Source organism: Pan troglodytes, chromosome 3, assembly GCF_028858775.2.
Source record: "Pan troglodytes isolate AG18354 chromosome 3, NHGRI_mPanTro3-v2.0_pri, whole genome shotgun sequence".
NCBI lineage: Eukaryota > Metazoa > Chordata > Mammalia > Primates > Hominidae > Pan > Pan troglodytes.
The window spans coordinates 122,207,696-122,279,784 of NC_072401.2; the positions used below are offsets into that span (position 1 = coordinate 122,207,696).

The 72,089-nt window shown below is 37.8% G+C and overlaps 2 protein-coding genes across 3 annotated transcripts; one reads left to right on the top strand and one right to left on the bottom strand.

Annotated features, from left to right (window-relative positions):
- Nucleotides 1–8,039: 8,039 nt before the first annotated feature.
- Nucleotides 8,040–50,558, bottom strand: NDNF (neuron derived neurotrophic factor). 2 transcript variants are annotated; one of them, XM_001151746.6, is made up of 4 exons: nucleotides 49,986–50,558; nucleotides 24,329–24,517; nucleotides 18,610–18,734; nucleotides 8,040–16,411 (listed from the first exon to the last, which is right to left on the bottom strand). In XM_001151746.6, the coding sequence occupies exons 2-4, from the start codon at nucleotides 24,514–24,516 to the stop codon at nucleotides 15,018–15,020; spliced, it is 1,707 nt and encodes a 568-aa protein (XP_001151746.4). In that variant the 5' UTR covers nucleotide 24,517; nucleotides 49,986–50,558; the 3' UTR covers nucleotides 8,040–15,017. The 2 variants fall into 2 exon arrangements, with proteins under 2 accessions (XP_001151746.4, XP_009446488.4); XM_009448213.5 differs by lacking the exon at nucleotides 49,986–50,558 and adding an exon at nucleotides 49,175–49,429.
- Nucleotides 49,353–59,737, top strand: LOC134809911 (uncharacterized). Its single transcript, XM_063809812.1, has 3 exons — nucleotides 49,353–49,573; nucleotides 51,740–51,854; nucleotides 58,121–59,737. Exons 1-3 carry the CDS (start codon nucleotides 49,353–49,355, stop codon nucleotides 58,154–58,156), a joined length of 372 nt encoding a protein of 123 aa, XP_063665882.1. The 3' UTR covers nucleotides 58,157–59,737.
- The last annotated feature ends 12,352 nt before the right edge of the window (nucleotides 59,738–72,089 follow it).

Here is a 72,089-nt window from a genome sequence, read left to right on the forward strand (position 1 = left end):
CTGCTGATAAAGACATACCTGAGACTGCATAATTTGCAAAAGAAAGGGTTTAATTGGACTTACAGTTCCATATGGCTGGGGAAACCTCACAATCATGGAAGAAGGCAAGGAGGAGTAAGTCACATCTTACATGAATGGCAGCAGGCAAAGAGAGAATGAGAACCAAGCGAAAAGGGTTTCCCCTTATCAAACCATCAGATCTCGTGAAACTCATTCACTATCATGAGAACAGTGCAGGAAAGTCTTGCCCCCATAATTCATTTACCTCCCACTGGGTCTCTTCCACAACACATTGGATTTCAAGATAGATTTGAGTAGGGACACAGCCAAACAATACCATTCCACCCCTGGCTCCTCCCAAATCTCCTGTCCTCACATTTGAAAACCAATCATGCCTTCCCAACAGTCCCCCAGAGTCTTAAATTACTTCAGCATTAACTCATCCACAGTCTAAAGTCTCATCTAAGACAAGGCAAATCCCTTCTGCCTATGAGCCTGTAAAATCAAAAGCAAATTACTTACCTCCTAGATACAATGGGGGTATAGGTATTGGGTAAATACAGCCATTCCAAATGGGAGAAATTGGCCAAACCAAAGGGGCTACAGGCCCCATGCAAGTCTGAAATCCAGTGGGGCAGTCAAATCTTAAAGCTCCCAAATGATCTCTGTTGACTCTATGTCTCACATTCAGGTCACGCTGATGCAGGAGGTAGGCTCCCATGGCCTTGGGCAGCTTGAATTGTGGCTTTGCAGGGTATAGCCCCTCCTGGCTGCTTTCACGGGCTGGCACTGAGTGTCTGTGGCTTTTCCAGGCACATGGTGCAAGCTGTAGGTGGATTTACCATTCCGGGATCTGGAGGACAGTGGTTCTCTTCTCACAGCTCCACTAGATGGTGCACCAGTAGGGACTCTGCATGAGGGCTCTGACCCCATATTTCCCTTCTGTACTGTCCTAGTACAGGTTCTCCCTGAGGACCCTGCCCCTACAGCAAACTTCTGCCTGGGCATCCAGGCATTTCTATACATCTTCTGAAATCTAGGCAGAAGTTCCCAAAGCCCAGTTCTTGACTTCTGTGCACTCGCAGGCTCAACATCACATGGAAGATGTCAAGGCCTGGGGCTTGCATGCTCTGAAGCCATGGCCTGAGCTCTACACTTCCCCCTTTCAACCATGGCTGGAGTGGCTGATATGCAGGGAACCAAGTCCCTAGACTGCACACAGCATGGGGACCCTGGGCCTGGCCCACTAAACCATTTTTTCTGCCTAGACTTCTGGGCTTGTGATGAAAGGGGCTGCCAGTGAGAACTCTGACATGCCCTGGAGACATTTTCCTCATTTTCTTGGGGATTAACATTTCGCTTCTGGTTACTTATGCAAATTTCTACAGCCTGCTTGAATTTCTCCTCAGAAAGTTGGATTTTCTTCTCTTTTGCACTGTCAGGCTGTAATTTTTTTGAACTTTTATGCTCTGCTTCCCTTATAAAACTGAATGCATTTAACAGCACCCAAGACACCTCTTGAATACTTTGCGGCTTAGAAATTTCTTCCAACAGATACCCTAAATCATTTCTCTCAAGTTCAAAGTTCTACAGATCTCTAGGGCAGGGGCAAAATGCTGCCAGTCTTTTTGCTAAAACATAACAAAAGTCACCTTAGCTCCAGTTCCCAAGAAGTTCCTCATCTCCATCTGAGACCACCTTAATCTGGATTTCATTGTCCGTATCGCTATCAGTATTTTCAGCAAAGCCATTCAACAAGTCTCTGGGAAGTTCCGAACTTTCTCACATTTCCCTGTGTTCTTCTAAGCCCTCCAAACCATTCCAACCTCTGCCTGCTACCCAGTTCCAAAGTCGCTTCCACATTTTTGCATATCTTTTCAGCAATGCCCCACTCTACTGGTACCAATTTACTGTATTAGCCCATTTTCACACTGCTGATGAAGACATACCTGAGACTCAGCAATTTACAAAAGAAAAAAGGTTTAATTGGACTTACAGTTCCACGTGGCTGGGGAAGCCTCACAATCATGGCAGAAGGCAAGGAGGAGTAAGTTACATCTTACATGAATGGCAGCATGCAAAGAGAGAATGAGAGCCAAGCAAAATGGGTTTCCCCTTATCAAACCATCAGATCTCGTGAGACTCATTCACTATCATGAGAACAGCACAGAAAGACCTGCCCCATAACTCAATTATCTCCTACCAGGTCCCTCCCACAACACATGGGAATTCAAGATGAGATTTGGGTGGGGACACAGCCAAACCTTATCACATGCGTATTTTACCGTTATGCTATTCAAAAGAAATGTAATTTAAACATATTTGTAAGGGGGCAAAAAATAAAAAAAGCTGTACCAAACAATTACTAATCTAAAGAAAGTTGGGGTAGATATAAAAATATTAGACAAAAAACTTGATTAAGGAAATGAATATTTAGTATAAATATTATTCTTTAATGATATAAAGGAAATTCATTGAAAAGTTATAAATAATGAGCTTGTATGCACATAGCAACATGACTTTATAATATATAAAGCAAAAACTAACAATATTACATGGAATATTTGATAATTCTACAATTGTTGGAAATTTTAATAAACTTTTCTCAGAAATGATGTATCAAATAAACCAAAAAAGAAAGGATATAGAATTTTATTTATTTATTTATTTTTTTGAGACAGAGTCTCACTCTGTCACCAGACTGGAATGCAGTGGCACGATCTCAGCTCACTGCAACCTCCATTTCCCGGGTTCAAGCAATTCTCCTGCCTCAGCCTCCTGTAGCTGAGATTACAGGTGCGCCACCACACCCAGCTAATTTTTGTATTTTTAGTAGAGACGGGGTTTCACCATGTTGGTCAGGCTGGTCTCGATCTTGTGACCTCGTGATCCGTCTGCCTCGGCCTCCCAAAGAGCTGGGATTACAGGCGTGAGACACCACACCCAGCAAGGATATAGAATGTTTGAAGCACACAATTTACAAGCTGTGTGAATGGGCATATTTTCTGTGGAAACTTAATGGTTTGAGAATACATGTTCTTTACAAGCTCTCATGAAACATTTATACAAATTGAACGTGAATAAGACACAAAGCAAATCTTAATAACTATAACTCCCACAGAATTAATTGCACGCAGACCACATTCTCTGACCACAATAAAATTGTCTATATAAATAACCAAAATAAAATAATATTCCAATTCTTGAATAATAGAAGAAATCATTGTGAGAATTATGAATGTCTTATCACTTAACAAAACATTTTATATAAAAACAAATAGAACACTAGTGAGTTATACTCAAAGGGAATGCTATTGTGGCACTCACAAGGAAATGTAGGGTTGGAAAACCATGTATTAGAAAGTAAAAACATAAAAATAAGTAAGCTAAATGATTAACTCAGGCAATTAGAAAAATAGTAAAAATGCAAAGAAAGCAGAAGGAAGAGAATAATAACAATAAGATTAGAAATCAACAAAACATAAGACAAAGAAACAGTTTAGAAGACTAACAAAACTAAATGCTGCTTCTGAAAAAATACAGCAATAAGTAAGCTCTTGGGAAGATTTTTAAGAAAATGATAAGACACAATTTAAAACATAATAAAGGAAACAATGCTATAAATAGGTAAAATATTTAAAGACCGTAACATAATACTATGAACAACTTGAGGGCAATAAATTTGAAAATTTAAGTCAAAATTGCAAATTTTAAAGAAAAATATAAATTAAAATTTTGACTCAAAAAGAAATAAAAAACTTGAATAGAATATAATCAGTAATGAAGTAGAATAATAAAGTAGTCATAACACCCCAAATGATAATAAAATATGATAAAACACAGCTGTGTTTTATCAAATATTCAAGAAAACAATAATTCCTAATATTATACAAATTTTTTCTTAGAGAAAGAATGCCTCCCAATTAGTTTTGTGAAGCAAGGATAACGTTTATAAGAAAACCAGACAAAGGAAGTATGAGAAGGAAAAATTAAAAATTAAAAGGCATTCTCATTCTGGAACATGAAAACGTAAATCTAAGTCAAGTATGTCATGGTTAATATATGCCATATATAGTTTTTATACAAAACCTCATATCCTCTGTTTATTCATATAAAACACACATACATTCCTGTAAATACACATAAAATCAGGACATATACAACAAACCAGATGTTAGCATTAACTGCATATTTTATCATACCCCAAATGCAGATGCAATAAAAATTTTTACTATATACTGCTTAAATATAATTTTCAAGTCTTAGTCCTCTATGGATCCCTTGAAAGTAGTTTCAATTTACTTTTTTATTGTCACTTCACTTAACTAGAATTTGGAATGAGCATGAAATGGAAATTTTTAAAGTATTTTTGCTCAAGCTCTTTACAGAGACAACTGTTGTGACATTTAATCCCCAGACAGCAGAGACACTGAACCCACATCTCTATCTTCTTTTGTCCCTGCCATGTGTCAGTCTTCTGCCTGAACATTCCAAAGAGCAGCATGCAAAGGAGAAAGCCGCCAGATAGCTTGAAGATGTTTATCTTTTTCACCTATGCCAGAATTGTTTGGCAGTAATAGATGAAAAGTTAAGAGTCTTTCTCTTCCCACTACCCGCTACCCAACCAAGAAACTATCAAAACCTTCAGAAAATTTAATTGTGATTCAAAAATACATGTAGAGTGAAGATTTACTTTGAAAGGTCATGATATGACACCAAAAGCACAGGCAGCAAAATAAAAGTAAACAACTGGGATTATATTGAACTAAAAAGCTTCTGCACAGCAAAGGAAATGATCAACAAAGTGAGAAGGCTATGGTTCTATGGAACCTACGGGAGAAAATATTTGTAAATCATATATCTGGTAAAGAGTTAATCTTCAAAACGTATTTTAAAACTCCTATAACTCAGTAGGAAACAACTAATAACCAGGTAGTGAGAAGTGGGGGATAGGAAGAGATTGGTCAATGGGTACAAAGTTACAGTTAGATAAGAGGGAAAAGTTCTGGTGTTCTATTACACAATAGGATGACATGATTAACAATGTTACATCATACATTACAAAATAGCTACAAGAGAGGATTTTGAACGTTCTCACCAAAAATGATAAATGTTCAAGGTGATGAATACGCTAAATATCCTAATTTTATCATTACACAATGTACACATGTATCAAAACATTGCACTATACCTCATAAATATGTGCAATTATTGTGTGTTTAAAAACAACATTTAAAAAATGGGCTAAGGCCATAAATAGACATTTTTCCAAAGAAGACATACAAATGGCCAACAAGTTTATGAAAAAAATGCTCAACATAGCTAATTATCAGGGAAATGCAAATTTAAACCACAATGAGATATCACCTCACACCTGTTAGGAGGCCGTTATTAAAAGAAAAAAAAAAGACAAGTGTTGGTGAGGATGTGGAGAAATTGAAACCCCTGAAAACTATTGGTAGGAATGCAAAATGGCAAACTACTTTGGAAAACAATATGGAAGTTTCCCCCAACATTAAAAATAGAGCTACCAAATGATCCAGAATCCCACTTTTTGATATTTATTCAAAGAATTGAAATCAGGATATTGAAAAGATATTAGCATTCCCGTGTTCATTGTAGCACTATTCACAGTAGCTGAGTTATGGAAACAATCTAAATGTCCATTGACAGATGAATGGATAAACAAAATGTGGCAAATACATACATTAGAATACTATTCAACCTTAAAAAAGGAAGCAAATTCTGCAATATGCAACAACATGCATGAAACTTGAGGATATTATGCTGAGTGAAATGATCCAGTTGCAGAAAGACAAACACTGCATTATTCCACTTATATGATGTATCATCTATCATAGTCAAATTCATAGAGTAAAAGTGAGGAAGTCTGAGTGTGGTGGCTCACACCTGTAAATTGCAGCATTTTGAGAGGTTGAAGTAGGCGGATTGTTTGAGGCCAGGAGTTTGGGACAAGCCTGGGCAACATGGGAAACTGCCTCTCTACAAAAAAATTCAAAATTAACTAGGTGTGGTGGCACACACCTGTAGTCCTAACTACCTGGGAGGCTGAGGTGGGAGGATCACCTGAGCCTGGGGAGGTCGAGGCTGCAGTTAACTGTGATTGTACCACTGCACTCCTGCACTTGAGTGACAGAGCAAGATTCTGTCTTACAAAAAAAAAAAAAAAAAAAAGGAATGGAATGGTGATTGTCAGAGGCTGAGGGGAGAAGACACAGGGAGTTACTAATCTATGGGCATAAAGTTTCAGTCAAGCAAGATGAGTAAGCTCTAGAGATTTGCCATGCACATAGTACTTATAGTCAACAATACTGTATTGTACACTTAAACTTTTTTATTAAGTAGACTTCATGTTAGGGGTTTTTACCACAATAAACTAACATTTTTTAAAAAAGAAAATACTTGGTTCCTTGCTTTGATTAGATCAAGTGGTTGGGGGGTAGAGGTTTGTGGGGAGATAGTAAAAGAGACACCAGGTGATGACCTGCTTTTTAAAATTTATTATTTTTTTTATTATTATTTTTGTTTCCGATCCCACTCCACCGGGATGGATGACCTGCTTTTAACCCAACCTCTTTGTCACATGTACTCAGGACAAATTTCTACACAGAATGTCATCTTTACTCGCCAAATATCAACTTGATTAGTGTGAGACAGAAACAGTATTTAGTAAAATTTTGATGTAAAAAATACCTAATTGGGCTTTAAGAACATTTTCTTTGAACTTACATTTAAATATATTTGTCTGATTCTTAGAATCATGTGTCCATGAACCCCTAAGCAATATCCCATATTATCTGGGAAACACCTCCACAAAGATACTGATGAGCCTAAACATGAAGACAAGTTCTAGAATATGTTACTTGTTGGGAGAGGAAGCTCATATGCAACAGTGAACATAGAAGAGGTAGGTGATTCTTCAGCATTAAATTTGAGGATGGGTTAATATGTGTGTTCATAAGACACACACCTTCACAAATCATTGGAGAATGTCTGAGAATAATTGATTTTTTTTAAAGATCAAGTTGGCAGGGAATTTAACTCAAAATATCAAATTCAATGAAAAAAGCAAAACTGTGTATTCAGTATAATTCCATATTTGATAAAAATGAAAGATAATATTATTTTATAAACAGGAAAGGAAAAGTACTGGAATGCAAGTAGAATTGTTAAAAATAGTTTTCTTTGGGGAAAATAATCAGGGCGAATGTTCAAGTTTCATGTCACGTGTTTCAGTAATTTGTAGTTTATATATATCTATAATATTACTTTAGCAATTAGAAAAAATATTTTCAAGTTGGAGGAGGACCCAGAGAATCAACACGGCCATCATTCCTCCCTAGCGCTGTCCAGGATGGAGTCCAACCAAACAAGCCCTGCTGATGCTACCTGAATCCTGTCATCAGCCCGCTCCTTTCCCATGCAGGACATGAAGATCACTAGCTCTCAGCCTGGGACTGTGGAAGTGGCTGTGTGAACTCCTTCACTTTGAAGTACATGAGGAAAAATTTATATAGAAACAAAAGTGTAATAAAGCAAATCACAAGAATGTCAATAGTAAGTATCTGATGTGCCATCAAAACAAGTGCTTTGTAGAACGAACACAAGTCTAACAAACTTTAAAAGTAGATTTGTGCCGATGAGTTCCTTGGAAAGCAGTCAGAGGATCTTTCCCAAAGGCAGTAAATAAGTATCATCCCTTCCTGCATTGGCATTATCTAAAACCCTGAATTGGACACAGAACTGCACCCCATACTAGCTGCATGAAATTGGGGAAGTTACTTAACTTCTCTGACCCTTGGTTTCTTCATCAGTAAAATGTGGAAAATCAACAGTGTCTACTTCATAAGGTTGTTATGTGGATTAAAGAGATGCCTCAGCTCAGGCTATAACTATCATATCAGGATGTGGTATCTAATGAAGGCCCAGTAAACATCTGCTATTAAAAAATGATAACAGAAGTCAAACATGTGCAAGGGCAAAGCAGAAACAAAAACAAAGACAACCACAGACAACTCTTTATATGCTAAAAAACAAAAGCATTAAATAAAGGTTTATTAACATCATATTAAAGACACATTATGCCAGATGTAAGCATTACATCAAACTCTATATAATAAGACACAAACAAATACCAAACAAAGTTTTTATGGTAGTATGAGTCACCATTAAAATGGGAAACTTCTACACAATAAGAGCAACTTAGCAATACTTTGTCAATTATTCGTCTTCTGTCCCTAATGCTTGATATTTATCTATGTCAGAGAAAACTTGTTTATAAATATGCAGGCCAAGCTTTAATATACTTTAACTTTCTCCAGTTTTAGTAAGGGACTCGTCATGTATTCTATTCTGGTGAGATTCACTAAGTAGCACTAGAACTCACAAGCATACAGGTGGATGTGGAAAAACGCATTCATTTGGTACCAGATGTATCTGTGTTTAAATTCCAGCTCCATCTTGTATTAACTTTGTGAACTTGAGCACATTATATAATTTCTTTTTTCTTTGGGTTCCTCCTCTGCTTAATGAGAATACAATAATGTCTCCATCTCAGGGTTGTTACAAGGATTAAATAACGGTATTTCAAATGCTTGGCACTCAGTATGTGCTTAAAGGTTGTTAGTTTCCCTGCTTCTCCAAAAAGGAATCTAGGAGATCATCACCCTTCTCATTTTACAAATGAGAAAGCTCAAGCCCACAGAAGTTTAAGAAAATGCCCAAAGTCCCACTTCTGCACTCTTTCCTCTGCTGTCCTCTTAGTAGCTTGCTTAACTTCAATAGAGAAGAGAAAACTCAGCGGAATCAAAAAGAATTCTTTTCCTCTTTTTAATATAGGTAAGCCACCAAGAGACTTTTAAAGTAGGAGTGAGTTTTATGAAAGGTAATAAGTAGTCTAAGAACTGTTTTAAATCCTCAGAGATATTAAAAACCGAAGTTCTGTTCTTCCAGTATTTCCATAGCAGAACATAAGTATTCTGTATGCTTTGGCACCAAAAACTCCAGAACTGAGTATTTATCTGCACATTTTAACTCAAGCCTCCTGGAATGCTTGCCCATGGAATTGGCAAAGGAACTGGCATTCAGTATTTAGAGCAGCCAAGTTTGCTCAGACCACAGCTGTATTTGAAGCACAGCTCTCTGCCATTAGTCAATGGAACTTGCACAAAATTCAATTTAGATGTAAATGTTGTGATTCTTACCCAGCTTTCATATCTCTTTTATCTTTTTCCATACCTGATGATCACCCCAGGACAACCCAACAGAACCTGGGATCCTGTGCATAATAGAAGGCAAAATTCCACAATCTGTAATTTACAGCTTGACCTCTTTATTTGAAGAAGAATGACAAGCTTTATTCAGCAGGAAGGAGATATTCAATATTACTCTTTTAAAATAGTCAACCAAGAGTCTGCTATTTCTTTAAAAATGTTTTTAAAGTTATATTTTACCATAATAAAACTGGTTGAATTTTATTTGGTTATTTAAAACATGTAAGTATGCTTGTTTGTCCCTCTCACTTAAAGTTCTTACCACATCCAGAAGAGCTGGAAACGTCAAATGTTGCTGAAGCTACTGTAGCTACTGTGATACACGGAAACTCAACCATTGGAAATGGGCCATATTTGTGACTAGATCAGTTGCTGTTACCAAACTGCTCATGTAGCAATCTATGTCTATTGTTATAACTGTGACATTAGTTGAGCCACAATCTTGTTACTTCAGCCATATGGACCCACAGAGCACAAACCAGGTCAGACAAATTCAGATGCCTGTGAGACATTTACCAGTGGTTCTTGAGGGTGGCATGCTTCTTCCAAAAACTGTTTGTTGGTCTGGCAATGTGGAAATTATCAGGCCTGCATGATGAAAGGAACTAATATATTAATCCTATTTAAATAGGTCTGAGTTCATTTTATAGGAAAAGATGAGAATGAACAGTCAGACTTCTATGCCTATGATGTATTCATATACTTAGTTCTGTTGATTATAAACAATTTTTCTCAGAAACACACTACTGTCAGAGTTATAATTAAATATGGGCATTTTGGGTTTTTCAGTCTATCTTAAAACAACTATTGGTGTTATTCTGTTATATCCTATTTATACAAGTTGAAAGGATTATACCAAAAGGTAATTATAGACAAGAAATGAATATTTGTTTATTTCCAAGTCATGGCATTTGATTGGGTATTAATCTTGGCAGGTATTTACAAGAAAGACACAAATAACATTTTGAAGTTGCCCCTAAAAACTGATCAGTTTCAGACAGTAATACTACTAGACTCAAAAAAAACCAAAATAACACATCCATCACACCCCCTCGTTGTAAGACAGTTATTTTTTGGGGGACTGTTCTGTCTGGATCTCATCACCCATAACCAGTATTGATCTGCTCTGACCTCTCTGTTTTACACTTCTGTTTCAATTCAAAACATTATTCCGAGTTCTGAAGAGGCTTGGGGCCTGACTATATCCTGAAAGGTTGCTTGATTGTGTTCCTGGCTCAACGTCTAGATGACATTTCTAACAAGTTCCAGGGAAACCTTACACTGTCTTGCAAGTTCTCTTCTGTAGCATAAAGGGATGATAAATTACGTTCTGGTACTTCATTCTTATTTCTGTTTTTTAATGGATCTTTTACTAGGAATCAATGTCCTTTCCTGCACTGCCCTCCTCCCCGCTATACTGTGGGATAGCCAATCCCACCCTCTCTTTCTTGGGATCTAAATAATGACAGCGTAAGATGAAACTGTGCCTAAGACCTTGAGCTATTCAATCTTGAGCTAATGGTTTTTCTGTAATGAAGATCTACAGCTTTTTATTTCTATTACATTTAGAGTGAATATTTACAAATATCTTTGAAAGAGTTCTAAGGGTCCATCTGGAAAGGCATTTTAAAAGACTTTACTTCTACACTTTGATGACTGTTTCTCAAAGGTCAGGAATGGGAACTGTAAAGAGAAATGAAGGAAATCTTGCCAAGATGCATGATCAACCACTCCTGGGAAATGAAAATGTTTATCAGTGAGACGCAATTCTGACAGAGAGGATGGTGATCCAGGTCCAATGCTCCAGTGTAAGGTTACATGAAGGACAGAATGCAAACATTAATAAAATCAAGTTACACTGGATCTCTTGTGTCTCTTGACTTCTTAGATCTCTCAGAGAAAGAAATGAGATAAAATTATACTTCTCTCCACACCCTACTTCTCTCCCTGTTCTTTCTCCTACTTCCCACTTTCAAAACAACAAAGGCCCAAATCCCCAAAGACTCTGTATTTTTCTGGCTAAAACTCTCTGGGGAAACACAATTGTGAGGGTGCCTTGATGCTTCCCAGGTCATTTGGTCGACTACATATAAAGATCAGCTAAAGTCTGGCAGTGGTCACTCTACTTGGTCATAGGGAGAGGGCCAGAAGGCAGGCTCCCAGCCAGTTGTATCTCTGTCACACCATATCAGAGTGGGGGAAGGAAGTGGCTGGAGATGCTCCAGATGACATTGTCCTCCAAGTTAGATGCTTTTGTGTTGTTTTGAAGCCAGCCAGTGAATAGAGACAAAGAAGTATACTCTGGGTGAGTTGTCCCATGCTTTCTATAGTGAAGAAGTGCTTAAGATGAAGTCCTGAGTGGACATTAAACTGGGAGTAAGAGAATCTAGATTCTAGTCTTAATTGGGCCTCAATTTCCTCATCTGTAAAATGAGATGGTAGAACTAGATAATCTCTAGAAGGGATTGGTAAAATATTGGAAGGGATACTGGATTGGTTTCAGCTACAATGGATCCCTTGAATATATACAAAAGTGTAGGTGTGTGGGCACGTGCACACATGTGTGGTTTCATTCAGAGTCAAACCGTTAAGAATCATTAAGCCTTTTTCAAACTCTGAAGTTCATCTTTGTCTTTTTTTAAGTCTCTTCATCATATCAAAATCATTTTTTCAAATGTGTTGAGTAATGAAAATAAGTGCTTTTCAGCACTAATCCTTTAATGCATGTTTAAACATTTAATCTAGAACTTGATTACAAAGTAATTTAATGAAGAAAATAATCTGTTATAATGCTTATAGATGTTTATTAGTTTTTAGATTTAAAAAAACAGGGCTTATAATTAAAGCAATTGACTAATGATCTCACAGCCTCAAGGTTGTATGTGCATGCAAACCTAGATTAGAAATACTTTGTCTCTAAAAATAACAAAATGACCATAACATTTTTTTTCTTACAAGTTTGAAGTGGTCAATTATGGGTAACACATACATTCCTAAGGAAATCTGAAATGGTCTTGAAGAATAAGTTTCTTTGAAATGGTAAGTAACACAAAAAGTGTACTTCTTTTTTTGGAAAATGATTCACAAATAACCCCTTTAAACCAACAATTGGTGATTTATATTCTGGTCAGGATTTTGGAGTCTGGGCAATGCCATTACTTAGCTGTTTTGACTATGAGAACTTTTACAAATTTATTCTGACTTCTATGATATTTAATCTCTTTTCTACACCTGAAAAATAATAAAGATTGTAAACTAGATGTCCTCAAAGATTCTTCCCTCCCCAATGATACATGACTATACTTGGGACTCTCTAAATGCCCTGCTGTCAACAGAGCTATCCTGAAGCTTACTGAACACAAGGTGGTGCTTTCATATGAGCTTCTTTCTAGTTCTTTTGTTAATTAAGAACAAGTTTTTGTTTTTTGTCCCCAGTTTAGCCAAATGCTCCTGAAATAGAAATGCATTAGTAAATAAGACAGCTTCATTTTTAATAGGTTTTCCCCTTTCTTTAGGAGTGATAGAAGTTTCATAATGTGTATTTCATTTTCCTAATAATTTCAAAAAGGCAAATTTCACTAGGGCCATGAAAGTATTCTTGGATTTATCCAGACTATGTAGAAACCACCATCACAGCTGGCTAAAAAGCAAAAGCTTGGTTAAATTGACTTGGCGTGGTTCCCAGGGTTTCCCAGGCATTAAGCAATATCTGAAAGTTAAAAGTCTGTCACCTTCAGAAGCTGCAATAACTCTTTGATTCACTGTAGTCCAATTTAACACATTGTTATGTAATAATATATATGTGAGTAATATGAGAAAGCTGATTTTTCTTCAACGGCAGCACATTCATAACTTAGGATATAACATCTCTGGGATGTTGTCAATTTTAAAGTCTCTCCTTCCTAGTTGGTTGGTTACATAACCATGGGAGTACTGTTCTTTATCTGTTAAAAAATTCTTTCAGGTGTCATTACTGTTGTGTATAGATGTGGTCACTTTTGTTTAGATATCTTAACACTGAGGAGTTGGATGAGAACGTTTTTAAGGAACTATTTTCCCCTAAGGCAAGCAGAGCATATTTTATAAGGACCACCACTTACACTACCTTAGTCATAGCCATCTACACTCTACAGGAATGTTGCTGTTGAATGCCCACCATATGAAAGGCAGTGTCAGCATGCAGCGGGCAGTGTAGAGGTAAAGTGATTACACCTGTCCACACTTGTAGTCACAGCACTTTAGAATCATAGAATTCTACCAAAGACAACCTCTTATAATAGAAAGTATCTAACAATGTCATCTCATCTAAATCTATCACCACCAAATGTTAACAGATGGGAAAGGGAGATGATGGGAGGTAACAGATTTTCTTAAAGTCATATTGCTTTAGGTGATTGTAAATTCCAGACTTTTCTGATTCCTGGACCAATATTCTCGTAACACCTCATGATTTATGTATAGAACCTGTGGAGAATGAAGCTACCTAAAAGTGCCCTTTGTGCACAGTCTCTGATAAAATATGTTATGATTTGTCTAAATTGTCTCTTACACTTGAAATTACTTTTAAAAAATCCATGAAAAATCAAAGTTAAAAGTAGCAGACCATTAATGTTATAAAACAACAGCTTTCCTAGTTTTCTTCTTACTAATAAAAGTCCTGATTGGTGTTTGTTAAGTTGCATCAGCTAGAGATTAAAATAATTATTTAACTATTTTGCTAAGATTCAAACAGATGGAAAATGCTTGAAATATCTCAATTTTGTACTTAAAATAAATGCTTATAAAGTGATATATTTTAGGTTATTAAGGACAATTTGTTGAATACTTGTCGAGTTAGTGTTTGGCTTGTCCTATTCTTTTAAAACAAGTCTATTGTAGCTCTCTCAACTCTCCTAACAGCTGGCTCCCATTCAACGTCAAAAGTACAAATTTTAATAACTATTTCTAATGCCATAGTAACTTTAGAGAGATGGGGCATCCCTTTTTAATTATTAAAAAAGGGTCTGTTTTGGTGCCAAACTACAGAAGGTGCAGTTTTGAGGACAGATTAGAAATTGAATACACCAAGGTAGCTGCTTGGGAAAATGAACAGTATATAATCTAATCTCTTTAATTTTATGTACATGAATATAATGTATGTCAACTTTGTACATGAGATACATATAGTATTTAAACATTTTACTCAACAAACAAGAATTTACAATAGCAATATAACTGACTAGACGGCTATCAACTTAATAATACTTAGATTAGATCTGTACTTTAATAGGAAAAGAATTTAATAGTTTACAATCATAGAAACACTGACATTTAAAACAAGAATTTATAAAATAATTTATATATATCCTAGCATCTATAGAGAGGAATGATTTGCATTTGTGGGTGTGTGCAATGAATGGCATATTTTAAATTTTTAGGTAATAAAATAATTTAGAAGCAGTTCATGCAGTGGTCAAAGCAAGGAATGGCAAGTTCCTTCAAGAAGCCCTCTATCTTTGACACCAACCGGCATCAGACACACACTAGGTACCATGGGGCACGCTAGAACAAGTCTCCTTCAAGAGTTACTTATATAAACATCAATATACACACGTTGATATCCTTCCTTCCATAGTACAAGTACAGGTCACAACTTCTCTCAGCTGTGGGAGTAGTCAGTTTATACTTAAAGTGATTTAATGTCCCTCCTGGAGTTCTACATAATATATCTCTATAAGAAGGTAACTAACAGAACTTTCTAGTTTTCACAACCTTACTCTGATACTTTACAGAGTGCCCCCCGTGTCCTATGACATAAACATCCAGCAGGTAAGATTTGCCAGGCTGAAGACCTTTAATTGTTTCTGTGGTCACTGCTTTCTGCAGGTTTTGACTGTGGAAATATTTACAGAGGACCTTTTCTGACTTCTTCCTTATATCTGGTCCTAGACATTGGTTTTGCTCTCTTTTCTTCTGGTCTTCATTGTAGTTATCATCCACTTCTTTTTTGTAGATGCAAAACTTGTTCCTTTCCTGAGTGCCTAGCCAAGCCACGGTGGCCGAGGAACAGGTACGGAGCTTGTCAAAGGCTTTGATTCTTGTGTCTTCAGGAAGAGAGGGAAATGACTGCTTAGTAGGCCTTGTGGTAGCTAGAATTTTCAACATAGATGCTCCCTTCTTGTTTCCTTTCAGTCGAACGAGGTATTTAGCTTTAGGTTTTCCTCTAAGCTGAAACTGCTGAATGCCTTCCACATTCTGAGACAGAAGAAGTTTCCCATCTCTTCTCACTTGGATTTGGACAGCATCCAGACAAGAGTGAATAAAGAAGGTGACTTTTTGGTGAGAAGAGACTGGAGCAAACCGTAGAAACTTTGCTCCCTTCCTTTTAACAAATACATCTGTTATCTTCCCATCTTTTAGCTCAACTGTCTTCTGTTTGGCTTCTTCCTTGGTCCTGGCAAAGGTACCTACATAAGCGGTGCTCATGTTGCTGTTGATGTTGACCACAAATACATCAAAGTAGTACTGCGTGTCGGGTTTCAGATCAGAGACGGTGAAGATGTTCTTGTTTCCTATGCAGATTTTCTGAATATCAACCTTAGGCCTGGAGTAGACATGACGCCCCAGTTTTGGAGAAGGCTTTGCTTGGAAACTGCGTTCTTCACCTGAATTATCAGAAGGAAATCCAAAGTGGGCAAAGTCAAAGGGGCTGAAGTCCAGACCAGGTTTCGGTGCCATCATAAAAGCATCATCTGCACTCAGTTTTGCTTCCACTGCACAGAGACTCTTGAAATTGTGCTCTTTGTTGATGACCACACAGTACTGAGTGGGTTGTTTCAGCAAAGAGGCAGTGGGGCTTGGTTTCCAGGCCAAAGTGACCGTAGTGCGCCCCAGTGAGGTCACATCTACTCTTGGGTCATAGGGTAACTCAGGGTATGGCTGATCAGATTCTGGAGTTGTGGTGGCATATACTTTGAAATGTGTGTCTTTCTCTGTTGAAAGAAGATCCAACTGATATAAACCGGATGGGGAACTAGACGATATAAAATACTCAACATCATTGCCTTTGTAGGAGAATAACTCAGTGCCTTCCTCATTAATGATCTGCTGCTTCTGCTGCTCAAGAGGTTCCAGATCACCTAGAAAATACAGGAGAAGCACAGGCTACTGTCAGGGCATACACTGTGGCTTGCCAACCTTAAGTTATCCTTTTATCTTATTTTTTCTCCGTTATGAAAATAGTACATGTTCATAAGTAAAAATATTTATAAATGTATTCAAGATAATATTTATTTTGACCATTATACATAATGCTCTTATATATGTGTAAGGCTTCTCTGAATTTAAATTATTTCTTCAAAGCAGAATCCAATTAGTAAAAATTTTAGGTCAGAGACTGTAAACTTTTGAGACATTATTAATCCTGACTGTCAATCTGCTTACCAAAAGAATTGTATCAGTTTGCATTTGGATGGCCAGCCATTTTGCTAATTTCACGGCTGTTAGAAGGACTAGACAATCCGATTAAAATACACAATATAAAGTACCAGTAAGAATATTTGGCTGGGTGTCATGGCTCATGCCTGTTATCCTAGCACTTTGGGATGCTGAGGCTGTAAGATTACTTGAAGCTGAACCTGGACAACAAAGAGAGACCCTGTCTCTGTAAGAAATAAAGATAAAAAAATTAGCTGGGCATAGTGGCACATGCTTGTAGTCCCAGGTACTTGGGAGGCTGAGGCAGGAGGATTGCTTAAGCCCTGGAGTTCAAGGCTGCAGTGAGCTATGATTGCACCACTGTGCTCTAGCCTGGGCAACAAAGCAAGACCCTGTCTCAAAATAAAATAAAATAAAATAAAATAAAATAAAATAAAATAAAATAAAATAAAATAATAAAATAAAATAAAAAAAGAATGCTTAAGGTTCAACGTATAGAACGTGCGCCCAGGAATAACACAGGAATAGTGTTAAAGCTAAACTAATTTTTTCCATATTTTGTTACCGTAAGTATCAGATATCACACATATATCAGCGTATAGATTAGTTTCCAGGGCTTGGTAAATGACTGGGTAGCTACAGTGAGAGGAAACCTTTTCCAGCTTATCATTGCAGGTTGAAAGTGAGCTATACAGAATTTCATATTCCTAAACTATGGGATAAACACAATCATCAAACAGATATATTAACATCAAGGTTTGGCCAGGTGCGGTGGCTCACACCAGTAATCACAGCACTTTCGGAGACCGAGGTGGCAAATTGCTTGAGCTCAGGAGTTTGAGACCGACCTAGGCAACATAGTGAAACCCTATCTTTACAAAAATACAAAAAATTAGCTGGGCGTAGTGGCATGCACCTCTGGTCCCAGCTACTTGGGAGGCTGAGGCAGGAGAATTGCTTAAGCCCAGGAGGTGGAAGTTGCAGTGAGCCAAGATTACACCATTGCACTCCTAAGCGACAGAGCAAGACCCTGTCCTGAAAAAAAAAAAATAAAAAGCCCATCAAGATTTGTTTTCTGTATCTTGGTCTCTTTACTCCCCATACACACTTCCATAATTTTCCTAATTGCGATGTTTGCTCCTCTTTGTAACTACTATAGCTAGCCTTTGTAGATACATATACATAGTTATATATATATGTACATATATATATAAAGACTATGTATATATATAGTCATTTGTAGGGCACCCATTGTCAAGCCTTCACCTTTAACCTATGATGCCCTTAAAGAGCTTTCAGGGTGCCATACAAACTCTTCTCATTTCTCTTTTATTTTATTTGCTCTCTATCATCTGTCTTCTTTAAATGCTTAGCCCACTCATCCTGCTAACTTTGTTTTCATCTTGGCCTTTAACTGCTACTAAATGCCTCTCTGCTTCTCTGTTTCCATCTCTTATTCCCTGGAGATCAGAGGTTCTTAACCTTGGCTGTATATTAGAATCACCTGGGGAGTGTGGCTAAAAATCCCAAAGTTTGGACCTCACCCCATTCCAATCAAATCAGACCTTTGCAAGATCTAGGCATCAGCAGTTTTTAAAGCCTTATACGTGATTAGGATGTTTAGGCAAGATTGCAAACCACAGCCATAGAGGCTAGTCCAAACCTCTCCCCTTCTCCTCAAGCTGTCAATCCCCGTACCTGTCTCTCCTAACCTTTTATTTTATCAGGATCAGTGTCATCTGATGCCACCCTCCCACTTCCCTTATCTCCGTCTCATACCTCCAGATTCACTTGTGCACCCATGCTGCCTTTTCTTACTAACACACAGAAGGTTGTATGTTTCACAAGCATTAAAACCATCCATTCAAAGGTCCAGGGGCAGATCTATCCTGCTGCTTACCTGAGCCTTCCCCGCTCCTGTCCTCTGGCAGCTCCTGGAGGCTCAGCTTCCACTCCAAAGGCGCATCACAGGGCGTCACTGTGACTGATAATGGAGTATTGTCTTCTTCAACCACAAAGAAATACCTGTGGGAAAGTGGACCACTTTAGACCGTGGTAATTCTAACATTTACAATCAAGACTTACCAGAAAAATCATTTGGTTTTAATTATTTTTTTCATTTTATAAATTTTATAAAATTTTCATAAAATGTCATTGTATTTTCCCTTAACACAGTTTAATAAAATTGGCTATTTGACACAAAACATGATACAGCATTAACTGTGGAAGTCCAACAGCCCCAAGGATCTGCAACCAGATTTATCATCAACAAATACAGTGTGAAATAAAACACATTGAACCCAAAGTATTTTGAGTTAAAAATCAACACTGACCTGTTGTCTGGTATTATTTAACACAGGCCCCGCCATTGCAAAATAAATCACAACCAAGAAAATTTCCAGGTTTGTTGTCCTATAGGTGCCGTGCTTTCCATACATTTGGTGATAAATTTGTACATTAACTTGAGGGCACTCTGACATAGTTGCAACTATTTCAAAAGAACATTTTCACAGCAACCTAGTTCTAAAGTGTATGTTTGTCTCTGGCAATATAACGCTGTATTCACATTTTTACATTAGTGACTTTTATTCACAGCTTTACTATTTCATATCTTTTTATTTGTTTGTTTTGAGACAGTCTTGTGCTGTCTCCCAGGCAGGAGTGCAGTGGTGTGGTCATGGCTCCCTGCAGCCTCAAACTCCTGGGCTCAAACGATCCTCCCACCTCAGTTTCCTGAGTAGCTGGGACTGCAGGCATGTGCCACCATATCTGGCTAATTTTTAAATTTTTTTGTACAGATGGGGGTCTCACTGTGGTGCTCTGACTGGTCTCAATTTCTTGGCCTCCAGTGATCCTCCTGCCTCAGCCTTCCAAAGCACTGGGATTACAAGTGTGAGGCACCATGCCTGGCCCATTTCATATCTTTTGGAATGGCATTATCTAATCACCGTTTGAGAAATACTTTAAAAAGTAAAGAGCACTGTGTCAGTCAGTAGAAAGACACATTTCTCTATCACAGGTTTTCTGTTGAATTAAATAAGTTAATGATTTTAAAACAAAATTTAAAAAATCAAATGTTCTACTCTGTGCTTTCCCCTGAGCCTTTATTGTAATGCCTTAAAAAGAATAAAAATATTGCTTAACTATAGAAATACCATATACTCTTACTCCAAATGACTTAGATGGTTTCATTTAATTATCTTTCAAAACCTATAATCTTGCCAATGAGGAAAGAGTGGTTTCAGTTCCAGCAAGCCCAGAGTTGCTCATTGATTCCATGCAGAGAAAAGCAGGCTTTGCCTCCTGTGGATTGAACCTCCTGGATATCTCTTGCCTTCCTATTCTCTCCATAACCCTGACCAACACTGACCACCAGAGCCTCCGACCCTAGCGGTCTCTTCTGCTGGTTCCTTCTCACCTCCCTGAACTCTAATGTTGGGAGTGAACCACAGGACTGTGCTTGAATGTCTCTTTTCTACCTATGCTCACTCCCTGTGTGACCTCATCCAGGCTCATACAATTAAGGAATTTTTCCCTAAGGCTAAAACCTAAAGCTCCGATAGGACTCTCAGCTGGAAATCACATAGTACATTTGCTTTTTTAGGAGATTCCTCTTGCTGCAGTTTTAAGGAATGATTCGGAGGTGGTGAAAGTGGAGGTATGGGAAACTACTCATTAATTCATCCAACAAACATTCCTTGAGATGTATTTTAGTCTTTGAGACTAAAGAAAAAGCATCCCTGAAGAAATGACTTTAAATGTGAGTTGGGGCAAAGGAGTTCTTTTCAGGCAGAGAAAACCACATCCCATAGACGGTAGGATGAGTAGGGTTCAGAAACTAGAGAAGTACTTTGTGGTTTGAGCACAGAGTTAAATGGGTAGTGACAGGACAAGAAACAGGTGAGGTAGGCAGAGGCCCTGTCACTACAGAGGTTTGTGACTCATACTCACATTTAAAGTCATTTCTTCAGGGATGCTTTTTCCAACTCACTCTGGATCAGGTCCTCTTATGCATTCTCAGAACGTCCTATACTTTTTACTTTTGGGCACTTATTGTTACTTGTGACTATATGATTTTATTATCATTTGATTAATGTCATTTTCCTCACAAGGGCCCTGTTAGGGTTCATTTATCACGCCTTTGTATTCCCAGCAATTAGCACAGATTTCTGCATGTATGTACTTGATCAACATTTTAAAATAATTGAATTACTAAATAAGTAAATAAAACCTAAGAATCCTAACACCACACTTCTTGTTCTAGCCTGGTTCATATACCTAGAGTCTCCTTCTATCTGAAGATATAGAATCTGAATTGAAATACAAGTACTTCCCCCAGCCACCACCATTCAAAGATGCTTTTGGAGATGGAGAATGGGAGTGGGGCAGTGGGCAGACAAATAAAGTGAAGACCCTATAAATGCAAAAGCAACTTATTCATATAACAGTAAAGTTAAACAATCATCTAGACAAAATAGATGATTGAATTGTTTACTGTATGGAAAGTTTAATGTACCATAAGCATTCCTGAACAGTGTCGGAAGGCTTAATTTTTAATACAGTCTACTTTTTGTGAGTAGAATTTTGTCCCTTTGGCCAGATTGCATGGGAGTTATTAACCACATAAACATAATTGAACCTATCTATATTACAAAGAAGTAGGTACAACAATATAACTAGTTTGGCATCATATAAGTAAAAGAGTGTTCAAAACTTCGTGTTTGATTTTAGGTTTTATGTGAATAGCAGAGCTAAGCAACGGCACAGAAGAAAACAATGTACAAGTTTGTCTATTACCTTCTGTTCTCATTTCACACAAGGAAGTAGTTTATTTCCAAAACTGTGTCTTAGTAACTTAAACATAGGTCATAGGTGACCAATTACAAATAAAACAATGCTTTCATTCCACAAGATAATGATTATGCATATAAGGCAGCAGGGAGTCCCTCTAAGTTAACATTTTCATATGGAAGCACTTATGATTAGGGATAAATGATAATTCGAATATACTTAACAATTTGACAGATATTTATTGTCTACCATGCACAAAGCAACTGTAGAAGAGAGTGACAATCAGAGATGACAGGACATAATCTACATGTTCGAGATATTTACTGGCTAGTGAGGGACACAGAAACATAATTAATAACTAAGGAAACATGGCCCAAATTATAGTGGCAAAGCTGAGGGATAAGCACACCATGAGCCATTTAGCCTTTGGAATTTATGTATAAACGTAAGAATAATTAATGCATTTGCTGTCTTTTTAAATTTACTGCTGTGCAACTTTATCTGGAATTTCTTTTTTTAGTTGGAATATCAACAACATGTTTGTGTGCTTATCATTACATATTTCACCCCTAGAAATGAAGTTTCTACTTGTGGCTATAATCCTTTACTAGTATAAGTCTGCTTTTACTAGTGTATGTTAACATTTTTTCCTATTGTGGATACCAAGGGCCTCAATAATCATTGGTGGAAAAAAGATAAATATAAAGAATGAATAAATGAGAGAAATAAAAAGAGAAAATGTTGTTTTATAATGTCTCATAATAAAAACATGGCGCTTTACTTTAAAAGTGTAATTTCTAAAACAACTCTTATAGGCAAAACTTATTTAATTTTTAAGAAACTGGAAGACTAAAGAAAGATGAATCATTTAATTAAGTGATTGGATTACATAATGTGGAATGCTGTATTTAAAGTATATTGCAAAGAAGGCAGTGCCCAAGTGCATTTGGGAAATGAAAGTAATTTCTACAGAAAAATTTTGATTTGATTTCACTCACACGTAAATTTCAAAGGACAAAATAATATGAAAAGCCAAATGTGCCCAGCAAGAACTCAGTTAATAGTTAAGATTAATTTGAAGTATTATGACTGCTTTGTATGCCTTTTACTGTTTTCACAGACTCAATTTTAGTCAGGACCAAGAGAGCAAGTTCCTTCAATGTAATCATCCTTTCCTTTTCTGCCTTCACTCTCATGAATGTCATTTAAAGATTCAAAATTATTTTATATGTTATTGATAAGTCAGTTACTAGTCTAGTGTGTTCATGCAAACAAATAATTTTACTCGAGCAGTGCCAAAATGATATCCGAACAATAGTTCACTCTAGTTAATGTAGGAAAACTGATCACCTACCATCATTTTGACTAACCAGATGGAGATAAGACTAGGCCATTCAGTGGAAGGGATTCAGACCACCATCTTCCATGATTACTGTTAATCAAAACTGAAAAGATGACTAATGATCTGATATATCTCAATCTCTAGAAAATGAGTTATTGATGTTCTGAAACAGTTTAATCCTTTGGAATTTCACTGTATCCCAGGTTAGAAGGAGCAACTGGTTTTGAAATATAATTATCCAAAGATTAACTGTGTGTGCTAAACTTACAAAGGGAGAAAAGAGTTTGAGCACTACAAAATGGGTAACTTTAAATGTAATTAATTTATAACATATTATTTATATTATATATATATATTTTAAAGGTCAAAATATTTAGAAACTTTATGTGAGCCCAATTTGTTGATGTTGGAGTAAAGGTAAATAAACCGTGTCAGTTTTTATGACTGTTTAGTTTGATTCTCTCAGAATATGATAATATTTGTTGAAGAAATATTATACTCATAAAACATAATGCATTAAGTGTGGTGTCTCATGCCTGTAATCCCAACACTTTGGGATGCTGAGGCAGGAGGATCACTTGAGCTCAGGAGTTAGAGACCAGCCTGGGCAACATAGTGAGACGCCATCTCTACTAAAAATTTTAAAAATTTGCGGGGCAAGGTGGCACACACCTATAGTCCCAGCTATTCATGAGGCTGAGGTGGGAGGATTGATTCATCCCGGGATGTTGAGGCTACAATGAGCCATGACCGTGCTACTGCACTCCAACCTGAGCAACACAGTGAGACCTTGTCTCAAAAACAGAAACAAAACTTAATGCAAACTCTTGAAGAATCATACATATTCATGAAAATTGATTTCATTTTAATCCTACAGAATCCTTCTTAGAAATATCCTACTGTACTGAGGCCGGGCGCAGTGGCTTACGCCTGTAGTCCCAGCATTTCGGGCGGCCAAGGAGGGCGGATCACGAGGTCAGGAGATCGAGACCATCCCGGCTAACATGGCGAAACCCCGTCTCTACTAAAAATACAAAAAATTAGCCAGGCGTGGTGGTGGATGCCTGTAGTCCCAGCTACTCGGGAGGCTGAGGCAGGAGAATGGCGTGAACCCAGGAGGCGGAGCTTGCAGTCAGCCGAGATTGTGTCACTGCACTCCAGCCTGGGCAACAGAGTAAGACTCCGTCTCAGGGGGGAAAAAAAAAAATCCTCCTGTACTGAAAAGAAGGAAATAATCATTCCAAAATGTAAGAAATGCAAGCATTGCCTCCTACACGCAAAAGGAGATGACAATCAGCAAGAATCAAACAGCCTCTATTTCATAATTAGAAGTTGCACTGCCATGTTCCCCCTTACTTACAGAAAATCGGTAATGCCATTCATAGGTTGATTTGTAAATTACCTAAACTAAGTCTAAAGGTTACTCTCTTTTTTGGAGGCATCCTATGTGAGCTTTTTAATACAGAAAATACTGCAGGGAGAATACCTTTTAGGTGTATCTCTAAAGAGATAACTGCTAATTTCAGCTCCATCTGGAATTACTGACGAATCATGAAAAAATGCCTTGTCCCGGATCTGCATCTGAAAAAGTTCCTCATCCCGAGTGGGTAACTTCTGGGTCCTTGAGCTGAGTGGAAACAGCAGCCACAGCAGACACCAGTGGAGCAGCACCATCCTGAGGCAAAAGAAATGACTACTTTATTAGTTCTGCAGGCAGACACTCAGGCAAGTCACAGACTTTCTAAAGGGTTAACACTATTTTAGCTTTGATGGAAATTTAGGGACGCATCATGTATTTTGGATACATACACATGATCTTCAAGGCAACTTTACTATATTTTTTCTTCAAACATTTTCATGATGTTAAAAATAAATTCACTAGAATTTCAGACATTAAAAAGATTTTGAAATGAAAAGACTCTTGCTGCATTAACTTCTCTGGGTATTCAGAGAGAAAATCCTCACTTCATTACAGCAGAAGCCTATATGGACATTGTAGATAACGCTATATCAATGTCTCAAAGCTTGCATGAAAATAATCTCTTAAGGTCAGTTCTTTGAACTATTATAAAAGTTATACCAATGGTTGGTTGGTATCATTGCTCAGCAGTCAAGTTGCTAATTGCTGATATGGTTGAACTATTACATTCAACATAAATCACAGAGACTCATTGAGAACCACTGCTCAATTATTTTTATTCTTCCCTAAAATCTGACTAGGGATTATACATATATAACTCTCTATGTAGTATTATGCTTTTTCCAAGATCAAATTTTCATAAGTCAGGGATTTTTATAAATCATAAAGTTCATCTCCTTCACATATTAAGCAATTTGTCCAGAATCACAAGATGAGTTATTAGTTGATGTTTAGTTGTTATCAGGTACCAGAGTCTTCAACACAACGTTGACATATACACCTCTATCATTTTAGAAAATGGGCTTGAACCTTCACTCACACATCAAGCCAGAAAGGTGTATATTTAGAACATTTGTCTTAACCTCCAGCAGAGTACTTTCACTGAGTTACATTTTGGCATTTGTCACTGACTTTCATCAAAGATCCTCTAAGTAATGATGGATCATTCTCTACTGCACATTGCTGTAGGGGTGTTGTCAAAGACACTGTCTTCCACATGTCTTGGTATTCCCAACAGGAAGCCCCAGGTAGGCAAGTTCCTTGACATGACAGGTCTCATGAAAAAACTTTGCTTCCTCTGACCATTTGGTATATTTTTTTTCCTCACAGAAAGAAATATGTAAAGAATTGTTTTCCTTTACCTCTTTGACTTAACATACATCAGGGAATTAAAGCATTAGAGAAATATAGTGTTTTTACATTGAGGTACTTTAAATAGCAAATATTTGTGATAATTCAAGATGAAGTGAATGCCAGTTTTATTTTTAAATAGACATTACTATAATCAACCTCTACTTAAAACATCATTTGATTTTAATTTTATCTTTCTTTGAATGCTATCAAAAATAGATTCAGATTGCAAAAATATATAGTTTGAAAGAAATAACATTCTCTTTTTTACAATGTGGACATGAGAGTTGGATTTTTCACAACGAGCTTGTGCAAAACGCATTTTACTTTTCTCCAAATATTCTTTGCTGCTCTGCGTTCTGCGGTTTTCCATACAAAATATCTGCAGTGATTTAGAGCTACTATGTGCAAAGCACTGTTCTAAGTTCACGAGTTGCATTACTACTTTTAGTCCTCACAATAAGCCTGTGAAGTAGCTGCTATCCTATGCAAAAATGAAACTCCATTAGGTAAGCAAAGAAAGGATACAAATACAGGTGGATCTGACTGCAGAGCCCAGTGTTCATCCTCTGAAATATCTCTCCAGAAAGCCGTAATAACTTATTACGAGGCTTTTCTTTCCCACTCTTATTTCTTAATTGTATTGCAAGGGTAAGAAAATTCAACTGAGAGCTAAGAAACTTGATGTTTAGCTTCAGTTCCTAACTAGATGTGTGATCTTAGGCAATTCACCTAGTCACTCCGGACCTCAGTTTTTTGAAGAGTTTGGATGGGTGATCTATATCAGCAATGCTTCTGAGACTGAATAAACTTTTCTTCCTAAAAAGCTGGCAGTTTAAGAATAAGACCAGGCCTTCTTAAGTTACCTGAAGTAATCTCTCCCTCAGATATCCAGATGATTGTCAAGGAGAAATCCAAAAGAACTTGGGGATGTCAGTGGGAGCTCATGAGAGTTGCTAACAGTAGACAAGGGCTATGTCTGCAAAAGATGGCTGGATGGATCGAAATCAAGACTAGGTTGATATAATCTAACCAAGCAAGGACATGGTGGACTGACCTGAATGGGACCTCCCTCACTGCTGTCTGTCCCTCCCCTCTGCTCCTCTTTTGTTTGGAGCTAACAGAAACTGAAAATCCAAATGGCATTTGCTATGCTGCCTCTGTTTAGAAATACCATAGACATGCCACATACAATTCTACAAGTTTATTTCTCTTTGTAGTACCATCCCCAAAACTTGCCTTGTGAGAACAGATGAGGCCAACTAAAGAAGGAAATCTCTTTAGAAATAGCTAGAATTTCGCTTTCTGTACTTGTTAGAAACTTATAGCAAACATGCTATCAGAGCACTTGAAAGCAAGATACACAGGCATATTTGCCTCAGAGCCACTCAAGGCTTACCTCCTTAGGCCCCATGTTTGCCCACAAAGCTGCCAACCACAGTGCCACAGTATGACTTAGCAGGACAAGCTGCCTAAGGACCCAGGGTATCTGGGATATTTAGATCAGCCCGAGTTGGAAAAATAGTGTCGATTGATAGGAACTTTCCCTGCATCCTCAACTGCCCTAGGAAAGAACTCTCTTTTTATTAAATCAGATACTTATAAAAAATGAATTCTGGCTGGGCGCAGTGGCTCACACCTGTAATCCCAGCACTTTGGGAGGCCAAGGCAGGTGGATCACGAGGTCAGGAGTTTGAGACCAGCCTGGCCAACATGGCAAAACCCCGTCTCTACTAAAAATACAAAAATTAGCTGCGTGCGGTGGTGGGCGCCTGTAATCCCAGCTACTTGGGAGGCTGATGCAGGAGAATCGCTTGAACCCAGGCAGCGGAGGTTGTAGTGAGCCAAGATCACGCCACTGCACTCCAGCATGGGCAACAGAGCCTCTGTCTCAAAAAAAGAAAAAAAAATCTGAGATAAAAACAATATTAATAAATTTTGTTGTATACATGCCACATGCCAGGCATTCTTCTAAGTTCTTTAAATATATTATTTCATCTAATGCTAGCAACAACACTATAATGTAGGCACTATTCTTTTTTCTCATTTTAAAAATGATCAAAGTGAGACTTAGATAAGTAAGGTCATACAGTAAATACTATCTGACGTAAAAAATATGAACTATTTATTATAGGTGGCTTAAAATATGGTAAATCTGATTATTATATATTCTCCAGTTCAGCTACTTAACAAATTAATATTAGTAAACAAATTCAGGTTATAGGATTATGCAGAGTAAGTGTTGGGAGGCAATTCTCCATGGGTCTCTGTGTTTGCTTTTGCAAGTACTTGGGAGCAGAAGTACTGACTGCTTTTGTTCCACATTATCTTTTCAAGGATATTTGTATAGTGAGCAGTCTTGGCAGATAAAGCCTCTGGAGCAAAGAGCAGGCATGGCTACCACCCATTATAAAATATTTTAGGTCCCTAAATTCAGGGATCCTCTCCTGTAATAAAATCCAAACATGGCCTAGTGCCCGCTGGCCCTCTTTGCATCATCCTGTGGGAAGTGGGGGTCAGGGAGCCAGTGGAAGAAAATAATGATACTCTGCCTGAGTAATACATCGCTCTGAGTAATAAAGTCCTTTGTCTCTGACCCAGGAGTATCTTGCCTTCTTCTAGCATCCATGAAACTATGACAGACTAATTTATTAGCTTGCAAGTGGGCTAAAATCTCAAGTCTTTCATAGTTTTTGACACTAAGCTTCTATTTATTAAACTATTTTACTGGTTTACCTACTTTATTGGCTCAGGTAGATATTTTTATTTAGACAATCACCAATAGATAACGGACTGAAACTTTATCTTTTGCTTTATCAAAAACATCATATTTCCCAAACTAAAATTCCATCAGGCCACATTTTTTGTTTCTGAAACAGTTTTAACCATCTCAATTGCTATGCCAATTATAGGCAAAACACACTTTTCAAAAAAGTTTTAAAAATTTGTATGGACCCCAAACACAGGAATTTATACTCTGTCAGATTCTGGTTCTACAAATATTATCTAATAACATGCAACTACTGTTGGGGAAAAACTTAAATATTAGGGAGCACTGATGGCTTGTTCAATTTGGTCAGGTTACAGGCAGAAGTTAAAATGTATTTACAAGAAGCACTGAATATAGCTAATCAAAAAATGACTGTGTAGATACATTGTATATATTTTTACAACTTATATTGACTGATAAAAAATTGAAGCTTTACATAAATATTATTTAAATGGTGGTTTTAAGATTTTACACATTTTTCCCTAACAATAAAATGTTCTGTCTCAGATATACAATTTAAGAATTAGTCATTGAGAATAAACAAATGAAAATTCAGTCTTGTTAAGCATAAGCCTTAAATTGCTTTATAAGAACAGACTTTTTTTCTAAGATTACAAAAGTGCCCTCTAATGGCATAACTTTTCCTCTCATTTCTTTTTGTTACTTCTAGGTAGGCAGAGCTTATCTAGATTTAAACTTTACATTAAATAACATCAATCAGAGTTTCACTTTAAGCACTTTCTTTTTTCATGGCCATCTGGTGGATGATGTAGGAAATGTGTTTGCACAGCAACAAATCTTGCTATCTTTCTACAATTGAGGCTTTAGTTCAAACATAAGCTGAAAGTTGCTAGGATAATTCCAAATATTTTTATTTTGCTTGGCAGATCAACTTGGTTGCACAGCATCCACAACCCAGAAGAACTTGGTGGTGTTACTCTGATACTGAAATAACTGACTTTGTTTCAATTGAAAAGTTCTAATGAATAAAAGATATAGATGCAATCTATAATTCTGCTATTTTTGTGTTGTCAAAGGCCTTCTTCACATTTGGCACAAGTCCTCAGATCCTGCTAAAACTGAGGTGAGAAAATAAAAATGACCTAATGATTTGATACAACTCAATCTTTAGAAAATAGATTATTGGTGATATGAGATTTTTCTTTGGAATGCCAATATCCTACAGGGAAAATAAAATTGTCCAAAGGTTAACCATATAGTCTATACTTACAAAGGTAGAGATGGGTTTGGATAATCCAAAGTAAATAACTAGTTTATATGGTGTATGAATATATACACACACATATTTTTAGATCAAAAATGTGGAAACATTATGAGTTCAATCAGCTGATATTGGAGTTAAGGCAAATGAGTAGTAGTCCCCAAAGAGGAAACTTTTAAGTATAAAAATGGAACATCTGCTGCCCACTTTCTTGTGAGCAGGTAAATACTATACAACCCAAGAGATATGGAGAAGGGATTCTTCCTAATGTTTTAGGACTATGGTGATGGGAACTTGCTTCTCCCCTTCATCTCCTCCAGTTTTAAAGAAAATGTCAGTGAATAGACTTAAAGCGTTTTTATTGTTCTGCAAGGAGTAGGGAGTGGAGCAAATGATGGATAATTGAACATGTACAAACAATTCTAAGCCTTTCTTTAGCATTAATTTAAACTTCATAGTCTATGGAACTTTTAGGTAAAATAAACTGTCCAACTGACCTGGCATATGTTTTTCCCACAAACCTGTGGAAATGCTTGTAAATTATAAAATGGTCAATGGTAAGCAAAGTAAAAATTTAAAGGGAGTTTGAGTAATTCATTGTATCAATTAAATACCCAGAATTACCTCTATCATCACAAAAAAGCACAACATACCCTACAAAACTTCAACTTGCCCCAGAATGTCTATAGCAGTTCCACTGCTGTCATTTTGCAAAATTTATCTGCAATTACATAAGATCAACTAGTCAATTTACCCATCTGGGTTAAACCACTGGTTCAGTTAGTTAACATTTATTCTTTGAAATTGTATGAACAGTGATAAGAAATAAATCTGGCTAATTTTTTTTTCCTTAAAAATCCACTAAATGGTTTTACCACATAAAACAATTAAGACTTTTAAGAGCAGACTCTTATTTCAACCACTAGAAAGCTTGTCTTTAATATTTATAGACCGCTATTTGGCTATATTATCTGAGCAATTCAAACAATTGCAAATCTGGTAGATAGAAAGTTCTTTTGGGCTTTCATGTAAAGGTCCAAGGCTCTCAAAATAGAAGACGTGATATAAATTAAGGCACTGTGACCTTTCTCATCACTGTAGCTTCCTCAGAACAGCAGCCAACAGCTTTACCTACCTGCGATAATATGATCAAAACAAATTCCTCCATCCCTCTATCACCAACAAGTTCTTTGCAGAAATGTATAAACGTAGTTGTAAAAAATGTCATCAAGCTCTTACACACTTTACATATTATAAAATTTAAGATCAGATTCATCACTATAAATATAACATAAAGTATAAAATTTGAAAAAATATATAGTATCACTGAGATTCACTTAAAAATTATCTAATGTGCCTGATCATGTGCAGGCCACGAAGTTGAAATACATTTACAATGACAAAAAAGGATGGGCATTCTGATTTACTTGAAGCAAATGTATAGAGAATAAATGGAATCTAATGTTTAATTAAAGAGAGTGGAAAGTGCATGATTATAATTTGGTGAGAATAATTTCAAGGAATGGTCTGCCACAGAGATTTCTGTTATTTTCTTTTCCTTTCTAAATGCAAATATTTAGTCTTTTAAATTTCTATTTTCAAACTCAAGAGCATTTGTTTTTGTTTGAATCATCCATGTCACATTTGATAATAAATCTGAAGCATTTGGTCCAGGTGTAAGAAAAAAATATATAGCTTTAGTTAGGGGAAGAGCCGTGTGTCTGCCATGACTTGCTGGGCAGCAAGTGAAGGGGACTGCACACTTTAATACTGAATGTCCAACATGTGCCAGCGTGGATGTACAGATTCCTTCGAGGCAAAAATGCAGCAATCAAAAGTTGAATTCCCAAAAGGTGTTTTATTTTGTTTTCTTTTGCAAACAATGAAAATGTCTGAAGTTAGTTGTTCTTAAAAATCCAAATCTGTTAAAAATTTGAAGGAAATACAGCATATTATGGGCTGACATTTCCATACCTGAAAAGGGAGAAATAAAGCAGATGGAAGTAAAGGATTCCTGGTCTGCCCTGACGAGTGGTCTCTGGCACATGCTAGGTGAGCTCTCACTCTGCGATAACATGCCAACTTCTACCCAACCCAATGAAGTAGAGCCGACATTATGTACAGAACTCGTGCACTAAAGCTCTCTAAATGCAGGCTGTCAGTACACAGTGGCATGATTATTAAGAGTTTTAGAGTTCATTATGTCAATAATCTACAGATTAGGGACCTGCACATGCATTTCAACTGCAATGATTCCAACCTCCCTTAGCACTTCTCTAAATGACTGCCAACTTTCCTTCTGGAAGGAAATTAAATTAATATAAAAAAGCAATGTGAAATTAAAACATGCCAAGGATTCGAATAAAGTTTCCATTCTGTCATGCGCTCCCTCTGAGTCTCATGACGCAGAGTTCCTAACAGGGATAACGTTGGGGCATTCTAATTTAAAAGATGGCCAAGCCTACACAATCAGAATTACTTCAAAGAGGATCAGATTTTAAATTAAGTAATCTTGTATTCCCATCAATATTAATGCCAATGAGAAGAAGAATGAATAATAGAACTGGCCGAAATAAATGTCTCATAGATAGGAGTAGTCTGTAATTCAGGAAGCCAGACCCATTTTAGTAAAGAAAGAAGTAGAACTCTTAAAATGTATCAGATGGATGGTTAGAAGATATGACAAAGTTCAAAAGCAGTGTATGGGAGAATGCAAAGAAAAACTGGAACAGAATACTAAATACCTTCTTCCTATCAAAATGTCCTCTATATGTGAAACTGAGATAGCTGGGATAACTTCCACTGTCTTAGGTGATGCTAATGATTCTTAGAATAATGAAAGCCCCAAAGGAAGGAATAATATGCTTGGTTGCTTTTCTTGCTTTTGTTTGGCAACTAAGCCTTATTTCCTGTTGATCTGCAACAAAACGAAAATGACTTCCTGTGCAACATTCCCCAAAGCAGTTTACAAACTGCATACCTCATTCTCTACTGAAATTTAGCTAAGATGGAGCATGGCAGCGTGCCAGTAGCATTCAGCAACAGCACGTATCAGCCTGGAAGGTGAGGCATGAATTGTTGTGGTCAATAAAAAAATATTGAGTCACTGCAGTGTGTAGCACCATAAAAATTTGATTTTTTATAGCCATTTATCCAAGAAGTTAACTCTTCAGTAAGTCACTCCATGGATTTCTTAGGACACCAAAACCTAAATATGGCCAAAAGAGCAAAAAATGAAGAGAATAAGAGTTTGTCAAATATCGATGTCATACTCCAACTCAACTGGGTAATGTGAGGTCTGAAAAAATATGTATCTTAGGAACTTAGAATCTATTTATGGGGCAAAATGTACCTGCCCAGCCAACAGAGTCCAATGTCAGCATTTCTACTCATTCATTATTTTTTTAATTCAATATCTATATAATACATTTTTGCTACATGCCAGGTACTCTTCTAGGAACAGTGGTGACTTCAGGAAGTGAGTGTTCTAGTGGGAGTGACAGGCAACACATAAACAGATACACAAGAAAACACTATTGCTGCTAGCTATGCTAAAAATTAAAATAGGCTTCTGTGAAAGACAGTGTGGTGATGGGCATTTTAGATTGAGTATTTAGAGAAGTTTTCCTTGAGGAGATGACATTTATGCTGTCATCTGAATGACAAGAGGAAGCCAATGAAGCAAATAAATGTCAGGAGAAAAAGCATTCTGGGCAGAGAAATAGCTGGTGCAAAGGCACCGAGGTTGCACTAAGCTTGAGGTATTGGCAAAAGGAAAGGACATCACTGTGGAACAGAGTGGGTGAGGGTAGAATGGAAGACCAAGTGCCAGTCACATAGAGATTCACATCCATATTAAGGTGTTTGGATTCTGTTCTAAGCGTGTTGGGAAGGCCCCTATCGCCAACTTTTTTGAGACAGGGTCTTGCTCTGTTGCCAAGGCTGGAGTGCAGTGGTGCAATCATGGCTCACTGCAACCTCTACCTCCTGAGCTCAAGAGATCCTTCCGCCTCAGCCTTCTGAGTAGCTGGGACTACAGGTGTGTGCCACCTTACTCAGCTAGGTTTTTTTTTTTATTTTTGTATAGAAGGGATCTTGCCACGTTGCCCAGGTTGGTCTCAAACCCCTGGGCTCAGGTGATTCTTCCATCTTGGCCTCCCAAAGTGCTGGGATTACAGGCATGAGTGGAAAGCTCTTTAAGCACGGAAAGGCCATGAAGTGATCCAAGCTTTTTTAGGAATAACCCTGTCTATTGTGTAGAAAATGGATTTCAGTGAAGTGGTAGTTTTAAAAGCAGAAAACAACTTCATCTTTCTGAAACAAAAAGATCGGATGAAGGCTACTGCAGTTGTCCATGGTAGAGATGGTGGTTTTTTCAGCTTTGTAGAGGAGATGAGGAATAATGGAAAAACTGGGGATATGCTTTGCAGTTGGATTGCCAGAATGTGCTGGTAAGTTGGAGGAAGGAAGTGAGGAAAAAAGAGGAATAAAAAATAACACATTGATTATAGGAATGTGCATATGATAAAATGACAAGCAGAAAGTACTGCAAAGGTGGAAGAAATGAGAGAAATAAATTAGTTAAGCAGAATTTTCAGGTGGCATCAAATAGCCTGAATAGCTGTCTATCTTAGATGCAGTTTTAAAAACTGGTTATTATATTTAAGAAGGTATTAGAAGAAAGGAGAAAAAGAGGAAGGCATTCTCTTTAAATGATGAGAAACATAAATGAGGAAAGGCTACAGTGGAAATTAGTAGGAAGTGTGGCTAAAAAAATAAAAAGACTGATTTCAATTATCATAGTGGGAAATGGGATCTGCCAGATACATGGATGGTTGAAGAGACATATTAGAGAAAGGCAATACATACACACATGCGCACACACACACACACCCCAGAAGTTGCTTCTTTGAACTTAAATTTTAAGTGAAGGGATGCATATTATTTGAGGCCAACCCATTTGTTGAAAGTACCCAGAGAAGAAAGAAGTCCAAAGGCATATTTTCGTCCTGGAAAGTGGTTGTTATGGTAAATGAGCAGGAAACAGAATTAAGAAAGACAGATACAGAAGGTATGAAGAAAATCTGACAAGAAAATATTACTATTTGGTATATGTGACCAGACCTCTTCATAAACTGTATCCAAACAGATAGGCTAAATAAAACCTGTGAGCCTTCCTACAAACTCACATCTGCCAAATACCATATAACTTCCTAAAGTTTCCATCAAAGAAATCTTTTATAACCCAGCTTCCAGTGATGTAGTAAGCGATACCCACCAATAAGGCAGTGACAACAGAAAAGAGCAAGTGTGGTGGGATTATGGAGTGGGTAATTCCACAAATACAAGTAGGGCATTTACTGTGTACTACGCACTGCCTGACGTGCTGCGAATGAGGCAGTGAACAAGATGTGTGAAGATCTTGAGCTCGTAGAGCTTATACTCAGTGGATAAGAGGGATGAAAAACAAGTAAAGAACAAAGTATAATTAATATAATGATCCCAGAGGGCACTCTAAAGAAAATGATACAGGCTAAGGGACTAGAGAGGACCTGTAGAGAGGTAAAGACTGGGGAAGAAGGGGCCCTTCTAGGCTAAGTAGTCAAGAAACCCCCTCTGAAGAAGGAACATTTCAGCAAGGGCTCACATGAAGAGTAAGCCATACACAGTCATGGGATTTTGGAACCAGAAGGGACTTTTAACAGATGAGAACACTGAGGAAGAGACAGCAGAAAGACAAACACTGGTCTCCCAGGCTTCGCACCTGGGAACCTGCCTCATCTGAGTTAACTGCAACCATCAGCCACTAAGAGGGACACGCTGCCAAGCCACAGGGACTGGAAGACAGGCACTGGCTCACCAAGACCCGGCAGTCAGGTCAGGTGAGGAATAACTGGCCAGTGTTAAATCCAGGGAGGACACCAGATGCTCTGACGTCCATTATCAGATGAAACGGATTAGAGGCTCTCCGGCTCGCCCAGCCAGTCCCCATTGTCAGCATGGTTTTAGGGAAAGGAGCTTGGAGCTCAGCAACATAAAGGCATATCTGACAAAGCCATTCCACTGAAGGAAGCAGTTTGAAAAGTAGGAAGTGTTCCTACAGAGGGAGGATGCTTCCTGACTTTCCGGAGTGAGATACCCAAAACAGAGCGCTATAAAATCTCCGGGGAAATTCTTAATAGGATTGCGACAGTGTGGTGTTTACTTAGATGGTTTGTTATCTGAGCTCTCCCTGTACACTGTCAATAAGTCAACCAGTGTTTATTAAGTGCCTACTGCAAGTCCCCTGGGAACCTCAGAGGCCAATAAGGTGGAATTACAGTCCTCTGGTGAAACCAAAGACTTTTGTTTCTTATGTTACTTTCTCGTCTCACTTGAATTATAGTTATTTTTATATTTTTCTTGTCCTTATAAAAAAGCTCTTCATGGGGTTTATATAACACAAGTTTATGAACAAAAATTACTTTTTACTCCCCTTTATATTCCCTACATAGCTGTTTTTAGTTTTCTTGTACAAAGTAGGCATTAGATAAATATTTGCTGAATTATACTGTTTTCAAGAAGCTAACAGCAGACAGCAAAGCAATCTGAAATACTCCCATCAGAAAAATTCCTAAGATTTCTGTATTGTGCAAAGAAGTTAGGGGCGGCTGTTTACCAAACCCTCAAGGCTAATTCTTAGCTTCAAATTCGTTCTCCTTCTGAAGCCCAGGCACCTAACCCTCAAGAGTGTAAAATAACTCAGCGGACACCTCTGCAAGCCAGACTTGAGAGTCAGGCTTGAATTTGAATCTGGGCTCCACTCCTTCCTCTGCCAGAATGCTTCCATGCCACTGTGACTGTGGGCAGATGATGCAACTGCTCCGAGCCTCGGTTTCCATGTTTGTTGACTGAAGTGAACAGTAGGTCCTGACGAGGCGGCTGAAGCATAAACGAAGATGCTGCATGAAAATCAGGACATGCCAGTGCAGCAGCGCAATCTTTCCAATTATGAAACTAGGGACTTCCCTACTATCTGACTTTTCAATCCCCATGTCCTATTAATCCTCAAATCCTGCCACTCTACTTGCTGCGTATTCTCCCAAATTTGTTCTCTTTTCTATCCAAATTGCCAAAGCCTCAAATTATCCACTTATTGCATCTCACCTAACTGCTCTCATACCCATTTCCAATATCTCTCACTCATTTTCTACAGTACTGACACTGGCATCTTTACAAACAAAAATCTGTTTCACTCTTCGAAAAAATTAAAAGTCAGATGGCTTCCCATTACCGAGAGGATGAAGTCTACGGCCCATGAGGTCCTTCACTCTCAAGCCCTGCACTCTACCACACTCATTTCCTACAAGCTCCTCACCCTCTGCTTCATATTCCCAGCAAGTGCCTCTAGCCTGGGCACAGGCTACTTCTTTTGCTAGGATGCCTTTACTGCCTCTCTGGGTGGCAAACGTCTACTCATTCTTTAAGACTCAGTCCTCAACAATGACAGAGAAATTTGGCTGTGCACTTTTTTATGCTCATATTTCTATTGAAGACCATCTTAAATTGTTTGTACATATTCTGGAGTTTCCTAAGGGTAGAAAAGGAGTCCTACATATATCTACAAGTACTATAACTGATAGATAGTATTGACCACAGAGCCCAACATTAAGTAGATACTCATGACATTTTGTGGGTGCATAACAAATAAATGAAAAAGAACATTCAAGTTAACTATTGTTGCTGATGTATAGAATTTGTTTCAAGAGAATATAGGCTAAATAGCAAATAAAATATGAATGCTTTTGACAATTTTATGGGTGCTAAACTTATATATAATAGGCTATTGTGTGAAACCTAAGTAGTCTGGAAGCATATCTCTAATCTGATGAAGGGGACATCACGGATATCCACTGGCATGGCTGCCATACAGTGATGGCATGTGCTGGATGGTCCGGGAGCCTGGTATAATTTTTCTGTCTTTAAGAACACAAAAATGTCCTGATAAGAAAAATAGCGTATTACTCAGGAGGGCCTCTTTCCTCTGAAATCATGTAAATTTTGGTTTGGTTAGGATCTATTCTGATCTGAGCACAGGAATGGCATAGACGGGTGCTTCTCAAATCTTTATGTGCACAGAAATCGCTCTTTTCCCGTTAAAATGAAGATTCAGGTTCAACAGGTCAGGGGTAAGTCCTGAGAATGGTCCTTTCTAACGGGCTCCCAGGAGACGTTGATGCTGACAGTTCATGGACTGCACTTGAATAGCCAGGTGATGGGTGGGTCTGTCTCTTCCAATCTCGTGATTCTCCTGTATTTTTATTTTGAAACTCCCAAACTATGAAGACCTATAATCTGGTAATAGCAGCAGTAGGATTTTCATCTCTAGGATTTTGATTGTTAGAACTTTCTAATCTTTAATTTTCACTGACTACCAAGTTTTAATATTTTAAACCTCTATTTAGGGAGAGGTATGAATGAAAGACATTGCCCATATCCTTTCTTTTTCTAAGAACTATTATTATATCCATACTATTTCAGTTTTCTCTTTTCTCTACCTTCTTTCTTTAGTTTTTTAATTTTTTTAGTTTTGAGACAGAGTCTTGCTCTGTCACCCAGGCTGGAGTGCAGTGGTGCAAGTATGGCTCACTGCAGCCTTGACCTCCCAGGCTCCAGCAATCCTCCCACCTCACCCACCTAAGTAGCTGTGACTACAGGCATGTGTCACCATGTCTAGCTAATTTTTTTAGTTTTGGTAGAGATGAGGTTTCCATTGGTTGCCCAGGCTGGTTTTGAACTCCTGGCTTCAAGCGATCCTCCTGCCTTGGCCTTCCAGAGTGTTGGGATTACAGGTGTGAACCACCGTGCCCAGCCTACCTTTTTTACATTAAAAAAAAGTTTATTCCCCCAAGCAGTTTGTGTTTAACACAAAGCCCACTAATGGACCAGTGGACTATTTAGGAGACGGTGACAAGATTCAAAATTACACCAAAGTTTCTAGTTTGTTCATATACTTAACAGAGTTTGCAAAAACACTACTAATAAATAAAATGAGATCAAGAAGAAACCATTTATTACTACTACAGAATAATAAACTGAATAGAGTAAAAAAAGTGATGCTTCATTCTGTGGGCCTAATCCCACATTTACCCAAATATCTGATGGTCTGGAAGCTTCAACTCTCCCTCATCTTTACCCCCAAGGTCCCCAGCAGTTCTTTTGATGGGTCAGCACTAAAGCCTAAGTGTTTATACTATTAAAGAATGTGTGGTGGCCTCCAGTGCCAAAGTACAAGACAAAACCAAAATAGTAATTTTAAAAAACTGTAATAAAGCTAACATAATCCATAGATAGATGAATGAGTAGATGTACCAGGGACCTTAAAGAGTTAAAAGGGTTAAACTCTTTCCACGCCCTGGAAATATTATTTCCAGAAAAAAGGGGAGGGCACACAAGTATGCAGTTAACTTGTTTTTGTAAAAGAAAGTAACTTAAAAGGAACAGTCTTCAAGTATGTATTTATTCTACCAGCCCTCTTGTAAAATCCAAGGCCCCCCAAAACACACAAAAACACCTCCGGAAAGGTTAGAAAATATTCTCCAAAGACAGTGGTTCCTGATAATTTAGTAATTTGAGAGCTTGTTTGGAGGTTCTGGCAGGGGAGCGCAGCTACTCATATACCGTTGACCAAAGACCGGTCCTCCTTCTTCGGGGATGGTCATCCTCTTTGGCCAAGTGCACAGCTTCGGGAGCGATGCACATGGAGCAGGGAGGAAGGAAGGGGACACCCGCCTAGCCAGCCAGATCAGCTGAATCAACCCTGGCGATCAAAGGGTTGACAAATGTCGCAGCCAGATCGCCCTCACGTCCACAATCTCACGATTTGGAGAAAGAATAAACATATCATTTCCTTTTCCTTCTCTGTCTCTTCTCTCCCAGCTCATAGCTCAATGTCTCAGGTGACCTCTTCCCGTGTCTGAGTTCCTCTTCAATTCAGGATTGAGTCTTCTTGCAAACACCTGAATTTATTTTTTGGTCTGTTCTTTACTCCCCCACCATCCCCCCGCCAACGATTATGTAATTTTTATTATTTATTCGTGTATTTATTCATTTATTCATGCATTTATTCATTTATTCAAGTTTTGAAACAGTTTAAAGGCTGCCAAAGCAAAATAGAAAAAGATCACTCAACTTAGAGTAAGATCTGAGTCAAAGATCTAAGTTGAAAAGGTCCTGATTAAACCATGATCGGCTTTGGTACTTTGAGTGAGCCTCTTAATCCCCTTCAAGCTCAATTACCTCATCTACAAAATGGAGACAATTATTCCCAGGATTGTTATGAGATTAAATGAAATAATTGATATGAATGTTCTTTTAAAATTAAAAAGGTTCTATTTATCTTCAAATAGTGTAAGCCAGTTTCTCAGACTGGTTGCAACATTTTATTCGGCAGCAAAAAACACGTCTTGACTTGCTCTTAAAACAGAGATACATGAAGGAGTTTCAGCATCAGATTATTCCATCTTTATTTACCTATCAGGTAAAAGATTAGGACCTTATTCAATTAGAGACTGATTAGAAGCACAGAGTTAAAGGCCAAGATGTCGATTTTAAAAAATAATCTCAAAAATAATTGTAAACTCTTAATATGCTTTTTGTTATCCTTCATACACCATATCTGAGGACATCAACATTGTTTAATAAACAAAACTGATCAACACTGGTTCAAAGCCGAGCGTGCTTGGGCTTTTTAGGCACTATATCTAGCAAAGGATTTAAGATGCACGTGTTGAGATCAGAGCACTGAGGATCAGGATCAGTTCCTGGGATGTTCTGCATTATTATTTCTGGATTAAGAGATGATTAAAGAAAAGTACACTTTCAAAAGGCAAACAACACAGACAGATCCCACAGTCATTTTCAATAGTTTATAGCAAATTGTGATGAAATAATACAAGCATGTAAACTTACAACAATTAGAGAGATGACAAACCACAAGTACTGATACAATATGGGAATTCAGACCCACAATTATGTAATCCTTTCCCCCCCAAGGAAGTAAGATATACAGTTAGGTGTGGTTTTTCTTCTCCTATTTTTTTTCTTTTCTCTTTTTTATTTTTTTAAGGGAAGCACTAAGGAAAAAGCTGCAGCTGGTGAGTGTCGCGGTCAACAACGTTCAGTGATCATTACACAAGATAGAGCCTGCCAAGAGAAAAAGAGATCTCGAAACTGCCTGGTGGTTGTCATTGCTTTGTACGTGTGAATAAACTTTAAATGTGGAAAATGTTTTAAAAAATTATAGACTGAGTTTGGCTGAAGTGTTGAGTGTATAAATACTTTCATTATCTGAACTTATTTTTCTTATTAAATTTTAAAGGGTTTTAAACTTTGGAATTTTTAGAGTATCTTTTTTATATATGTTTATAGGCGCTCTTGTTTTGCTGAAATGTACAGTTTCATCCAATTTTTAAAAAATAATTTAAAAATAATTTTAAAAATCTTAGAACTGATCTAACCTCAACTCTTGCCTCTCAAGAATGCCACATAATTAACATTATAATGGAACAACTTGATAGGTAAATTACTAATTGCTACTAATTTCACAGAGGATTCTGCAGCTTATTGATTTTTCAGTGATTGCAGCTACCATAATAATTGGAATATGTTTCAATATCATGGGTTATGTGTCTCTAATAAACTTTTGAGTTATTTTTCTAATCCCAAATTTTCTTATTGGGCTCTATTTACTGAAGAAAATATGTTTTATTATTTCCTTTTTCTGATAACTTGTCTCTAAGGTATGTGAAAGGCTTTGTCTATTACACATATGTGCACATAAACACACACACACACACACACACACACACACACACACACAGAGTGAGAGAGGAGAAATCAAACTCAACAAATAGCATATCTTAGAACATTGTAATACCCGGATTTGAATGACTGGGTTAGTAGGACTAATTAAAAGGAGGGCTGAAGAGAGAAAATTTGACTTCAACAGATGATTTCAGGCTATAAGTAGACTTAATAAAGTAAACTGATAACCTAGTTTACCTTTTATGATTAGAGGAGAATCTATGCAAATGGTGATTGGGGGTGTCGGGGGGGCCACGGGAGGTTTACATCAGAACCTACGCGTGTTCAGAGACTGACGTTCCACTTCACTTTCAGTGATTTCCCCTATTAAAAAAGACTAACCTTCTGGAAGGAGAGATATGGGGATTATTTATCACTGTTAGCCCTTTGTGCCATTTAGAACTGGTGCTTTTTACTCTCAAAGGTAAGTTTTGTTTCTGTTTTACCTGAAATAATTATCTACAAGTGAAAGAGTTTAATCAGTTTCCCCTTTAAAAATTCCCTAAGAAGTTAACTATTACCAAAAACAAACAGTGAGTGCATAGACAGTCTACAATTATGGTCTTGTGGATTTAGGCTAAATAAGTGGTATTCTGAATAATTAAATTGTAAAAAACTTCTAAGCAAATTGTCCAGACAAATTAATGTGGCAACTAATCTCAGCTTAAGCTTTTAAACATTTTCATCAATTTTGCTTCTAAAACCAAAGAGTTACAACTTTATTTAAAAAGTTTATGTGAGTTTAGGTAAGTCAGATTTATCAGGAGTAGAAGGATAGAATATCTTCCTCACTGGGTTGCTGTGAGGGTTAAGGAAAGTGATGGATGTGGAAGTACCTTGTAAACAATCAAGGGTTATACAAAGATATATTATTATTATTAATAAATAGAATCATTTCTGCTTCCATTGTGAAATTCAAAGCATGGAAACAACTTTAATATTAGTTAACAACTGACAACATTACTAAGAAAAAATATAATTTCAAAGAAAAACTTCAAAATATAACACAATATACATAAAAAATGTTGGATGGAACTTTTTAAACTCTCAGATTACCGATATTTTCAAAACATAATGGGGCACAATATGCATTTATACATAAAAGAGGAATTATGAAATACCTCTACAAATAACAGAATAATATTGAAAATAGTGACTAATTTGAGAGATTTTTCAGCTTCTTGCTCAATTCTTTTCAACGTCTCTCACTCAGTAATGTGTGGTCTGAGGTCTGAGGTCTCCAAACCTCTTAGAATTGTGATTTAAAAAAAATGTGTATGCGTGTGCGTGGGTTTGTGTGGGTGTGTCTGAATACACACATACATACTTATAATACATTAAAAAATACTTAAAAGCTCTCTACACTGGGATGAGTATCATAGATAATTACAGTAGATATAATTGTACATTTCAAATCTTTTTCTGGTTAATTTCAGGGGTGTTTTATAAACAGGGCTGATTATAATGTCATTATTATTATTATATTTTTAGAGATGGGGTCTCAGTATGTTGCCCAGGCTGGACTGCAGTGGCTATTCACAAGGGAGATCATTGTGTACTACAGCCTCAAACTCTTGGGCTCAAGTGGTCCTCCAGCCTCAGCCTCCTTAGCAGCTGGGATTATAACTGTGCCACTGCACCTAGCAGAATGTCATTATTTTTATCTTGCATTAATTTTGCTTCATACACGCTGTCACCTCTGCCGTTCTTTGTTGTTCCATGACCATCTGATATCCTGAGTAAGAGTGCTTTCGTTAATTGATATAGTATTAAGTAATATTCACAAAACTTGATTTCATTCTTTACAGATAAAAGTGACTATAAATAGATCTTCTGGTATTTCCTTCTTACACCATAATGAGGCAATCTTTGCCCCACAATGAGGCAAGGAGGGCACCCCCTTTTAGAGACCTCTGCTTTACAAGGTTGACACTAACAGAAGCTGAATATCTGTTCAGTACGATTTTAGAGGCAATGGGCAACCTTCGATTGTTTAAAAGAGTATCTTGTATCCTCCACTTTACTGTAATTAAAAGACAAGCTTTTAAATGCAAATATTCACTGGGCCTAACCTTGCAAAGATAATTTCAAATGTCCTTTTCTAATTCCTGGACAGCTTCTGATAGTGTCAACCTTGTAAAGCAGAGGTCTCTAAAAGGGGGTGTCCTCTTTGCTTCATTGTGGGGCACAAATTGCCCATTATGGTGTAAGAAGGAAATACCAAAAGATCTATTTATATTCACTTTTATGTGTAAAGAATGAAATACACACACACACACACATATATTTTACATATGTTTTATACATATATATGTATAAAATAACCCCTCTCTAAAATGTTGTCTTAAGTGATCTGGCTTTATCTAGTTATTAAAATATCTTTGTAAAATGTTAGCTGGTATCAGTTTACCCATTTCCCATTGCAGAGATATTTTCATATTTATAGAGGACACTGAAAAGTAAAATTAATTTAAAAGTTAAATATAAATTAATTAATGTAAAAGTTAAAAATAAAATTAATTTAAAAGTTAATAAAAAGCATATTTTTTCAGGTAGTGTTTTGGTACCCTGAGAGGCCCTGGGAGCAGGGTGGCTTCCCTGGTACCTCTAAGGCCATCTCTCATGTAACCCATCTGTTAGTTCTATTAGTATGGTGAATCCTGCTATTGCTATCATTAGAGTGTTAAATGTTTATCTCTCATTTAAGAGGCAGTTTTCTTTTTCCATAAAAAGTAACATATTTTCATAGCACCCGAAGAACTAACAATATCAGAGACTCAGGGAGACACAGAGTTAAACGACTGATGTTTTTCCCCAGTTTACTATGTGTCTTAGCTAGCGCTGGTGTTTCTGATCTGTCCCACTGTTGGCAACAAATCTCTCTTCAATTACAGGATCCAGCAGTATATATTTCTAATATATAAATTATAACCATCTACACTCCAGAAGTCACCATACACTTGTAACAGCTAAATTGGACAAAGTAATCCTAAATAAATCAATCAGGCCCTATTATACTGGTTTTTCTCTCTTAAATATAGTATTTTCAAGTAAGTACCACAACACTACCCCTAACTGTCTGCCAACAGTTTGTTTGCCAACTGCCAGGATAGGGCATTGTCTGTCTTGTATATACCAATTTGTTCATAGTTCCTACATTATAAATTTTAAAAACAGTCATGGTGATTTCAAAAACAAGATGTCATATTTTAGAGGTCTAATTATGAGTTCAGATTTTACTGCTTATTTTAGAAAATGTTAAATTTCAGGCTCCTATTTTATCTACATCTGTGTATATAAGAGCATCATTGCCTCAGAAGACAAGATATGGTGATTTTCAGTTGTTGATAAAACACATATTTGAATATAGTCCATATTTTTGGCTATGTTTTTAGATTGTGGAATATATGTTCTCAGAGCACACAGCTGGAAGAAGAGGGTGTTTACCTTGATTTCCGCTTAGAGAGAAGAAACACTGACAGAAACTTGTACAGTCTCCATTTACTTCAGCTGGTCACCACTATTTGTGATATTAGCTGAAATCATTCCAATTAGAAAGCAAACGTGCATGCATGTTGTGAATTGTTTTTATAATTTGGTTTTTATATTTAAAAGTCTCCACGCTGTGGAGGTAGTGTCTAAGAGTTCCACTCAAATGAGTTGATTCCCAATCACGCGTAATCATATTTTTATTGAGTACTCTCCAAACTTTATATAACCTTACCATTATTCCTAAAAAAGTTTTTCTTTTAACTATAAAAAAGACAGCAAATTATTTTAAAAGAAGAATTAAAAGAGACATTTGATAAATTATACATTTATACTACCACCTCTAGCCACATTTTTTTAAAGAAAAGATTCATTTTAGAGTTTTCATAAGTGAAGCTAAAAATAAATACTTCAGAGAAATATATAAAATATTAAATGTGTCATGTTCAAATTTGCTACAGAAAAAATTAACAAGTGAAAACCAAGACCCATTAACTAACTTACTAAAATAAATCAGTTTCCAAAGGATATGGAAGTTATTGAAAGAATAATGACATATATCTTGAAAGTTTCTATACTTTTCTCATAAACTTGAGGTTTGTGGACTTTAAAGTGAAGTTTAAATCAAAGTTAACTCAATGAGTTCCTTGAAAAAAATTGGCATTGTAATAGGGCCAAATACCCAGCTGTTCTGTGGCCAAATTTGTCTCTTTGTCCCAAAGTGAAAAATCTACAGACCATTTTGCTAGTTTGCTTTTATACCACATTGATCAAATTTGTTACCCTTAATTTTTAAAATCAAAACAAGCCACAACTTTTTTTACTGGGGGAATTAACATTATATATTACATGTTTTCCAAATATTTCAAAAGACTAAAATTCATGTGTTTGTTGGTTTGCAGTTTTTAGTAAAGTACCAGAAGGAAGGGGAAAGGTGTGGATATTGCTTCTTTGGGTTGTGTGTTTAGGAAGGAAGCAGCCAAGGATACACCTGCTTTTGGCACTGGCTTAGGCACTGGTACAGCAAATGCCAGGTGTCATCTCAGAAGAGGCAAGAAATACGTGAAATACACACAGCCAAGCAAACAGACTTACACTGAAACGGTGTGATTTTCAACAAAAATATAACTGAGTTTATGGTCAACATACCACCATGTGATACAATAAAGTATTAGCATTCTTGTTTTTCTGTCTCATACTACATGATTATTTTTTAACAACAGCAGCAAAGTATTTACTTTTTTTTTCTAGGAGGAAATTAACATGGAAGCTTGACTGCATGCATGCTGAGTGTCACGTAATGTTACATTTGTAATACAGTGGAAAAATACAGCAGAATTTATCCTAACTTCAGGGAATAAAATGCAAAGTATTTAAAAATAGAGTATTTAAATCCTGGAGGATTTGATTTTAAAATCAGCTTTCAAAGCAAAGATTTTGTGGGGTTTACTATTTACTATCAACCACGCTGTGGCTTCTATTAAATGATTATGAGCCCACAGGGGAAGAATAAATTGTGTTCTTTAGAATAATCATTCTAAAATAAACATTTAGAGGTTCTAGATATTATTTCAGGGTCAAATGAATTAGTTGAACTATTTTGTTGGTTATATTGGGTATCCCTGCCTTTGACCCAATACAGATGACTATGAGACATATTTTCTTCCAAGTGATTAGCTGATGGCCACTGACTGGCAAGGTTCAGCTGCTACTATAGGTGTATAGGTCCCCAAAGCAAGACCTGACAAGAAGGCAGGGAGCAAAAAAGTGAGACAGAGAGAGAGAGAGAGAGAGCACTACTTGGTCACTATCGACCACCTTATCATGGAGAAACTAAGGAAAGGAGATTAAAATAATCTTAATTAACACATATGATGTGTAATTCACACTCTGTTCCTATGCTCTCGGTTGATTCAGTCATCATTATTCCATTTCCAATATCTACTCAACCATCATACCAAAATGATAAGTCCTAACGACGACAACAAAAACACATACAGTTTTAAAGTAAAAATTCTGACCTCTAGATAGGCTGAAGAGAACTGCTATAGAAATAAATATAGGAAGAGAAGAGATACACTTTATTTCTACTTTTCTCCCCTTCATGTCAAATAATTTGTTAGAGTTTTAAAATACATTTTTCTCCCTTCCACAACAGAGTCTGGTCGATAAATCCAAGTGAGAAAACTAAAATCTGAAACAACAAGGTTCATGCAGCCAACTAGAAAAGTCTCTACATTAAGTTGACGACTGACCTACTGTGGCTATTTCCAAGGTAGCATTCCATCGACCTGGTATTGGCAATGTTGTGACAATAGTCTTTACTCTTTAACATTCATACTTCACCACATGAATGTTAAACAGACCCAGGACAAATAAGCTGAGGGTGGGGGCTTCTCTTATCCTTAGAAGGATATTTTTCAATTACATATTTTGTTACATCCTAAGAGATAAAAGCTGTATCTGCAAGTGATTAAAAGATGTTTTATATTCATGGTTTCATTTCTGCTGAAATAAATGCGTAATTTAAACCACACATAATTCATAGCAATTTAGGCCTATTACAGAGTTCTAGCTTCTTTTTTATGATAGTTACTAATTAAAACAGAGTGTTACTGCCACACTAAGCCTAAGTCTTTGACATACAGGTTTAATGAATAAAATGTCCTGACACAAAAATGAAAGCAATAATGCAGACAAGGCTGCAAGCTGTTATGTTTCAAGTGTGTGGTAAAGATTAAGGGCATTCACTGAAGTGATGAACTGTGCAGAGAAGGACCTTGTAATTTCTTTCTCTAAAGGAAGAAGTAAAGGAATTTTTAGAGAAATCTGAAATAGTACTAATTTCTCTAACTCCTAGGCCCCTCATACCCAGTTGTCCCTCTCTCCCCTCCAAGAGTTTAAACTCATAAGAGTCACTTCTGAGGAATAAATGATGGGGTATTTTAATATAATCCTGAATATAGGTTTAGATTGAAAATGGGAATTGGGACCATAATTAATTACGTTGCCAAGTTTTTTAAACTTTAAGAAGACAAATGGAGGCAAATGACATTTTATAAGAGTGCAACCTTCTAAAAGATCATAGATTAAAACTGTGGTAAAACGACAGTATCTTTTTTGACATTTGATTAATCCCATATGCAGAATGACTGAAGAATTAATACCGTTTTGGTGTTTTCACTTTCTGAAACCACTGTAATAAGAGACTGACATAAACTCAAACCCAAGTATAAACACAGTCTGAGCGAAGGTTGCGGCCTTATTATCACTCTTAACAAACAATAATGAATAATCATACCGATCGCCCTCACTACACTCTGCTTTATATACATATTCCCTGTCGGATCCATCCATCACTTCTTTCAAGATAATAAAACAATTCAATCCCATCAAATCCCCTGCAACCGCTCCCTTGGGAGGGATGTTTTATCTCTACTTCTGCGAGCCCAGGGAGGATTTTACTTGTTTGAAGGGGGCGGAGAATGGAGCGGAGTCCTATTTATTTCCATTGATGACTCCCCTGGTTCTCACAGGCGCTCAGGGACCGGGTGGGAGGAGGAGAGGAGGAGGTGCGGAGATTCCCTCCGTCAGAAAAGAAAAAGGGTTCAGGAAGCGAGGCAGCAGGAGGAGGGGTGGAGGGGGGAAAGAGAGGGTAGTGTGTTTGGGGAAAGCAGCAACTAAATGAAAAAATAAACTCTTCTTTGTGATTTAGCGGGATCGACAGATGAGAAGCAAATTTATCAACCCAACAAAGTTGCTAAAAAGAACTCTGTAAATAAATTTAAAAAAAAGAAGGAAAAAACATAACAACAACAACAAAACCCAGACATACACTCAGGTTCATTTCCCGCTCAAGGTCTTGGTTTTAGGGTGCCACCCGTACCCAAGAGCAAGAAATGGACAGCGCCCCGAAGGGGGCCAGGAGGGGAACCGCAACTTGGCCGGAGGGACAGCTCAGAGACAGCGTAGAGGTGCCCGCGGCAAACTCCGAGGAGCTGATGCGGGGCGGGTCCGGGGAACTGCCGGGAGCTCTCACGCCTGGGCCTGGGATAGGGTGCGGGAAGAAAGGTGAACCGAGAGCGCACAATGCAACGAAACCGCACTCCAAATTCAGCAGTTTGCAAAGTGCCTCCAAGAAAACAGCTGGGACCTGCAATCACTCGTTCGGACTCCTAGGTTATCAGGGCCGCGGCGACTCCGCTCAGCTAGAAAGGTAGCGCGGGTGAGAGCGAACCTCAACTCACGCACAGACAGGACGAGGGCACGAAGCCGAGTCTCCTGGCTGGGGCCGGAGGGGGCGTCACCTCGGTGGCCGCTCTGCTCTCCAGAAGAAAGTATGAGCCGGTCCCAGGCCACCTCGCTCAGCCCAAGGAAGTTTCTATAACGATGCTCGCCTACCACGCAGAGGACAAATGAGGAGCCAGAGCGGTTGGGGGTCGGGCCAACCGAACTCCCGGCCCCGGCTGCGCAGCTCCCAGACGCCCACCAAGAACTCGTGCGCTGCCTGGACCTCTAGCTTTTCGCCCTACACGCAGCCCTCTGCAAAACCCCAGTCCCGCAGACTTTCCCTAGCGGCGGGAGGAGGGCATGAACCTGGAAAGGGAGGCAACAGCCCTCTTGGCAGGCGGGCAAAGTAAGTGTCCAGGCTAAGTCCGGGATAAAGACTCCGCGGCTCCCCAGACCCCACCGCACCCCGAGCTCCCGGGTCCCAGGTCTTCCCCGCCCTTGCGCTGTCTGTCCACCTCCTCACATCTCTCCGGGCCTCCCAGCTTCGAAAGCAGCTAAATTAAAAACAAACAAACAAACAAACAACAACAACAATAAAAAAAAAAAAACGAGGGAAACCTGCTCCTGCCCTTCATGCCCTCAGCTCCTACGGATAGGGCGCCCTTGAGAAGCTTCTTGGGCCTTGACGATTTGGGGGCGCGTGCCTCAAGCCCCCATCTCGGATGACCCTTCGGGCGTGAACGCTCCTTGTGCTAGGTCTCGGGGTGGCGGGCTAAGGCGTTGGGGCTCTCGGGCATTGCTTTCCTCTCCCCACTTACCTTAAAAAGATCTGTTTGTTTTTCGTAGGGAAAATAGAAAAAATCCCTCCCCGTGGTGTGGTGTGCGAAATAGTCCACGTCCCTGGACCCTGCCAAGATGCTAAGCACCAATATCCAGGAACGAGAAGCCTGGAGGGCGGGGACGGAGGCAGATAAAAGAGAAAAATTCAATCCGCTGAAGTGTCCCAACTTTGCGGTCGGCACAGCAAACTTCAAAGGCGGGCGAGGGCGGGCGGCGCGCGGTCCCCGAAGTTGCTGCGAAGTGGAGTAGGGAGCCGCGCGGGGCTGGGGAATCCCGGGGCAGCGCCGGGAAGCGGCGGGAGGTCCTTTTAAACTGCAGGGAGCGTGCGGGGGCTGGGCGGCGGGAGGATGCCGCAGCGACCCGCGGGGCTGGCGCGGGCTTCGCGCGCGGCCGCTACTCGCACAGGCGCCTGGCTGGAGCGCCGCGCGGGGTGCGGGGAGAGCCGGGCGCACGGGGCGGCAGCGGCGGTGGCGGGTGCGCTGCTCAGTTAGCTCCGCTCTCTCGCGGCTGGAAGCGGGGAGTGTGTGTTCGCTCCCGAGTGTCACTGCTGAAGCCCGGAGTCTCTTCCCCTCCCAGCCCTAACCCCTCCCGCCTCACCGCTGCCCGCCCGTCCCCTCCCTCCTCTGCCCGTTGCCTCCCCCTCCGTCCCTCCTTCTCTCCCTCCCGCTGCGCGCCAGCGCGCGCGCACGCACACACACACACACTCATACACATACACACACTCACACACAGACACCCTCTCCCTCCTTTTCTCTCTCCCTGTAGCCCTCCCTCCCTCTCTTTCTCTCACACACACACCACCCTGCTCAGCGACCCAGCGCTCCCCAAACGGGACCCTCGCGGGCGGCATCGCGAGGGACACGCTGCTGTCCTAACCTTAGCGCCACTCGGGGAGAATGAAGGAGGCCCACCGAGCCCCCGACAAAGCTGCAAAACCCAGGAGACGCGCACGCGGGACCATCACACTGTCAAGGAGACCGGGGTGCACAATAGAGGGAAACTCTGGGGTTGATCTGGGGGCAGGGAGGGGGACGTGTTAAATCCAGAAGGTTGGTGGTTGGAGGCGGAAAGCAGAGTGTGCAAACTGTGCATTCATGTCCCACTTTTCACCCGAACGCCTGCCTATCACAGCCTTCGCTCAGGGAGCGCTTCCCCCTCGGCGCAGACCGAGCCTCCTCCGATTTGAAACTCAGCAGCTGTTTTAACAATTGAAAAAGCGGCCCTACAGGACCAGTGAAACGGAGCAGAGTGTGTGAAGCCATTAAGGCTGACTAGGTAATTATGATAAAAAGTTACCTAATTAGCAACCTGGCCTGGGCTTAGGAAAACCAAGAAAAAAAAAGTACCGAATGATTTGGTGATCTCATTTTTGCAACTGAGAACCTGATTTCCAGCAAACCTGGTTTTGTATAAGTTCTAATAATATATAATTATTTATTAAGATATAGTGTCAGTATTGAAAACACTAGTTCTGTTATTGCCACAATGAAATTAAGGTAGGTAGGATGAAAATCAGCCTTACCCCGGTCATATTAAGAACTATGATCTTTTTTGTTAAACAGTTGGTCACAGAGGGTGGACCAATGCAGCTCCTAAAGTTTTGTGGCTCCTAGATGAAAATACTGCAGGAAATGGATTTATAAAACCGTTTATACGACATAAAATAGTTTTGTAAAATTTTTAAACACTGAAAAGGACATTTCAGATCACTGTGCAAGCATATTTTTTGCAGACGAGACAATGAGGTGAGAAAAGTCCTCATTGTATCTCCACTTAGGAGATACGATCTAGAGCAGATCCCTGGGTCATTCATTAACAAAGCTTACGAAGTCCCTGCTGTATACCAGGTATGTCTTATGTGCTGAGATTTAGAGGTGATGGTGCTGCCTTTAAGGAACTCACCGCCTGGTGGGGAGACAGAGGCATAAATGAAAATGTGATTAGCACTATAATAAGTGCAGGTACCTGGTCCTATGGAAGCATGGAAAAGGAAACAGCTAACTCCCCTTCAGAAGCTTCTCTTGGTAGAATTTTCAGTGTAGAGTTCTGAAAGACAAGGAAGAAATACAAGGCCAACAAGGATGTGGTGGAGGGGGGAGGGCATTCCACAAACAGAAGCAAGTGAAGAGGTTAGGAAAGTGTCAAAGTACATGGTGTGTCCTGGAAACTAGGAGACTAGGTGCGGCTAGACTGCAGGTGATGTAAGCAAGGCCAAGCCACACAAGGCTCTCTGGGTGTAAGGAGCCAGAACTTGCCTGGAGGTGGTGAGTAGCTGGGAAACTGTTAAAGGTGTTAAGCTAGGACAGATTCTAAGGTTTCTAAGTATTATTAGATAATGTGTTTTAGAAGGTTTCCTCTGGTTTCACTGTGCAAGACAAATAGAAGAGAGATCACAGTGAGGTTATTTCCAGAGGAAAAATTAGGTCTGAACCAAGGCAGCAGAAGTGCTGTTTGGGAGGTTAGGACAGCTCTAGAGATATTTAGGAAATAGAATAGACAAGGCTTAGTGATTGATTGGACATAGAGGGTAATGGAGAGAAGAGAGTCTAGACTGACTCCCAGTTTTCTGGCTGGTGCGCTAAGGCAGGGATGGTGCCACTAGCCAAGAGAAACACACAGAGAGGAGCAGTTTTAGGAGGAATATAATGAGTTCTGTCTTAAACTTGTGGAGTTGGGGGTGCCTCTGTGACATCTGAGTGCCCTGCCATGTAGGCAGCCAAAAGGAAAGTTCCTAGGAGGGTAGACAGGAGCTGGAAGGATACATTCAGGTGTCTGGCAAGCATGGGGGAGGAGTAAGGCAGCCAGGAAGAGAAGACTTAGGATGGGACATGGCAGACACCAATGTCTTAGACATGGATGAAGGAAGAGGACCCTGCAAAAGAAAGGGATGAACACCAGAGAAGAAGGGCAACAGAGTAGGACCGATGAAGCCAAGGGAGGACAGGGCTAGTGACCAGGGTAGAATGAGGCAGACAGATGAAGACAACTAGACTGAAAAGCTGCTGCTCTTATTTACAAAAAGTCCTGGCATTCTTGACCAATGCAATTTTAGTTTATGCTATATGTATATGAGGATCACTTCCCTCTTTGGTACATTGGGGCCACACTATCTACCCCCATGCATTTCACAGGGTTGATTGGGAATTCAAATGAACCAGTGATTGGGGTATTGATTTAAAATTGCCATTAGGAAGAAACTGAGTGCTAATGATGTTAGAGAGACATCATTAATTCAGGCAATTAATGACAGACCTGAGTCTGTAGGAAAGTTCTGTAAGGACTCTGTGAATTTCATAAAATTCATCAAAATATCTGTGTTTTGAACATCAGGATTTGCATATATCAATATACTCTGTCTTCTAAAAAAACAAGCCACCGATAAAACCAGTGGCATTGTATATATTTATATTTACATATATATGTAAGTTATCTTCAGTGTTTTGAGAGACTTGGGTAATGTGCCATATTAGATAGAACATATGTTATTTAGCCAAACAGGCTTATATTTAATTCTAGACTCTGAAAATTATTTGCTGTAGGACAAAACCTCTTTGAGCATCAGTGGCTTTTTTCAAATATAAAAATGGAATAAATTATAGTTGACTTACAGATGTTTTGTGAGGAGTGGATAGTATAACATATTCAAGTGTTTGCAAGATATTTACATATTTATATCTGCATTTTTAAGCCAGGCAATTCTTAAATATGCAATTGGAGGAAAAAGCCAAAAACTACTATAAAACCAAGAGTGAATTTAAGTCTATTTAGGAGAACTACTGGTTGAAACCTATGTTTTAAGGCAGCAGTCATCAAACTGGGGTTCGTAGACCCATGGGGGTTTCTGAGATCCTTTCAGGGGAGGTCTGCAAGGACAAAGCTAGTTTCATATTGATTCTAAGACATAATTTGCCTTCTTTGACTGTGTTGACATTTGCACTGATGATACGAAAGCAATGGTGGGTAAAACTGCTAGCACCTTAGCATGTTCAAAGCAGTGGCACCCAACTATCCTGGTAGTTATTGTATTTTTTACTGCCCCAAATGTAAGTTTCACTTAAGAATGTCTTTGATGAAGCAGTAAAAAATACTTATTTTATTAAATTTCAACTCTTGACTATGTCTTTTTAATATTCCGTATGGCAAACTGGGAGGCACAAATAAAGCTCTTCTGCGGCATACTAAAGTGCAGTTGTTTATCCTGAACGAAGACATTTATGTAATTGATTTGTGAGCTAAACTACCTGCTTTTTTATGTGACATATTTTTACTTGAAAGAACAACTGACAGACAAACTATGGTTACTCAGACTTGGATACTTAGCAAACACTTTTTTAAAAAAAATTTTTAGCAAATGAATGAAGTCAGCCTGTCATTTCAAGGCAAACAAACAGCAATATTTATTTCCAATGAAAAACTTGAACTTTTGAGTAAAAAATTAGAATTTTTAAAACTTGTTTTTGTCACCATGAGCTTGACAGTTTCCCAGTACTTAAAGTCTTTCCTAGTAAGATCGTGATCATTTAAATGAATGTGGTTTTAGATATCGTACAATGAAATATATCAACATTTGGAAGAGCTGCATAGCTCAATGAACAAGTATTTTCCAAATGACTAACAATGCATCGTGATCTAAAATCACGCATAAGGATCCATTCAAAATGCAAAATAGACGAACGGGTTTTAATGTAACACAGTATGAAAAGTTAACTGATATGGTTTCATATTCCATACTGCAATTATAAGGTTTAAGAAACTACCATTTGTTGAGTTATGGTGTCACATTAAAGAAGAATATCCAGAATTGTTTGAAAAGATTATTGAAATGTTTCTTCATTTTCCAACTACATATCTGTGAAAAATTGGATTTTCCTTTGTTTGAAGATATACTTCAAACAAAATAAATTGCAACAGATTGAAAACAGACATGATATGAGAATTCAACTGTCTTTTATTAAGCCAGACATTAAACAGATTAACAAAAATGTAAAACATTTCTTTGGAAAATAGTGTTACTTTAATGTGCAGTAGGTTTACTATAGTTATTTAAATGAATTAATAAATATTTTAAAGATTTCTGTTGTAATTCATAGGTTGACTATTGAAAGAAATAACCTATATAACAAAACCTCCTGGGGGTCCACAATAATTTTCAGACTGTCAAGTGGCCCTAAGAACGACTGTCATATGAACTAGGCTCACTCATGAAAGAAGGTTGAAAGATCATCAGAAGCTTATGATAATATTCTGCCCATGGATTGGCCATCACCTCAGTTGTATTGTATAATACAGTTCTCATTTTACACAAATGTAAATAGATCCTTCTATACATAAACTTCTAGAGTGTTATAATCGACATCTCTACACTGGGGGCTGGGACAACAGAACTGATAGAAACCATCCTGCAAATCTTGAAGCTTGGATAAAACAGTATCACATCCCGGATCATACTAGCACCAGATAGTCTTTTGTCTGTTGGTTCAGTTTCAGTCTCTTCCTTAAACAGTTCAAGAAGTAGTTCTCTAAAGTCTCTTAAAAATTAATGATTATCTGTAATTTGACACCTCTTACACACTTAGCCAATGTAAAGTTGAAACATCAAGTCTGAGTCACCTTTTATTCTTCCTGAGGGTGTTTATTCCCTTAATAAACATTTGCTGAGCACCTGTTATATGCCAGCCCTCTGCTCGCTGCTGGGAACAAAGGAATAAATGAGGCCCTTGCTCTGAGGAACCTGCAGTGTAGTGAAGAGTTAAGCAATTAGCAGGTGATATCTTAAGGGAATAGGGCAGTGTGTAAGTCCATGACCAAGGTGAGAGTGCGGCCTTAGGGCAGGATTCTTGGAGAAAGTAACGTCTAAATAGAGATCCAAAGGATGGGTCAGTCATCCTAGGCTAACGGAGGGAAGTGTGGGGTAAATAAGGGTTTGAAGGAAAAGGGAACAGCATAGACTATGACATATTCAGGAAATGTTATGAAATTAACTATTACTTTAAAAATCACCCTAATTTTAAATATGTACATAAGATCAACCGATTTTCCTTGTTTTAGTTTGTTCAGGAAGTAGAATGGGATGTTTTAAGATCATTATGGTATGTTTAACAATGTCTTACTTAAATCGGAATTGCCATTATCTTACAAAAAAACACTGGATTAAAATAAAAGATTAAAAATTATATTTAAGCCCTCAAATGCAATTTGTTTGAATTTCCAATGATTAATTTAGGACATTGAAAAAATAATGTAATTCTTACTTTGTTCAAGTCACTGAGCACAGTGCTGAACGAGATTTTAAAAAATGTAAAACATAGTATTTGCCCAGAAAAAGTCTGTAAGATGAGTTTAGATATGTTTTCTTTCTTTCCTTTAGACACTCAGTAAATATTTATTAAATGCCTGTTATATTTCAGATGTTGAAGATACATTATTAAAAAGACAGATATTATTCCTGCCCTCAGAAAGCATACAGTATGATAGTGACTAGTTACTTGGCTTTTAAATATTACTCATAGCATCAGATGCCAAATGATAACAGCCAAAGGAGTGTTAAGAATTATAGGATGTAACTTATTCACCACTGGGAAGGGTTTGATTTGGTAGAGAAGAGGATGAGAGCATCAAAACCACAGAAATGGCGTCCAGGAAAGGTTCACAGGAAGGAAATAACCAAAGTACATTTCAGAGGCAGTGAATAGAATCATTTGGTGAGATGGATTTTGCTAATGAAGTTAACAGAAGAAGAAACTGGATACCTAGGTTGGGCAAATTGGAGAGACCATGTTAGTAGAGGTACAGGCTTCATCCTCTTGGCAGTGAGTAAAACCTAAAGGAAAAAAGCAATGAGGCAAATGCCATTTGCCACACTTAAGAAGGACTCTGGTGGTTTGTAAAAGAGACATTCTCTTGATTGCAGTTAATGGGTTCCTCTGATATAAAAATCCCTGTTTTGCTTTCACTTCAGAGTATATATCCACCCATCATCCCATTTCTTGTGAACATTTTTACTAATTAGTGTATTACCCTATATCATTTACATGATGGAAAAACTGAGGTATTTTTTAAAATGTCAATACTGAAAACATTTCCTAACTGCCTCCTGTGTTCTAGAAGAAGGAATCCACTGATAACATTGAGTCTCAGCCTGTGATCCAACAACTATTCTGTGGTCCAGGTTCGTTGACCAAAGCAGCATGGATGGCTGTTTCCAGGAGCCTGCACTGTATCAATCATGTAGCAATGACAGTCAATGCAAGCCTAAGCTAGCAGCAGTGTTGGGAGGGTACTAAAGCTATGCATACATGAAAATAAAGAGAGAGATGAGAAAATACTGGGCCAGCCTAGAGTATGAAAAGGGCTGAAAGAAATGGGTGGAGATAGAGCCTTAAATATAACAGAGAGTTTGAGATTGTGTGATTAATACATTCCTATAATTTGAGTTCATTTAATAATTGCTTTATTTTCTACATCCCATGGCTTGTTTAGGCACAGCTAAAGAACACTCTTTCATGTGAGCAGTCTGGCCCAAGTTCCTGATAGCTATGTGCCAGTGATATCATACAGCCTTAAGGCCACACAGACATAAAGCCTGGTTATTTTTTTAAATGTTTTGAAGCTGAATGGCATCAGATGTAGTGGAAAGAACACAGACATCGGAGCCAGAGGTCTTGGGTACAGTTTCCTGCACTGACATTTAATAATTTTGTGACTGTGTGAACTTGGAAAGTTATTTAATCTTTCTGAAGTTCAGTTTCCTCATCTGTAAAATGGGGATAATAAAATTTCTCTGATAAGGTTATTGTTAGGGTTAAACTATTTTGAATATGTAAGGCATGTGATGTATAATAGGCACTAAACAATTGCCTATATAATAATCACCAATTTTTACTCCCCGGATTCAATTTCTGTTCAAATAAACAAAACATTGCCTCTCCCTAATCAGAAAACCGTACTTTGTAAGTGAAAAAATAAAACAAAAGGAATCACTTAGACCTTACTTGTTAGGATGGCCAAAATGATTAATTTCAGGTTTGACAAAATGTAACAAATCAAAAACTCTTTCCTTTACAAATTTATTCCAAAAACATCCAGTGAAAAAGACATTATTTGCATTTCACAGATGAGAAAACGGAGGTTTATGGCCATCAGTGGCTGAGCAGGGATCGGAGTCTCATTCTGTCAAACTCTAAAGCCTGCGTTCTGAACCAACTCAAGCTGCCCCAGGATATTCCTTGGAGCCTCTATCAACTAATTTCACAGATTCTTTTTTTTTTTCCTTTTTGCTGCTGTCATGTTAATGGGCATTATTTAAAAAGGGATCTTACCCCAGAATTTGATTTGGTGTCTCCTTGTTGACACCATATAAGAGCAAATCTAACCACATGTAGTGTTTTCACAAAAGTGTACCTATCCATCAATTCTAGCCACAAACCTCTAAGGTCAGAAATCTCAAAGATTAAGCCAGAGGGAGGTGGAATAGTCCAAACTGGTTTAGCTGCTTGAGTCTTCTCTTTTATTTGAAAATCACTTAAACTCTGTCATTGACACAGTATGAGTCCTTTCCTAAAGACATTTTAAAAACTAACTTCTCTATGAAAAGCAGTGAATAGGAGGGCTAACACAATTTTTAAAACTCTCAACATGTGCAGCTCATAAAAAGTAGGCATATGATTATATATACCTTTGATTCAACCAGTTTCTATTACAAGTAACCTGTGAACCCTAGAACTTAGTTATTTTTTTTTAAAAAAAGGAGGGGAATCTCCACCTTAACCTTTTGGCCATTTAATCACTTATTTATTGAGTGGTTTCTAAGTGCCTGCTGTTGTCGCTCACTGCTTATTAGTCCTTGTGAGAGCAATCTTCAGTAGGAATTATTAGAATTCCCATTTTGGAGATGATGCTACTGAGGCTGTCAGAACTTGTCATATTTCTAGCCAAGAAATTTGAACCCAGGCAGTGCTTTCAGCTATTATACTCGCTCCTCCCCTTTTGAAATGGATTCAAGGTAGTCACTCACAAATGTGGAGAATAAACTGAAGAAAGAAATAATAAGCCAAGTCCAGTCATCTTAACAACCATTTTTAACTGTTTCCTAGTAGTTTGGCATATAAAAAAATTTCCCTCGAGAAAATAAAACTTTAGTAGAATAGCAGTATTTTAAAATTATGTTAAGCTTTTCAGTGTGTGTTATCAGACTCAAATGTATTAAATTCCTTATTGGATTAGACCAGTTAACACTGGATTTTGTCACATTTCTACTTTTAAATACCACATCTAGGAAAGAAATGTGTTAATATTTACTTCATTGTGCCAAATCAGATTCTATTGTAAAACTAGATCAAAAATGAATCACTACACTATAAAATGCAAAAATCTGTACTTGGATTGTAAAGAGAAACAGGGACTGTTCTCATTTTCTGGCGCAACTTCTCAACTCTCATTATGCTCTGTTGTAGAAAAAATGCATTATTTCCGGTCATTTAAAAGAAGTAGGGCCATTTTTTTCTAGAAAATAAATGGTAATTGAATCACTGAAATGATTTTGGGAAAACAGTTTCCATACCAATAGTGTCTAATGTAACTCTGAAAACTCTTGGTGTTATAAAGGAAAAATTTGAATTTTTCTAATGTAAGCTTAAATGTACCCATTCGAAATCCTCTCCATTCCTTCCATGTAATCCTTCAATGTTTTCTCGTCCAAAAAGTATAACCAAACATAGAGCCTTGAATATTTCTCTTTTGTCTCCATAGCATTTTATCCATAGCTCTCTCTATTTCTAAGACCATAATTTCTATTAATGTGATAATCATAGTGGTATTCTATCACTTTCAATCACCTAGCTGAAACTACTCAGTGAAACTCTGAGGGAATTCCTATTTTGAAGAAACTGCAAATTTAGAGGGTGGACTTTTTTTTTTTTTTTTTTTGCAATTAGAAGAAGAGAATAACATAATGAAAATTCAAATAGGCTTGAAACTCAAAGGTCATTTGAAACACTAAACTCAAAAGAACTCATTTGTACATCTGTCAAAACATGGGAAAATCACTCTGATTTTGAAAGGACTTTTCAAAGACCTTATCTATGTGGGAAATTGCACACTGACCTGTAAGGAATATGTAATTTGTGTTAAACAGAGTCTCATTCAAAGACTAAGGATAATCTTATATCCAATCAATTTTAGACCAGAATTTTTGTAACTTATTTTGAGTAAGAATGTTCTTAAGGGAATCAGTCACACAAATCAAGTGGGACTCAAATGCCAAAAGAACTTCAAAAGCACTAGAAGTGTCTGGCTCCCTTTATCTTTACATCAGCAACACATTTACAAACCTTCTATTTGCTTCTCCTCTGGATTTCAAGGTAAGTGCAACAGGGCACAATGTAGAAGAAACACAATAAAATGAAGGATAAAGGCATTGAGTAAGAGGAGAAAAAGGAGAGAAAAGAGTGAAGAGAAAAGGAGACAGTGGTTAGGGCTTAAAATAGTGGTGGGATAATAATGACAGGTAAAATCATGAGGGTTAAGGATAATTAGTAAAGAGCATGGAGGCAGAGCATGTAAGAGATGAAGAAGGCAAGAAAATAATGAGAAATTTAAATGCACTAGAAGAGTCGAGAAATCTAAGGGAGAAAAGGGACAATATGTTACTCAGCACTAAAACTAGAAGTAATGCCAGAAAAGTGGGCTACATAGGGTACGAATTATAGAAAAATGGGAAAGGCTGAAGATGAAAGAGAAGTTCCCAGAGCAGTGAGATGAAAATGTTTTGCAATTTTCTACCACAATACATATTTAACAAAAAAAAGCCACAACTTGTGTGATGAGAAAATATGAATAGAATGGAGAAACACAATAATATTGATGGGGGGTAAGAGTAGCATATTTCCAAAATTACCATCTTGCTACTAGTTAGTTAGGAAAGCTTTAAAAAGCTGCTTGATTTTTTCACTGGCAACAGAAAGCTGAAGCAGGGTGGATCTTAAAGTTAGAGGGATCCTTTTGGTGAAAGGAAATAAAGTGAATTGGATAGTGTATTTGTACCAAGTGAGATTTGAACCAATTTGCCTTAAAGCAGGATTTCCCAAAAGTTTTCTGTGTTTGAACACAGCCTCCACTATTACTCAGTATAAGCTGTAGATCTTCTTTTAACTAAATAGCTTATTTAAAATTAACAACTTAAATAGTAATATCTGTTTTATGTGTGGGTTACATTTTTTTTACATCATACATATTAAACAAAATATTTGCTATAGAACCACCTAAAATAATATCTAATTCTCTTCTCGTTTTGCATGCATGGGAAGTGTGATATTCCTAGGCTAATATGGAAGGCAGGAGGGATCTTGTCTTATCCTTCACAGTAGAGGGAAGCCCTGAAAGATTCTAAGGAGGGAAGAAATACAGTAGAGGAACGGGCAGTGTTTCCCAAGGCCTGCAATGGGGTAGGGCTGGAGAAGGGGGTGCAGAGATGAGGAAATGGTCTCTTGAGGCCTGGTACGGAGGCTGAGCACTGTCACTTCTGTCTCGTTTTATTGGTCTCACAAAACAACTCACAAGCCTGGTTCAGATTCAAGAGGTGAGGAATCAGTCTCCACCCCTGATGAAAGGAACTGCAAAGAATTTGTGGCCATTTCTAACCCACCAGAGCTCTATAATTACATGTTCAAAAGCTCAACAGACAGTCATTGACATCATTCAAAAGAGGTGATGTTAATTTGGAATGCCCCCAATTTCATGTACTTTTGAAGATATAATATGTGTAGAACTGAGCTTTACAGAATTAGGTCAGATAGAAAAGGAAGATATCTACAGTTTTACTTTAATTCTTCCTTTCATTTCTCTTAGATCCTAACATAGGTATACACACTCACAGAAACACAAACAGCTACTGGGCTAGTGTGGGTTTCTTGTACTATCTTTGTTCATGTGAACTAGACCATTTTTATAATATGAATGAGAAGAACCAAATTAAAGGCCATCTTAATTTATTTTAACCTAAAGAAAACACACAATTTATTGGTTTTGTATGGCATCTCTCAATGGGTGAAACGACTAATTCAAGCATCTGAACAGAAAAAAAATTCATTTAGGATAGCAGAATAGTTCCATTTTAGAGTGGAGATGGAGAAATGATTTATATTCCACTTAATTAATTCTTCATAAAAGTAATATGACAGTGTTTTAACTCTTCTAGCATATTGTTGTTCCCTCAAAAGTATACAAGACAATAATGTCAACATTCCATTAACCAATGTTTTAAGAAATGGGAAAGTTCACAGGTCTCTCTAAAACAATGTAGAACTTTTCATTTTTTTGTCTCATTGCTAGGGTTCAGGTTTTTTTTTCTGTTTGTTCACCTGTTTTTTCAAAATCTGAACATGTATGAGGTTCCCTTTTGAATTTTATGTAACATTTTGTGCCCAGGGTTAAGCTATTTTCACTTAATTTTTAATGCGCTTCTCCCTACCCTGCTTTGTGGTGTTGGGGATAAACTCTACAAAACACATTTCTGTTTTGCCAGCTGCTCCTGTTAGGCTCTGCCAGTCAGCGATTATGGAGGGAGAATGCAAAGGTGGAGGAGAGACAAATAATGCATTTCTTCCTCAGTGCTTCCTAGTTTATTCCTACTTCTGTTTTTGCATCCTCTTCCTGTCTCCCTCAATGTAGCTATAGTTATTTACTTGGCAGTGGCAGTATTTTGTAGAAGCGGCTGTTGACTCCAGTTCAGTTTTCCCAAGCTTTAGAACTAGCTTCATCACAGTCCCTCAGAGACGTCGGTGCCAATTTACCAGTGCCCTGTCCTCGAGGTAGAAGTTTGTTTTGCAGCTCGAAGGCAGTAACACTAGCCTACTCAGGGCCTCTTCCTCAGATACCAGTTTCAGCTCCACAGAGCCCATCCATGGTTCTAACTCTAAGTTTCTAGGTTTTGACAATTCCGCCTCTTCCCTTTGTGCTCCAGGACAGGGATTGTAATTGCTTTCTCAGTTGCTACCTCTGTTCCCATTTGCTTTTAGTTTTTGATAATTGGTTATATAAAACTCTCTCTGTTTAGATAACAGATATGGTTTCTGTCTTCTTTTATACAGGAAACAAAATACATATTGTTTCCTGTATAAAAGAAATTCAAATTTTTAGATTGGCTTTATTCTTATTGGTGAAATTTCATTCATAAAGTGACTAAAGATTCTACCAAACATTTAAAGAAGAATTAATGCCAATCCTTCTCAAAGTCTTCCAAAAAATTGAACAGGAGGTAACATTTCCAAATTCATTTTATGAGGCCAGCATTACTCTGATACCAAAGCCAGACAAAGGTACTGCCAGAAAAGTATAGGCTGATATTTTTGATGAACACAGATGTAAAAGCCCTCAGTAAAATTCAAGCAAAGCAAATTCAACAGCACAGGAAAAGGATTATAAACCATGATCAAATGGGAATTATCCCTGAGATGCAAGGATAGCTCAACATATACAAAGCAATAAATGTGATACAACACATTAACAGAATAAAGAATAAAAAACCATATGGTCATCTCAATAGATGTAGCAAAAGCATTTGATGAAATCCAACATCCTGTCATGATAAAATGCTCAACAAATTAGGTATTAGGAATGCACCTCAACATAATAAAGGCCATTTATGACAAAGCTACAGCTAACATCATACTCAATGCTGAAAAACTGAAAACTTTTTCTCTAAGATAAGAAACAAGATAAGGATGCCTAGTCTAACCCTTTTATTTAACCTAGTACTGGAAATTCTAGCCACGGCCATTAGACAAGAAAAATAAATAAGTGGCATCTGAATTGGAAAGGAAAAAGTTAAACTGTCCCTGTTTGCAGATGGCTTGATCTCATATATAGAAAACCCTGAAGACTCCACCAAAAAACTCTTAGAGCTAATAAATTCAGTAAAGTTGCAGAATATAAAATCAACACACAACAATTGGTAGTGTTTTTATACTCTAACAATAAACTATCCATAAAAGAAATCAAGATAGCAATTCCATTTACAATAGCTACATTTAAAAAATATTTAGGAATAAATTTAACCAAGAAGGTGAAAGATCTGCACACTGAATATTATAAAACATTCATTAAAAAATTGCAAAAGACACAATGGAAAGATAGTCCATGTTCATAAACTGGAAAAATTAATATTATTAAAAGGGCCATAGAACCCAAAGTGACCTACAGATTCAATGCAATCCTTATCAAAATTCTGATGACATTTTTCACAGAAACTGAAAAAACAATTGTAAAATTCATATAGAACTATAAAAGACCCTGAATAGTCAAAGTAATTTTAGGCAAAAAAAAAAAACAAAGCTGGAGGCATCATACTACCTGATTTCAAAATATACCACAAAGTTATAGTAATCAAAACAGCGAGGTATGGCTTTAAAACATACACACAGACCACTGCAGCAGAATAGATAGCCCAGAAATGAATCCATGAATTTATAGTCAACTGATCACCTACAAAGTTTCTGAGACAATATAATGGGGAAAGAAGAGTTTTTTTCAATAAGTGATGTTGGGAAAACAGAATGTCCATAGGCAAAAGAATGACTTGGAACTTTATCTCACATCACATACAAAAGCCAACTCGAAATGGATTAGAAACTTAAATGTAAGACTTGACACCACAAGAATGCTAGAAGAAAACAGGGAAAAATCTTCTTGGCATTGCTCTGGACAATGATTTTTTGGATATGACCCCAAAAGCATAGGCAGCAAAAGCAAAACTAGAAAAATGAATGGAATCAAACTAAAAAGTTTTGGTGCAGCAAAAAAAGCAGCCAACAGAATGAAAAGACAGCCTATGGAATGAAAGAAAATGTTTGCAAATTATATATCTGATAAGGGGTTAATATTCAACGTATATTAGGTGTTTAAACAACTCAATAGCAAGAAAACAAATGACATTAAAAATGGGAAAAGGATTGTCTATTCATGTCTTTAGCCCACTTTTTGATGGGTATGCTTGTTTTTTTCTTATTGATTTGTTTGAGTTCGTTGTAGATTCTGGATATTTGTCCTTTGTCAGATGTATAGATTGTGAAGATTTTCTCCCACTCTGTGGGTTGTCTGTTTACTCTGCTGACTGTTCCTTTTGCCATGCCAAAGCACTTTAGTTTAACTAATCCCAGCTATTTATCTTTGTTTTTATTGCATTTGCTTTTGGGTGCTTGGTCATGAAATCCTTGCCTAATCTAATGTCTAGAAGGCTTTGTCCAATGTTATCTTCTAGAATTTTTATGCAAACGGCCAATAAACATATGAAAAAAATGTTCAACCTCACTAATGATCAGGGAAATGCAAATCAAAACCACAATGCAATACCATCTTACTCCTGCAAAAATGGCCATAATAAAAAAATCAAAAAACAGTAGATGTTGGCATGGATGCAATAATCAGGGAACACTTCTACACTGCTGGTGGTAATGTAAGCTAGTACAGCCACTATGGAAAACAGTGTGGAGATGCCTTAATAAACTAAAAATAGAACTACCATCTGATCCAGCAATCCCACTACTGGGTATCTACCCAGAGAAAAAGAAGTCATTACATGAAAGAGATACTTGCACACGCATGTTTATAGCAGCACAATTCTCAATTGCAAAATCGTGGAACTAACCCAAATGTCCATCAATCAATGAGTGACTAAAGAAACTATGGTGTGTGTGTGTGTGTGTATATATATATATATATATGTATATGTATATGTATATACACACACACATATATGTATATAATGGAATACTACTCAGCCATAAAAAGGAATGAATTAACAGCATTTGCAGTGACTTGGATGAGATTGGAGACTATTATTCTAAGTGAAGTAACTCAGGAATGGAAAACCAAACACCATACTTTCTCACTGATATGTGGGAGCTAAGCTATGAGGACACAAAGCCATAGGAATGATACAATGGACTTTGGGGACTTGGAAGGAAGGATGGGAGGGGGGTGGGGTATAAAAGACTACAAGTAGGTTCCAGTGTATACTGCTTGGATGATGGGTGCACCAAAATATCACAAATCACCACTAAAGAACTTACTCATGTAACCAAATACCACCTGTACCCCAATAACCTATGAAAAAAATATAAAAATAAAAAATGAGCAAAGGAACTGAAGACATTTATCAAAGGAAAACATACAAATGGCCAACAGATATATGAAAAAAAAAGTTCATCATCATTAACTATCAGGGAAATGCAAATCAAATTCACATGAGATCTCACCTCACACCAATTAGAATGACTATCTTTTTTAAAAAAAAGCAAATGATAACAAGTGTTGGCAAGTATGTGGAGCAAAGGGAACCCTTGTACCTTGTTGGTGAGAATGTAAGTCAGTACAGCCATTATGGAAAACAGTACGGAGGTTCCCCAAAGAAAATGAAATCAGTATGTTGAAGAGATATAACTCTCCCATATTTATTGCAACAGTATGTACAATAGTCAGGATATGGGATCAACCTGAATGTCTATTGGTAGGTAAATTGATAAAGGAAATATGAAATGCACATGCATGTGTGTATAAGATAATGTGTGTAAAATAATGGAATATCTTACACACATTGTGTGTAAGATGACAGAATACTATCTAGACTTAGAAAAAAATCCCATCCCATCATTTGCAACAACATGGATGAGCCTGGAGTACATTATGCTAGGTGAAATAAACCAGGCACAAAAAGACAAATACTATATGATCTCACTTACTCTTGGAATCTGAAAAAATTGAACTCATAGAAACAGATAGTAGAATGGTCTTTGCCAGGGGTTGGGGGTAGGGTGAGGAATAAGGAGATGTTGTTCAAAGAGTCTAAGTTTCAGTTAGACAGATGAATAAATTCTGGAGATCTACAGTGCAGCATGGTGACTATAGTTAACAATAATGTGTTGTATACGTGAAAATTGCTAAGAGATTAGATCTTAAATGTTCTTGCCACAAAAAAAGATAAATATGTAAGGTAATTAATATATTAACCAGCTTGATGTAATCATTTCACAATATATACATATATCAAAACATCATGTTGTGCAATATAAATATACACAATTTTTATTTGTCAATTATACCTTAATAAATCTGGTGGAAAATGTGATGAAAGAGAACCACGGATGATAAAATAGCAACATATAGTTAATCGTGATCAACTGAAGTGTGGTCTTAAAAGTTCAGACTGTATCTAGCAAAAGGGTCTAAAGAATATAATCTTTAAGAAATTTCAGGATTTACAAAACTCACTTGAAGTGTTTAAAATTAGAGAGACTTTTAATATTGAAATCACATACTTAGAGGATGAGATTACAAAAAAAAAGCCATATAATTAACATAAATGTAGACTTTTCACCTAACGATTTGAAAGAACTTTGTAATATTGACACTTTTAGCTAATTTGTACAATATTCTCATGAATATAGTAGGATGCAAATATCACACATATGAAACAACCAAAAATTAAGATTGTTTCAAGTGTACGAGATTCAAGCAAATATTGCAGAAAATCCAAATAAAACATTTTATATGTAACTAAGTTAAGCAAAGGTATGTAGAAGAAAAAAGTAAAGTAACTGATTTTCAATGGATTGCAGCTTCAGCTGGAATGTGCGAGAATAGGGACCATCAGGGTTCTGAGCAGAAGATGTAGCAACTTTGGGCCTCACCATGCCCTGTGCTCCCCGGGGGCATTGTGTACTGAGAATGATGGCTTTTTCAGACTTATGACAGAATCTTTCTCAGTGACTGAGTGACTCTTAATTGTAAATACAGTTAACAGTGCAAGTAGGCCAACTGTAGGTGTTAACCCTGGGTGTTGCTGGCTTCAAAAGTGTTAAGTGGAGCCTTAGGCTGGAGGAAAGTATGGGGGCAGTTGGAAAGATTTATAAAAAGTTACATAATAACTTGCATGTAAGTAGAAAAATCTATGGAAGGATAAGCAAAAAGTAATAGCATCTGTTGTCCCTATGGGGGTGATCTGAGTGGCTGGGGGACAGGATGGAGAGAGTTGCCTTTCATTATATACCCATTTGTACTTTTTGAATTTTGTACAAAGTATATATATTACCTATTCAAAATACAAACAAAATAACCAAATGTTTAATTCATATTTGTATTGTCCTTTACAGTTTCCAAACAGCTTTCACTTCCGCAATTCCCTCTGGTACTTGCAAAAAGCCTGTGAGGCAAACATGGCAGGTATTCTCATTTTATATGTGAATTAACTGAGGATACAGGTGTCTGACTTCCTCCATATCATACAATCAATTAAAGCTTAGGTTTAACACAAGGTTTTCTGCCTCCAAATCCAGCGTTTGTCCCATCATAACTTGCTTTCCTGGGTATGCCGAGGACCACGAAACAAATTGGGTAGAAAAAAAAAAATCTGCCTGTACAAGACAGAATTGATGGGCCAAGCTCTGGGCTACGCAGCCTTCTAGGCCTGGTAGAAAGACTATTACTGTAGCCATGACAATCTACAAACCAAAGAGCAGACCCAAAGCTCCATGCCAGTGAATTATATTAAATAAATATGTGTTGAATAATGATAGTGCAGGCATTATTTACAATATTTACCAAGAATTTTACCTACCTCTCCAAGACAGGTATTATCCCCATTTTGCAGATGGGAATATTGAGATACAAAATGATTACATAGCCAATATGTTAAGATAAAAAAATGCTAAGACTGAAATATATTCTCAATTCATCTTTCCTAAAGTCTCGTCTTTTTCCAGGTACTGGGCTGGTTGCTCTTTTGGATACGTAGATAAAGAGAGCAGCTGCCTCAAAAATAGAGGTGTGTGTTGTGGGGTAAGGAGAGAAGAGAATCGTTGGGCAGAGAGAAGGGAAGTCCTGTGAAGACTAGTTCTGATGAATCTAGGTATTACAAAAGAAGTCTGAGCAAAACGCTGTAACAATTTAAAGGAGGAAGCAATCTTGGCCTCCTTTAGATGAGTTAGACATGGCTTCACAAAAGAGCTAGGATAAGAAATAGACATTGAAGAATTACTAGGAGCTTGAAATATGGAGTAGGCCTGTGTGAATAACTTAATGACTGACGTTGTCTAGAACATAAACCATATTTTAAAAATTGCCTGTTGCATCCTCCATTTCAGATCTTTACGTTACTGGAGCACTTTGGACACTGCCAAGATACTGGTGACTAATGCTCCTTAGGGGAAACAGTGCAAAAACCAGAAACATGATTTGTTAAAATGAATGTATGTAAGGTGGAAAGGAAGGAAAGAAAGCATGGGAGGACCACTCCTACTGTCCAATTTTGTATCGTTCTGTCTTGGCTGAGCTCTGCTTTATACTACTATCTCATTGTGGTAATTATTTAGTGCACTGTTAAGAGACATAAGAATGCCAAAGTAGGCCGGGCACGGTGGCTCACGCCTGTAATCCCAGCACTTTGGGAGGCCGAGGCGGGCAGATCACGAGGTCATGAGATCGAGACCAACCTGGCTAACATGGTGAAACCCCGTCTCTACTAAAAATACAAAAAATTAGCTGGGCGTGGTGGCGGGCGCCTGTAGTCCCAGATAGTTGGGAGGCTGAGGCAGGAGAATGGCGTGAACCCGGGAGGCGGGAGGTGGAGTTTGCAGTGAGCCAAGATTGTGCCACTGCACTCCAGCCTGGGTGACAGAACGAGACTCCATCTCAAAAAAAAAAAAAAAAAAGAATGCTAAAGTAACCTTTTGCTGTATCTGCCAGCTCTGTTCAAGTCCAAGGGGAGCATTAGGTTGATTGAGTGGCCGAATTCACAACTCCTGCTACCAAATATGCCCTTCCCTCAGTCTCAAGTAGTTTTCAAACTGAGCTCCCCAGATATTTTGGACCTTTGAAAGGGCATGAGGGGTTTTTACAATGGAAATTTTAATTGCCTAACAAAATGATTCCTTGATTCTACCTGTTGCATGTATTGTAGTTCCAGATAAGATTTGATTAATTTTAAAAAATACAACTTCAGCTGGAAAACATACATCATCGAAATACATTCTCAGTGTTGCAAGATTTGGAAACTCTGAGCCAGGCCAAGAGTTTCTCATGCAAGCTACAAATGAGAAGAAACATGGTGAGCAATAACACTGTGTAATGAAAAGAGCACTGGGTAGGACACTGTGACAAATGGGTTCTTCTATGATCCTATTAACAGGATGGGAGGTTTACCACTATGTGGTGGGATGACCTTAAATTAAAACCTTACCTCTCAAGACATCTTTTCTTCCCATCTATGCAGGAATTGAAAAAGATGACCGTCATTTGTCCAGCTCTTGCCAGTTAGATGCTGAACACTTTCTACAATTAAAGCATCCTGCTATTTATTTATTTATGGTAGGTTGTTAGCCATTTTGGACAGTGAAAAAATGTTTCATTTGATGTGAATCTGTAAACTGAGCTGAAAAATTCACTTCAATTTGTTAATGACTAACATTATCCAGCAACAAGTGATTTATCTAGGAGTTCAGTATAATCCATGCTAAATTACTTCTTCAATATAAATGTTACTATATGCCATTATATACAAAGACTGAACATATGGACGTTACTCTGACCATTCCATTTGTTCTGACTTCGTTAAAGATCAACATTGATTACCACAGGATGACTTGAATATTGTGCATAATATAGACACTGCATGCCAATTTATGAGCATGCAGGTGTGTAAAAAGCAAAAAACAATTGAGCATCATCTGTAAGATGCAGGATGCTACTAGACGTACATGGGATGCATGCTAGATCCAGGCGCAGTAAGTTAATAGAGATTTTCTGGAGGGAGACATGTAAGCTGAGAGGCTGGGTGGATGAGAAGGAGTTAGCCTTGCAAAGGGGTTGAGAGGTGGAAGTAAGAGCATCTAGACATAGGAAACAGCATATGTAAAGGGCCAGAAGTGAGAGTGACCAGAGCATGTTGAGGGAACTCGAACAGGTTAAAAGAGTGAGACTAGTGGGTTTGAAGGGGGTATGACCACATGAGGCCAGAGTAGTGAGTGGTGGCCAAGTTATGCATACCATTATAAACTATCTTAGGGCAGTGTGACATTATCCTATAAGTCATTAGAGTAATTGATGTGTTCAATCAGCGGAATAATCTGATTTGTATTTGTCAAGTTTACTCTACCTTCAGTGTGGAAAATGGATGGCCAGAGAGCAAGACTGGAGGCAGAGTGACAATTTACAAGGCCATGACAGAAATCCAGAAAACCAGGGCAGTGGGACAGACCTTGGAGCAGAGGGAGCACATTCAAAAGCTTTGTAGATGATAGAAGTGGCAGGGTTCAGTATTTGATTAAAATATGTAACATAAGGGAGAGAGATAATCCAGTTAAGATACTCTGGTTTCTGACTTGGGAAACTTGATGAATAGTACTGCCTTTCAATGTGATGAGGAACAAAAAATAAGAAATGAATTTAGGTTAAAAGAGGAAATGTGATGAGTTTGGTTTGGGACACATTGTACTTGGGTGCATATGGGCCATCCAGAAAGAAATGTAAGAATAAATACCAGGCCCAGCATGGTACTGTAATCCCAGCACTCTGGGAGGCTGAGGTGGGCAGATCACTTGAGGCCAGGAGTTCCAGACCACCCTGGCCAATATGGAGAAACCCCATCCCTACTAAAAATACAAAAATTAGCAGAGTGTGGTGGCCCATGCCTCTAATCCCAGCTATTAGGGAGGCTGAGGCCGGAGAATTGCTTGAACTTGGGAGGCAGAGGCTGCAGTTAGCCAAGATTGCAGCACTGCACTCCAGCCTGGGTGACAGAGTGAGACTCCATCTAAAAAAAAAAATGTAGGAGTAAATCTCAGAGGAAAAAATTGGGTTGGAGATAAAACAGAGATACAGAAGTAACCAGCCTAATGGCATTTGAAGCTGTGGATTAGATGACCATTCAGGAAAAGCCAACAGAGTTAGAACAGAACAAGGCCAAGAAAAGAACACTGCCCAAGGTCACATTTTAAGAGATGAATTGGGACATAAGAGGATGTCCAGGAACACACACACAAAATCATAGAAGTTCAAGGGAAGAGAGTGACTTAAAGAGGAAAGAATGATAAATA

Bases quoted from the DNA above. Each gene is read 5' to 3' on its own strand.
- NDNF (XM_001151746.6), bottom strand. From the start codon at position 24,516: ATGGTGCTGCTCCACTGGTGTCTGCTGTGGCTGCTGTTTCCACTCAGC. The intron at 18,735-24,328 runs GTATTCTCCCTG...ACTTTCCCACAG, and splicing joins TTTAGAGATACACCTAAAAG to GTATTTCTTTGTGGTTGAAG. The intron at 16,412-18,609 runs GTAAGCAGCAGG...TGTATTTTCTAG, and splicing joins CAGGAGCGGGGAAGGCTCAG to GTGATCTGGAACCTCTTGAG.
- LOC134809911 (XM_063809812.1), top strand. From the start codon at position 49,353: ATGAGGAGCCAGAGCGGTTGGGGGTCGGGCCAACCGAACTCCCGGCCC. The intron at 49,574-51,739 runs GTAAGTGTCCAG...TATTTTTTGCAG, and splicing joins CCTCTTGGCAGGCGGGCAAA to ACGAGACAATGAGGTGAGAA. The intron at 51,855-58,120 runs GTATGTCTTATG...TGCATTTCACAG, and splicing joins AAGTCCCTGCTGTATACCAG to ATGAGAAAACGGAGGTTTAT.